This window comes from Triticum aestivum, chromosome 1B (assembly GCF_018294505.1).
Source record: "Triticum aestivum cultivar Chinese Spring chromosome 1B, IWGSC CS RefSeq v2.1, whole genome shotgun sequence".
Lineage (NCBI taxonomy): Eukaryota > Viridiplantae > Streptophyta > Magnoliopsida > Poales > Poaceae > Triticum > Triticum aestivum.
This window is the reverse complement of record NC_057795.1, coordinates 201,961,998-202,034,086: the sequence shown is the minus strand read 5'-3', so window position 1 is coordinate 202,034,086 and position 72,089 is coordinate 201,961,998. Positions and strand designations below refer to the sequence as shown.

The window sequence follows — 72,089 nt, the reverse complement described above, 5'->3', positions numbered from 1 at the left end:
ATTATTTTTATTATATAATGGAATTGTACAAGGGGAAAATTATTTTTGTTGAAAAGTTTCTGTAATCAAGATTCACAAAGTTTCCGTGAGCATGAACAAAGTTCAAGGCTAGCTCCCACTTTAACAATGCTCGTCTTTCTCACTTTTGCTTTCCTTTTTGAAAAAGTTTTGCGTTCCCCGCTTTATTTTTTGTTTTTAAACTTTACGAAAGCACACAGCAAAAATAAATGACTCTCTAAAACTTCGGGTTGTCTCCCTGGCACCTCTTTCTTTAAATCCATTAAGCATATAGTGCTCAAGTAATGGATCCACCCGGATCCCAAGGTATATAAAAGCCAATTTTAATTAACAATGATTTGTGATTTAGTAGTGAGCACAAAGTAACATATATCATGAAACAATGAAGTCTAACTCTCTTCCTATGCATCGGCATGTCATAAAAGAACAATTCATGCACACCAAGTAAAGGCCAATGCATAGTATAAGCAGTTTCTTGCAATTCTATCATGTTGGAAACATAAAGAGGCGGAGATGTAGTTCCTCTCTCATAATAATTTCAAGTTGGAGCAGCAAGCACATGCATAATATATCTATCAAAATCATCTTGTGCAACGGTAAAATGCAACCCTTCAATATAATCCTTAATAAGAGCAAACTTCTCCGATATAGTGTAGTTTGGAGAATTCAAAAGGATAATAGGACTATTATGTGTGGGTGCAATAGCAACAATTTCATGTTAAACATAAGGAACTATAGCAAGTTCATCTCCATAAGCATCATTCATATTGGCATCATGGCCACAAGCATAGCAAGCATCATTAAAAAGGGGTGTTTCAAGAGAATCAACGGGATCATAACAATCATCATAGCAAGCATCATTCGGTAAGCACGAAGTGAAATTAAACAATGTATGAGTTGAAGAGTTACTCTCATTAGAAGGTGGGCACGGGTGATCAATCCGCTCTTCCTTGATACGTCCATTTTGCATCATGCTTTTATATCGATATTTATTGCATCATGGACTGTTATTTCACGTTATGTCAAAATACTTATGCCTATTCTCTCTTATTTTACAAGGTTTACATGAAGAGGGAGAATGCCGGCAGATGGAATTCTGGGCTAGAAAAGGAGAAAATATTAGAGACCTATTCTGCACAACTCCAAAAGTCCTGAAACTCCACGGAAGTTACTTTTGGAATTAATAAAAATACTGGGCGAAGAAAGTACCAGAGGGGGCCCACAACCTAGCCACGAGGGTGGGGGCGCGCCCTACCCCCCTAGGTGCACCCCCCTGCCTCGTGGTCCCCCTGGCAGGCCTTCGGTGACCATCTTCTGCTATATGAAGTCTTTTACCCTGAAAAAAATCATATGAAACGCCGCCGCCACGAGGCAGAACCAATCTAGGGCTCCGGCGGAGCTGTTCTACCTGGGAAACTTCCCTCCAGGAGGGGGAAATCATCACCATCGATCCTCTCATCAGGAGGGGGCAATCTCCATCAACATCCTCACCAGCACCATCTCCTCTCAAACCCTAGTTCATCTCTTGTATCCAATCTTTGTCTCAAAACCTCGGATTGGTACATGTGGGTCACTAGTAGTGTTGATTACTCCTTGTAGTTGATGCTAGTTGGTTTATTCGGTGGAAGATCATATGTTCAGATCCTTTATGCACATTAATACCCCTCTGATTATGAAGATGAATATGATTTATGAGTAGTTAGGTTTTTTCCTGAGGACATGGGAGAAGTCTTGCTATAAGTAGTCATGTGAATTTGGTATTCGTTCGATATTTTGATTAGATGTATGTTGTCTCAACTCTAGTGGTGTTATGTGAACGTCGACTACATGAAACTTCACCATTGTTTGGGCCTAGAGGAAGGCATTGGGAAGTAATAAGTAGATGATGGGTTGGTAGAGTGACAGAAGCTTAAACCCTAGTTTATGAGTTGCTTCGTAAGGGGCTGATTTGGATCCATATGTTTCATGCTATGGTTAGGTTTACCTTAATACTTCTTTTGTAGTTGCGGATGCTTGCAATAGGGGTTAATCATAAGTGGGATGCTTGTCCAAGAAAGGACAGTACCCAAGCACCGGTCCACCCGCATATCAAATTATCAAAGTAACGAATGCAAATCATATGAGCGTGATGAAAACTAGCTTGACGATAATTCCCATGTGTCCTCGGAGCGTTTTCCTTCATATAAGACTTTGTCCAGGCTTGTCCTTTGCTACAAAAAGGATTGGTCCATCTTGCTGCACCTTATTTACTTTCATTACTTGTTACCTATTACAAATTACCTTATCACAAAACTATCTGTTACCGATAATTTCAGTGCTTGCAGAGAATACCTTACTGAAAACTGCTTGTCATTTCCTTCTGCTCCTCGTTGTGTTCCACACTCTTACTTATCGAAGGGACTACGATAGATACCCTATACTTGTGGGTCATCAAGACTCTTTTCTGGCGCCGTTGCCGGGGAGTGAAGCACCTTTGGTAAGTGGAACTTGGTAAGGAAAATTTTATATAGTGTGCTGAAATTTATTGTCACTTGTTACTATGGAACATAATCCTTTGAGGGGCTTGTTCGGGGTATCTTCACCCCGACTAGTAGAGCAAAGAGTTGATCCACAACCTACTGAACCTACTAAAAATGTTTACTTTGAAATTCCTTCGGGTATGATAGAGAAACTGCTAGCTAATCCCTTTACAGGACATGGAACATTGCATCCCGATTTACACCTAATCTATGTGGATGAAGTTTGTGTATTATTTAAGCTTGCAGGTATGCCCGACGATGTTATCAAGAAGAAGGTATTCCCTTTATCTTTGAAGGGAGAGGCATTGACATGGTATAGGCCATGTGATGATATGGGATCACGGAACTACAACCGATTGAAATTGGAATTTCACCAGAAGTTTTATCTTATGCATCTTGTTCATCATGATCGTAATTATATATATAATTTTTGGCCTCGCGAAGGAGAAAGCATCGCTCAAGCTTGGGGGAGGCTTAAGTCAATGTTATATTCATGCCCCAATAATGAGCTCTCAAGAGAAATTATTATTCAAAAAAATTATTCTCGGCTTTCTCTCAACAATCGCTCCATGCTCGATACTTCTTGTACTGGTTCTTTTATGATGAAGACTATTGAATTCAGATGGAATTTATTGGAATGAATTAAATGCAACTCTAAAGATTGGGATCTCGACGAAGGTAAGGAGTCAGGTATGGCACCTAAGTTTGATTGTGTTAAATCTTTTATGGATACTGATGCTTTTCGTGAATTTAGCACTAAATATGGACTTGATTCCGAGATAGTAGCTTCTTTGTGTGAATCATTTGCAACTCATGTTGACCTCCCTAAAGAGAAGTGGTTTAAATGTAATCCTCCCGTTGAGTGAAAGTAGTTGCACCTGTTAAAGTTGAAGAAAAGACTATCACTTACAATGATCCTATTGTTCCTACTACCTATATTGAGAAACCACCTTTCCCTTTTAGGATAAAAGATCATGCTAAAGCTTCAACTGTGGTTTATAAGAGTAATACTAGAACACCTACACCACCTGAGCAAATTAAAGTTGAACCTAGTATTGCTATGATTAAAGATCTCTTGGCTGATAATATTGATGGGCATGTTATTTACTTCTGTGATGAAGCTGCTAGAATTGCTAGACCAGATACTAAGAATAAGCATAGACCTGTTGTAGGCATGCCTGTTATTTCTGTTAAAATAGGAGATCATTGTTATAATGGCTCATGTGATATGGGTGCTAGTGCTAGTGCAATACCTCATTCCTTGTACAAAGAAATTATGCATGATATTGCACCTGCTGAGATAGAAGAAATTGATGTTACAATTAAGCTTGCCAATAGAGATACTATTTCACCAGTTGGGATTGTTAGAGATGTTGAAGTCTTATGTGGGAAAGTTAAATATCCGGCTGATTTTATTGTTCTTGGTTCCCCACAAGATAGCTTTTTCCCCATCATATTTGGTAGACCCTTCTTGAATACTGTTAATGCTAAGATAGACTACGAAAAAGATATTGTTACTATTGGTTTGGGGGATATGTCTCATGAGTTTAATTTTGCTAAGTTTCGTAGACAAACCCATGATAAAGAATTGCCTAGTAAGGATGAAATTATTTGTCTTGCTTCTATTGTCGTGCCTCCTAATGATCGTTTAGAACAATATTTCCTAGACCATAAAAATGATATGTTTATGAATGAAAGAAGGGAGATAGATGAGGTATTATTTAAACAGGGAACTATTTTGAAACACAACTTTCATGTTGAAATTCTAGGGGATCCCCCTCCACCCAAGGGTGATTCCGTGTTTGAGCTTAAACCACTACCTGATACTCTGAAATATGCTTATCTTGATGAACAGAAGAATATCCTGTTATTATGAGTGCTAACCTTTCAGAGCAAGAAGAGGAGAAATTATTGAAAACTCTAAAGAAGCACCGTGCTGCTATTGCATATACTCTTGATGATCTTAAGGGCATTAGTCCCACTTTATGTCAACACAAAATAAAATTGGAGAAAGACGACAAACCAGTCATTGATCACCAACGATGGTTAAATCCTAAGATGAAATAAGTGGTAAGAAAGGAAATACTAAAGCTCCTGGAGGCAGGTATAATTTATCACGTTGCTAATAGTCAGTGGGTAAGTCATGTCCATTGTGTCCCTAAGAAGGGAGGTATTACTGTCGTTCCTAATGATAAAGATGAATTGATCCCGCAAAGAATTGTTACAGGTTATAGGATGGTAATTGATTTCCGAAAATTAAATAAAGCTACTAAAAAGGATCATTACCCTCTGCCTTTTCTTGATCAAATGCTAAACGACTATCCAAACACACACATTTTTGCTTTCTAGATGGTTACTCTGGTTTCTCTCAAATACTTGTGTTAGCAGAGGATCAAGAAAAGACCACTTTTACTTGCCCTTTCGGTACTTTGCTTAGAGATGTATGCCTTTTGGTTTATGTAATGCACCTGATACCTTTCAAATATGCATGATGGCTATATTCTTTGACTTTTGTGAAAAGATTGTTGAGGTTTTCATGGATGATTTCTCTGTTTATGGATCTTCTTTTGAGATTGCTTGAGCAACCTTGATCGAGTTTTGTAGAGATGCGAAGATACTAGTCTCGTCTTGAATTGGGAGAAGTGCCACTTTATGGTTAATGAAGGCATTGTCTTTGGGCATAAAATTTCTGAAAGAGGTATTGAAGTTGATAAAGCTAAAGTTGATGCTATTCGAAAGATGTCGTGTCCTAAGGACATCAGAGGTATAAGAAGTTTCCTTGGTCATGACAGTTTTTATAGGAGATTCATTAAGGACTTCTCTAAAATTTCTAGGCCTCTGACTAATCTCTTACAAAAAGTTATTCCATTTGTCTTCGATGATGATTGTGTAGAAGAATTTGAAATACTTAAGAAACCTTCGATCTCTGCACCTATTGTTCAGCCACCTCATTGGAATTTACCCTTTGAAATTATGTGTGATGCTAGTGATTATACCGTAGGTGCTGTTCTAGGACAAAGAGTTGATAAGAAACTAAATGTTATTCAATATGCTAGTAAAACTCTAGACATTGCCCAGAGAAATTATGCTACTACTGAAAAAGAATTTTTAGCAGTTGTATTTGGTTGTGATAAGTTTAGACCTTATATTGTTGATTCTAAAGTAATTGTTCACACTGATCATGCTGCTATTAAATATCTTATGGAAAATAAAGATGCTAAACCTAGACTTATTAGATGGGTTCTCCTACTATAAGAATTTGATTTGCATATTATTGATAGAAAGGGAGCTAAGAACCCCGTTGCAGACAACTTGTCTAGGTTAGAGAATGTTCTTGATGACCCACTACCTATTGATGATAGGTTTCCTGATGAACAATTAGCTGCCATAAATGCTTCTCGTATTGCTCCATGGTATGCTGATTGTGCTAATTGCATTGTTGCTAAATTTATACCACCTAGTTTCACATACCAGCAAAAGAAAAAGTGTTTCTATGATTTAAGACATTACTTCTGGGATGACCCACACCTTTATAAAGAAGGAGTAGATGGTGTTATTAGACGTTGTGTACCTGAGCATGAACAGGAACAGATCCTACACAAGTGTCACTTTGAGGCATATGGAGGACACCACGCTGGAGATAGAACTGCACATAAGGTATTGCAATCTGATTTTTATTGGCCTACTCTCTTCAAAGATGCCCGTAAGTTTGTCTTGTCTTGTGACGAATGTCAAAGAATAGATATTAGTAGACGTCAAGAAATGCCTATGAATTATTCTCTTGTTATTGAACCATTTGATGTTTGGGGCTTTGATTATATGGGACCGTTTCCTTCCTCTAATGGGTATACACATATTTTAGTTGTTGTTGATTACGTTACTAAGTGGGTAGAAGCTATTCCAACTAGTAGTGCTGATCATAACACTTTTATTAAGATGCTTAAAGAGGTTATTTTTCTGAGGTTTGGAATCCCTAGATACCTAATGACCGATGGTGGTTCACATTTTATTCAAGGTGCTTTTCGTAAAATGCTTGCCAAGTATGATGTTAATCATAGAATTGCATCTCCATATCACCCACAGTCTAGTGGTCAAGTAGAACTGAGTAATAGAGAGCTCAAGTTAATTTTGCAGAAGACTGTTAATAGATCTAGAAAGAATTGGTCCAAGAAACTTGATGATGCATTATGGGCTTATAGAACTGCATATAAGAATCCTATGGGTATGTCTCCATATAAAATGGTTTATGGAAAAGCATGTCACTTACCTCTCGAACTAGAACATAAGGCATATTGGGCCATTAAAGAGCTCAATTATGATTTCAAACTTGCCGGTGAGAAGAGGTTATTTGACATTAGCTCACTTGATGAATGGAGAACCCAAGCCTATGAAAATGCCAAATTGTTTAAATAAAAAGTTAAAAGATGGCATGACAAAAGGATACAAAAGTGTGAGTTTAATGTGGGTGATTATGTTTTGCTATACAACTCTCTTACGATTTTTTGCAGGAAAACTTCTCTCTAAGTGGGAAGGCCCTTACGTTATCGACAAGGTCTATCGTTCTGGTGCCATAAAAATCAACAACTTTGAAGGCACAAGACCAAAGGTGGTGAACGGCCGAAGGATTAAACATTATATCTCAGTTAATCCTATAAATGTTGAAACTAATGTTATTGAAACCGTATCCCTAGAGGAATACATAAGGGACACTTTCCAGAACATTTTAGACTCCAAAAAGGAATAGGTATGTGGTACGGTTAGTGAACCGACTCCAAAACAATTCTAATAGCTATTTTTCTCCGTTTTGGAATATTTAAGAAAATAGGAAAATAAGAAGTAGTCCGAAAGGACACGAGGCATCCACGAGGGTGGAGGGCGCGCCCTACCCCCTGGGCACGCCCCCTGCCTCGTGGGCACCTTGTGTGTTCTCCGGACTCCGTTTTCTTGCACGATACTTCTTTTGGTCGGTAAAAAATCATTTATAATCTCCCAAAGGTTTTGACCACCATATCACGCCAATATCCTCTGTTTTTGTTTCGAGTTGTTTCTGCAATAGGTTTAGAGCAAGATGTCATCTCAAGAGTCAGTCGGGGAGAGTCGGGTGTCTCATCCGACACCGGGTCCAGGATCAAACAGCGACGCCTATCACTTTGGGCCATCAACGGAGGAGGAGATGGAGGCCGACTTGAAAAGGATAGATGCCATGGAGGAAGATCAAGAAGTTACCTCTCGTTTCCGAGCCGGATTCATGATGGGGGAACTACAGAGCTCAGCTATTCAAACTCGGTCATCCCTTCCAATGTTAGATTTCTTTCTTATGAAAATATGAAAAAGAGTGTCACTTGTTCTCCAGCAGCTATGCAACATCCATGGGCGAAAGGAGCTTTAGACATCATGGGTAAGCTCCGCAAGGAAATAATAGACCTCAAGCAGCAAGTCAATAAGCTCGAGGAGGAGAATCGTATCCTGAGGGGCATCATCGCCAAGAATATTACACCACCACCCCCGAAGAAGGAGACATAAACACATGGGTATGGGCACTCCCCTTGGCAACTGCCAAGCTTGGGGGTGGTGCCCCGGTATCACCATCACACTCCTATCTTTACCGTTTTACTTAGTTTGATCCTTTTAGTAATATCTTGATCTAGTAGAATTAAGTTTTAGTATGATCTAGTTTTGAGTTTTGCCTTATGATCCTTCTATGTAATCGAGTCCGTGAGCTATATATAATAAAGATTAGTGTTGAGTCAAGGGCTTGATTGTCTTACTTTGATCTTAAGGGAATAAAAAAAGGATAAAAAGGAAATAAAAGAGATCATATTGATCTTATGGAGAGTAATGACTTCACATAAAGAGTATGATGATTAAAAGTTGTTGAGAGTTGGCAAACATAGTTTTGGTCACCGTTGCAATTAATAGGAAGTAATAAAGAACGAGAGTTTCTCACATATAAATATACTATCTTGGACATCGTTTATGATTGTGAGCACTCATTAAAATATGACATGCTAAGGAGTTGACGTTGGACAAGGAAGACAACGTAATGGGTTATGTTTTCTTATATCCAAAATAAAGTAAATTGTCATGGATCATCCAACATGTTGAGATTGCCTTTCCCCCTCATGCTAGCCAAATTCTTTGCACCAAGTAAAGATACTACTTGTGCTTCCAAATATCCTTAAACCCAGTTTTGCCATGAGAGTCCACCATATCTACCTATGGATTGAGTAAGATCCTTCAAGTAAGTTGTCATGTTGCATGCAATAAAAATTGCTCTCTAAATATGTATGACTTATTAGTGTGGAGAAAATAAGCTTTTTACGATCTTGTGATATGGAAGCAATAAAAGCAACAGACTGCATAATAAAGGTCCGTATCATAAGTGGCAATATAAAGTGATGTTCTTTTGCATTAAGATTTCGTGCATCCAACCCTAAAAGCACATGACAACCTCTGCTTCCCTCTGTGAAGGGCCTATCTTTTACTTTTGTCTAATAAATTATGCAAGAGTCATGGTAATCTTCACCTTTCCTTTTTATATTTTATCCTTTGGCAAGCACCGTGTGTTGGAAAGATCCTGATATATATATCAAATTGGATGTAAGTTAGCATGAACTATTATTGTTGACATTACCCTTGAGGTAGAAGGTTGGGAGGTAACACTATAAGCCCCTATCTTTCTCTGTGCCCAATTAAAACTCCATACTCATAAGTATTGTGTGAGTGTTAGCAATTGTGAAATACTAAATGATAGTTGAGTATGTGGACTTGCTGAAAATCTCTTATATCTCCTATGTTATGATAATTTGCAATTGCTTCAATGACCGAGATCATAGTTTGTTGGTTCTCAATGAAGTTTCTGATTCATACTTGACGTTGTGAATAGATTATTACTTTAGCATAAGAAATCATATGACAATATATATATATATATATATGTTGCTGTTATAGGAATGATCATGATGCCCTCATGTCCGTATTTTATTTAATAGACACCTCTGTCTCTAAACATGTGGACATATATTTCGATTTCGGCTTCCGCTTGAGGACAAGCGAGGTCTAAGCTTGGGGGAGTTGATATGTCTATTTTGCATCATGCTTTTATATCAATAGTTATTGCATTATGGACTGTTATTTCACGTTATGTCACAATACTTATGCCTATTCTCTCTTATTTTACAAGGTTTACATGAAGAGGGAGAATGCCGGCAACTGGAATTCTGGGCTCGAAAAGGAGCAAATATTAGAAACCTATTCTGCACAACTCCAAAAGTCCTGAAACTCCACGGAAGTTATTTTTGGAATTAATAAAAAAATACTTGTCAAAGAAAGTACCAGAGGGGGCCCACACCCTGGCCACGAGGGTGGGGGCATGCCCTACCCCCTAGGCATGCCCCCTGCCTCGTGGGCCCCCTGACAGGCCTCCGGTGACCATCTTCTGCTATATGAAGTCTTTTACCCAGGAAAAAATCATAAGCAAGCTTTCGGGACGAAACGCTGCTGCCACGAGGCGGAACGAATCTAGGGCTCCGGCGGAGCTGTTCTGCCGGGGAAACTTCCCTCCGTGAGGGGGAAATCATCACCATCGATCCTCTCATCGGGAGGGGGGCAATCTCCATCAACATCTTCACCAGCACCATCTCCTCTCAAACCCTAGTTCATCTCTTGTATCCAATCTTTGTCTCAAAACCTCATATTGGTACATGTGGGTCACTAGTAGTGTTGATTACTCCTTGTAGTTGATGCTAGTTGGTTTATTCGGTGGAAGATCATATGTTTAGATCCTTTATGCACATTAATACCCCTCTGATTATGAACATGAATATGAGTTGTGAGTAGTTACGTTTGTTCCTGAGGACATGGGAGAAGTCTTGCTATAAGTAGTCACGTGAATTTGGTATTCGTTCGATATTTTGATGAGATGTATGCTGTCTCTCCTCTAGTGGTGTTATCTGAACGTCGACTACATGACACTTCACCATTGTTTGGGACTAGAAGAAGGCATTGGGAAGTAATAAGTAGATGATGGGTTGCTAGAGTGACAGAAGCTTAAATCCTATTTTATGAGTTGCTTCATAAGGGGCTGATTTGGATCCATATGTTTCATGCTATGGTTAGGTTTACCTTAATACTTATTTTGTAGTTGCGGATGCTTGCAATAGGGGTTAATCATACGTGGGATGCTTGTCCAGGAAATGATAGTACCCAAGCACCGGTCCACCCACATATCAAGTTATCAAAGTAACGAACGTGAATCATATGAGCTTGATGAAAACTAGCTTGACGATAATTGCCATGTGTCCTCGGAGCGTTTTCCTTCATATAAGACTTTGTCCAGGCTTGTCCTTTGCTAAAAAACAGATTAGGCCATCTTGCTGCACCTTATTTACTTTCATTACTTGTTACCCGTTACAAATGACCTTATCACAAAACTATCTGTTACCGATAATTTCAGTGATTGCAGAAATGCCTTACTGAAAACCGCTTGTCATTTCCTTCTGCTCCTCGTTGGGTTCGACACTCTTACTTATCGAAAGGACTACGATAGATCCCCTACACTTGTGGGTCATCAAGACTCTTTTCTGGCGCCGTTGCCGGGGAGTGAAGCGCCTTTGGTAAGTGGAACTTGGTAAGGAAACATTTATATAGTGTGCTGAAATTTATTGTCACTTGTTACTATGGAACATAATCCTTTGACGGGCTTGTTTGGGGTATCTTCACCCCGACCAGTAGAGCAAAGAGTTGCTCCACAACCTACTGAGCCTACTGAAAATGTTTACTTTGAAATTCCTTCGGGTATGATAGAGAAACTGCTAGCTAATCCCTTTACAGGAGATGGAACATTGCATCCTGATTTACACCTAATTTATGTGGATGAAGTTTGTGTATTATTTAAGCTTGCAGGTATGCCCGACGATGTTATCAAGAAGAAGGTCTTCCCTTTATCTTTGTAGGGAGAGGCATTGAAATGGTATAGGCTATGTGATGATATGGGATCATGGAACTACAACCGATTGAAATTGGAATTTCACCAGAAGTTTTATCCTATGCATCTTGTTCATCGTGATCGTAATTATATATATAATTTTTGGCCTCATGAAGGAGAAAGCATCGCTCAAGCTTGGGGGAGGCTTAAGTCAATGTTATATTCATGCCCAGATCATGAGCTCTCAAGAGAAATGATTATTCAAAAAATTTATACTCGGCTTTCTCTCAACAATCGCTCCATGCTCGATACTTCTTGTACTAGTTCTTTTATGATGAAGACTATTGAATTCAGATGGAATTTATTGGAATGAACTAAATGCAACTCTGAAGATTGGGATCTCGACGAAGGTAAAGAGTCGGGTATGACACCTAAGTTTGATTGTGTAAAATCTTTTATGGATACCGATGCTTTTCGTGAATTTAGCACTAAATATGACTTGATTCTGAGATAGTAGCTTCTTTGTGTGAATCATTTGCTACTCATGTTGACCTCCCTAAAGAGAAGTGGTTTAAATATAATCCTCCCATTGAAGTAAAAGTAGTTGCACCTGTTAAAGTTGAAGAAAACACTATCACTTATAATGATCCTATTGTTCCTACTACCTATATTGAGAAACCACCGTTCCTTGTTAGGATAAAAGATCATGCTAAAGCTTCAACTATGGTTCATAAGAGTAATACTAGAACACCTACACCACCTGAGCAAATTAAATTTGAACCTAGTATTGCTATGATTAAAGATCTCTTGGCTGATAATATTGATGGGCATGTTATTTACTTCTGTACCCAATCTTGTATCCAATCTTTGTCTCAAAACCTCAGATTGGTACATGTGGGTCACTAGTAGTGTTGATTACTCCTTGTAGTTGATGCTAGTTGGTTTATTCGGTGGAAGATCATATGTTCAGATCCTTTATGCACAATAATACCCCTCTGATTATGAACATGAATATGATTTGTGAGTAGTTACGTTTGTTTCTGAGGACATGGGAGAAGTCTTGCTATAAGTAGTCATGTGAATTTGGTATTCGTTCGATATTTTGATGAGATGTATGTTGTCTCTCCTCTAGTGGTGTTATGTGAACGTCGACTACATGACACTTCACCATTGTTTGGGCCTAGAGGAAGGCATTGGGAAGTAATAAGTAGATGATGGGTTGGTAGAGTGACAGAAGCTTAAACCCTAGTTTATGAGTTGCTTCGTAAGGGGCTGATTTGGATCCATATGTTTCATGCTATGGTTAGGTTTACCTTAATACTTCTTTTGTAGTTGCGGATGCTTGCAATAGGGGTTAATCATAAGTGGGATGCTTGTCCAAGAAAGAACAGTACCCAAGCACCAGTCCACCCACATATCAAATTATCAAAGTAACGAACGTGAATCATATGAGCGTGCTGAAAACTAGCTTGACGATAATTCCCATGTGTCCTCGGGAGCGTTTTCCTTCATATAAGACTTTGTCCAGGCTTGTCCTTTGCTACAAAAAGGATTGGGCCATTTTGCTACACCTTATTTACTTTCATTACTTGTTACCCGTTACAAATTACCTTATCACAAAACTACCTGTTGCCGATAATTTCAGTGCTTGCAGAGAATACCTTATTGAAAACCGCTTGTCATTTCCTTCTGCTCCTTGTTGGGTTCGACGCTCTTACTTATCGAAAGGACTACAATAGATCCCCTACAATTGTGGGTCATCATTTCTCCTTTTGTTCTTCGCTCTCCTCCTCATCTTTTTCATCCAATGAGCTCACAGTTTCATCAATTCCTTCTTCCATAGACTCCTGCAAAATATTAATCTCTTCTTGGACAGCGGAGGAGTCCTCAATATATGGTTTAACATAGGCATTAGAAGCATAATTATCATAACAATATTTAAGTATGGCAAAAAATTTAGATTTGTAAAGAGTAGCATCATACTTTCCAATCAAAGAAACAATTTCATAAGCACCCTTAAAAGCAACAAAGTAATTGTAAACACCCTTAGCATACGAAGATACGATTCCATTATCACTAAACTCACATTGGTAGGGAAGGTGTTTCTTAGGGTCTTCAGAACAACAAGTAAAATCATACATTTCACATAAATTCCAGGCATAGCATTGCAAACGATGAATTTGATCCAGTAAAAGTTTCCCTTTTTGAGATAAGCGGTGTCGCACATAACAAGCATGCTCATCTAAAGATTTGCCCTCAACTAAGCTAGTTGGGGTTTCAGCATGAGCACATAGGGATCGAAGATGATCCAAGTAAAAAGCTTCAGGAGCGTGATAGATTTTTAGTGGTTCTTCAACCATTGGTGTAGTAGGTACAACTATTTTTTTGGTATTTTGCGTTTCCTACCCGTAACTAAAGATAGAAAACAAGAGCACAAAATAAAAACTACTTAGTGATAAAGCAAACAAGCACACACGAGAATATTCACCCCATGCTATAACTCCCCGGCAACGGCGCCAGAAAAAGGTCTTGATAACCTGTAAGTATAGGGGATCAATTTTAGCCTCTTTCGATAAGTAAGAGTGTCGAACCCAACGAGGAGCTAAAGGTAGAACAAATATTCCCTCAAGTTCTATCGACCACCGATACAACTCTACGCACGCTTAACGTTCGCTTTACCTAAAACAAGTGTGAAACTAGAAGTACTTTGTAGGTGTTGTTGGATAGATTTGCAAGAATATAAAGAGCATGTAAATATAAACTAGGGGCTGTTTAGATAAAGAAGCAATAAAGTTAGTATAGCGAGTGTGGAAAAGTGGTGGTAGGATTTGCGGAATTGTCCCTAAGAAATTGACTACTTTACTAGACCGATAGCAAGTTTTATGTGGGAGAGGCCACTGCTAGCATGTCATCCCTGACTTGGCATTCTATGCACTTATGATTGGAACTATTAGCAAGCATCCGCAACTACTAACGTTCATTAAGGTAAAACCCAACCATAGCATTAAGATATATTGGCCCCCCTTCAATCCCGTATGCATCAATTTCTATGCTAGGTTGAAGCTTCTATCACTGTTGCCCTCCAATACATAGTCCTATCAACATACAACTAACCCTATGGTGTGATCCACGCGCGCGCTCATATGATGGGCACCAAAGGACAGCAACATAACCACAAGCAAATTCAACCAATCATAGCAATTCACCAATTACTAAAAGGACAACGAAAATCTACTCAGACATCATAAGATGGCAACACATCATTGGATAATAATATGAAGCATAAAGAACCATGTTCAAGTAGAGGGTACAGAGGGTTGCGGGAGAGTGGACCGCTGTAGATAGATGGGGGAAGGTGATGGAGATGTTGGTGAAGATGACAGAGGTGTTGGTGTAGATCATGGTGATGATGATGGCCCTGGCGGCATTCCGGCGCCACTGGGAGAGAGGGGGAGAGAGCCCCCCTTCTTCTTCTTCTTCTTCCTTGACCTTCTCCCTAGATGGGAGAAGGGTTTCCCCTCTGGTCCATGGTCTCCATGGCATGGGAGGGGCGAGAGCCCCTCCAAGATTGGATATGTCTCTCTGTCTCTCTCTCTTTCTGCGTTCCAAATTCTGTCGTTTCACCGTTTCTTATATTCCCGGAGATCCGTAACTCCGATTGGATTGAAACTTTGAACATGATTTTTTCCCAGATATTAGCTTTCTTGCGGCGAAAGAAGGGCAACAACCGCCTTACGAGGTGTCCACGAGGGCCAGGGGCATGCCCACCCCCCTGGGGCGCCCCCCTTGCCTCGTGGGCCCCTCGAGCATCGTCTCGCGTTGATTCCACTTCTCAAAATTCATAAATATTCCAAAAAAACTCTATCCGTTTTTATCCCATTTGGACTCTGTTTGATATGGATTTTCTGCAAAACAAAAAACATGCAACAAACAGGAACTGGCACTGGGCACTGGATCAATATGTTAGTCCCAAAATAGTATAAAAAGTTGCCAAAAGTATATGGAAGTTGTATAATATTGGCATGGAACAATCAAAAATTATAGATACGACGGATACGTATCACTGGACTATGTGACTAAGGTCATCGGCGTCTGAAGGCCGAACATAGGTACCTTGGAAGTTGTCTCTAAAGGCATCCTCCAAGTCTTCCCAGCTACCAATAGAGTTTTCTGGGAGGCTGTTTAACCAGTGTTGTGCTGGTCCCTTTAATTTTAGCGGGAGGTATTTGATGGCATGGAGATCATCACCGCGGGCCATGTGAATATGGAGAAGAAAATCTTCAATCCATACTACAGGATCTGTAGTACTATCGTATGATTCAATGTTCACGGGTTTAAACCCTTCAGGGAACTGGTGCTCCATCACCTCATCGGTGAAGCATAAGGGGTGTGTGGCGCCTCTGTATCGAGCGATGTCACAGTGCAGTTTGGATGAAGTCCGAATGCGGTTTTCGGCCCGGGTGAGGTTGTGCCTGTCGCGCCAGGCCTGGTGGTCATCCTCTCGCATTGGAGCACGCCCCCTTGACCCATAGATTTATCTTTTCTGGCCGGCTCTATTGTCTAGGTCCTTGCATAGGTCACAGGTATAGCCCGGGGCCGCTGCCTCCCTGCCTTGACGGCAGGGTGGCGCGGGCTTGTGTTCGGCGTAAGTGGACGATCTGTGTCGTCCATATGGTGGTCGGTCAGGTTCATCAGCGGTTTTATAATTTGGCGGTATTGGCTGAAGGGCCTCGTCGTCAAATTGTGGTATTTGCTTGCGCTTCGGGTAGCTCTTAGTTGGGCGTTCGAGGCCATATTCCTCGACTGCTAGGACATTAGTCCATCTGTCATTGAGCGTATCCTGTTCGGCTTGGAGTTGTTGCTGCTTCTTTTTAGGCTTCTCGTAGTGGCGATTAGCCGGCGCTTAAACCGCTCTTGCTTGAGGGGTTCCTCCGGCATGATGAAGTCTTCGTCACCAAGGCTCACATCCTCTTCGGAGATCGGTAGGTAGTTACTATCCTCCGAGTCCTCGTTCCCGACTGGATCGTCGAGGTTAACTTGCCCATTCTCCCAATCATCATGTTCAGATATTGGCTCGATGGGGGCTTTGGGGTCTTCAGCATTCTCCGGAGTGTTATTGTCTCCGGTGCCGGTATTGCTTGTCCTTTTCACGACGCGATTTTGAGCGGCGCTGCTGATGTCGACGCTTTGGAGGTGCTTCAGCAGGCTTGTCCTCAATCGTATCCCTCTTGTTGTCGTTGTCATCCTCTTTGGGTGTGTCTACCATGTACAACTCATATGTGGAGGTGGTCGTCCAACGTCCGGTAAACGGAGGGTCTTGGCCTTGTTTGTCTTCGGCATCGTCGTCCATGCCGTCGATGTCTTCGGAGGCATAGTCCAGCATGTCGGTTAAGTCTTCGACAGTGGCTATTAAGTGGGTGGTGGGTGGGACGTAAAATTCCCCGCTCTCAGCCCCTAGTCCGGGTTGGGCGTAATTCGGAAGTGATTCCTCTATAATGGCGAGGGATCGCATTAAGTCCAGAGCCTCGTTTAGGAGCGAGGTTTGTACAGGGAAGCGAGAGTCCGCGAGGCTGGCCGGGGTGAGAGCCTCCTGTCCACGCCCGCTTGACACGGACCTCGAGAATTCAGATCTGAAGTCCGAGGGAGAGTCCGGCACTTTAGCGACAAGGGGAGCCCAGTTCGTCTTCGGGTTTGCCGATGACGCAGTCCCCTCCAGATCTCTGGTAGCAAGTTCCATGATTGCAGGGAGTCCAGCGGGATCTAAACTCCTGTGTTTAGACCTAGTAGTCTGTTCTAGATGTAAGGCCAGAGCAGCGGTCGGGGCCACGAACCTTTCGAAGATCAAGTCTCCTCGAATATCAGCGACATAGTTCATATTTCCAAAACTGATCTTATAACCAAGGGCGTAGTTGTCTTTCTGCTCAAGGTGGTCGGTCGAGTTGGCATGCAGTGCAAAGCCACCGAATACGATAATTTGGCCGGGGAGGAAAGTCTCCCCCGAGACTGCATCGTTGTGGATGATCGAATGAGCCATCGAACCTTCTCGACAGCACAGAGGAACTCTCAATGAAAGCACCAATGTTGGTGTCAAAACCGGCCGATCTCTGGTAGGGGGTCCCGAACTGTGCATCTGAGGATCGAAGGTAACAGGAGGCACGGGACATGATGTTTACCCAGGTTTGGGCCCTCTTAATGGAGTTAATATCCTACTTCCTGCTTGATTGACTTTGATGAGTATATGGGTTACAAGAGTTGATGTACCTCGAGATCGTAATGGCTAAACCCTAGATGTCTAGCATGTATGATTATGATCGCCTCTACGGACTAAACCCTCCAGTTTATATAGACACCGGAGCGGCCTAGGGTTGTACAGAGTCGGTTTACAGAGAAAGGAATCTTCACATCCGAACGCCAAGCTTGCCATCCACACAAAGGAGAGTCCCATCCGGACACGAGGGAAGGCCTTCTATCTTGTATCTTCTCAGCCCATTAGTCCGGCCCATATCACATAGCTCGGACGCCCGGGGACCCCCTAATCCAGGACTACCTCAATGGCCCAACGGATTAACGGGCCGCAAATGGGCCGATTGTAACCACGGGCTGAATTTGGCCCACAAGCAGAAAAGGGCAGTAATGTGCCGTAAGTACCGAATGCTGGAAATGAGCCCAAGAATAAATGGGCCCTGAGAAGGCCAAAAGATAACACAGGTTGGAAATGGCCCAATGGAATAATGGGTCGTTAATGGGTATAAAGTCGTACACTGTTCATTGCGGGCCAGATTCACCACGGGCCGTTAATGGGCCAAGAGTTACAAAGGGCCTCATATGGGTCGAAAGACATCATGGGCCATACATGGGCTGGAAGTTACAACGGGCTAGAATCATATTGGACAACCCAGATGAAGCTATTGGGCTTAATTCCGATAGGTCGTAACGGGCCGTGAGTTAGCGGGTCGTAAATGGGCTATATACGAACAGGCCATTAACAGGCTTTCCATGGGCCGGCCCATTACCTTTTGACCAAGTCAAACGTGTCGGCCTTTTCACTGGAATGGGCCTCTGTTGGACCGTGCCACGTATCGATGTATCATAGGCGCCTCATGTCCAATGAATGGATGACATATGTCCCAACAGTGAGCCAGCACGTGTTTTCTCCGGCCAATGGAATTTTACATGTGGAAAATCCTCATTGGTCCGGGCTGTTAACGGGTTATCGGATCCAAAACCGGACCCGATAGCTTAACGACGACCCATTACGGTAGATGCCATGTGTCGGTTACCCTTGACGAAGACAGTTCCATGACGCACCATTTATTGTCATGGAAGTGGACACTTTCGTGATGATAATTTTGGTAATGTCATGGAACACTTCTATGACATCACAGGTATGACTGTCTTGATTCTGCCATAAAATTGTCATGGATGTACATGCATGACAGAAAACGTGACCTACTGTGACAAACACATATCATCACGGAAGTGTATTTTTTTGTAGTGTTTTGCACCGATCGATTATCTTTTCTTGGCTATGTTGTTACTCCACAGGGAATTGAAGTTGATAAAGCCAAGATTGAAGCTGTTTAGAGTTGGCCGCAGCCCAAAACGGTCACACAAGTGAGGAGTTTTCTTGGACTCGCTGGTTTTCTATAGGAGTTTTGTGAGAGATTTTAGCACCATTGCTGCACCTCTCAATGAGCTTACAAAGAAGGATGTGCCTTTTGTTTGGGGTACTGCACAGGAAGAAGCCTTTGCGGTATTGAAAGATAAGTTGACACATGCTCCTTTACTCCAACTTCTTGATTTTAATAAGACTTTTGAGCTTGAATGTGATGCTAGTGGAATTGGATTAGGAGGTGTGTCACTACAAGATGGTAAACCGGTTGCATAATTTTTTGAAAAACTGAGTGGGGCTAGTCTGAACTATTCTACTTATGAAAAAGAATTATATGCTCTTGTTCAGACCTTAGAAACATGGCAACACTATTTCTGGCCCAAAGAATTTGTTATACATTCTGATCATGAATCTTTGAAATACATTAAAAGTCAAGCAAAACTGAACCGTAGACATGCTAAATGGGTTGAATTCATTGAGACTTTCCCTTATGTCATTAAACACAAGAAGGGTAAACAAAATGTTATTGCTGATGCATTGTCTCGTCGTTATACTATGCTTTCACAACTTGATTTTAAAAGGTTTGGTTTGGAGACCATCAAAGAACAATATGTGCATGATGCTGACTTTAAAGATGTATTGCAAAATTATAAATAAGGGAGAACATGCAACAAGTTCGTCGTTAATGATAGATTTGTGTTTCGTGCTAACAAGCTATGCATTCCAGCTAGCTCTGCTCATCTTTTGTTATTGCAGGAGATGCATGGAGGAGGATTATGTTGGGAATCGTTGCATGGAAAACAAAAAAGTTTCTACGCACACGCAATGATCTAACCATGGAGATGCATAGCAACGAAGGGGAGAGTGTGTCTACGTGCCCTCATAGACCATAAGCGGAAGCGTTTCACAACATGATTGATGTAGTCGAACTTTCTTCGCGCTCCACCGACCGAGTACCGAACGTATGGCACCTCTGAGTTCTGCACACGTTCAGCTCGGTGATGTCCCTCGTCTTTTTGATCCAGCAAGGTGTCGAGGTAGTAGATGAGTTCTGTCAGCACGATGGTGTGGTGACGGTGATGGTATAGTGATTCTCGCAGGGCTTCGCCTAAGCACTGCAAAAATATGACCGGGGTGTAAACTGTGGAGGGGGGCGCCGCACACAGCTAACAATTGATGTTGTGTGTTCTAGGCGCCCCCCTCCCCACATATATATAGGTGGGAGGGGAGGAGAGTCTGCCAGGGGGCACCCCAAGTAGGAAGCGAATCCTACTTGGGGTTTCCCCAAGTGGCGCCTCCCCCCCCCCTTTCCTATTTCCACCGGAGAAGAAAGGAATGGGGAAAAAGAGAAGAAAGGGGGGCGAACCCCCTCTTCTCCTCCTATTCGGCTATATCCCATAGGGGGGGTGCGCCACCCATTGTGGGTTGCTGTGCTCCCCTCTCATGGCCCATATATTCTGTCGGGGGGTTCTGGTAACCCCCCCCCCCCCGGTACTCCGATAAATACCCGATACATTCCGGAACACTTCCGGTGTCCGAAACTATCGTCCTATATATTAATATTTACTTCTCAACCATTTCGAGACTCCTAGTCATGTCCATGATCTCATCCGGGACTATGAACAACATTCAGTCACCAAATCACATAACTCATATAATACAATATCATCATCGAACGTTAAGCGTGCGGACCCTACGTGTTCGAGAACTATGTAGACATGACCAAGACACCTCTCTGGCCAATAACCAATAGTGGAACATGGATGCTCATATTGGCTCCTACATATTCTACAAAGATCTTTATCGATCGAACCGTTATGACAACATACATTATTTCCTTTGTCCATCTGTATGTTACTTGCCCGAGATTCGATCGTCGGTATCTTCATACCTAGTTCAATCTCGTTACTGGCAAGTCTCTTTACTCGATCTATAATACATCACCTCATGACCAACTCAGTCATTTGCTTGCAAGCTTTATGATGTGTATTACCGAGAGGGCCCAGACATACCTCTCCGATACTCGGAGTGGCAAATCCTCATCTCGATCTATGCTAACCCAACAAACACCTTCGGAGATACCTGTAGAGCATCTTTATGATCACCCAGTTACGTTCTGACATTTGATAGCACACAAGGCATTCCTCCAGCATCCGGGAGTTGCATAATCGCGTAGTTGAAGGAATATGTATTTGACATGAAGAAAGCAATATCAATAAAACTGAATGATCAATATGCTAAGCTAAAGGATGGGTCTTGTCCATAACATCATTCTCCTAATGATGTGATCCCGTTATCAAATGACAACTCATGTCCATGGTTAGGAAACATTAACCATCTTTGATCAACAAGCTAGTCAAGTAGAGGCTCACTAGGGACACAATGTTTGTCTATGTATTCACACATGTATTTGGGTTTCCGATCAATACAATTCTAGCATGAATAATAAACATATATCATGAATAATGAAATATAAAATAGCAACTTTATTATTGCCTCTAGGGCACATTTCCTTCAGTCACCCACTTGCACTAGAGTCAATAATCTAGATTACATTGCAATGATTCTAACACCCATGGAGTCTTGGTGTTGATCATGTTTTGCTCATGGAAGAGGCTTAGTCAACGGGTCTTCTACATTCAGATCCGTATGTATTTTGCAAATCTCTATGTCTCCCTCCTTGAATTGATCATGGATGGAGTGAAGTGTCTCTTGGTGTGTTTGGTTCTTTTGTGAGATCTGGATTCCTTCGCTAAGGCAATTGCTCCAGTATTGTCACAAAAGATTTTCATTGGACCCGGTGCACTAGGTATTACACCTAGATCGGATATGAACTCCTTCATCCAAACTCCTTCATTTGTTGCTTCCGAAGCAGCTATGTAATCCGCTTCACACGTAGATCCTGCCACGACGCTCTGCTTAGAACTACACCAACTGACAGCTCCACCATTCAAAATAAAAATGTATCCGGTTTGTGACATAGAGTCATCTGGATCAGTGTCAAAACTAGCATCAACGTAACCTTACGATGAGCTCTTTGTCACCTCCATAAACGAGAAACATATCATTTGTCCTTTTCAGGTACTTTAGGATGTTCTTGACCGCTGTCCAGTGATCCACTCCTGGATTACTTTGGTACCTCCCTGCTAGACTTATGGCAAGGCAAACATCAGGTCTGGTACACAGCATAGCATGCATGATAGATTCTATGGCTAAGGCATATGGAATGACTTTCGTTTTCCCTCTATCTTTTGCAGTGGTTGGGCATCGAGTCTAACTCAATTTCCCACCTTGTAACACAGGAAAGAACCCTTTCTTTGACTGATCCATTTTGAACCTTTTCAAAACTTTGTCAAGGTATGTGCTTTGTGAAAGTCCTATTAAGCGTCTTGATCTATCTCTATAGATCTTGATGCCCAATATATAAGCAGCTTCACCGAGGTCTTTCATTGAAAAACTCTTATTCAAGTATCCTTTTATGCTATCCAGAAATTCTACATCATTTCCAATCAACAATATGTCATCCACATATAATATTAGAAATGTTATAGAGCTCCCACTCACTTTCTTGTAAATACAGGCTTCTCCGAAAGTCTGTATAAAACCATATTCTTTGATCACCTCATCAAAGCATATATTCCAACTCCGAGATGCTTGCACCAGTCCATAGATGGATCGCTGGAGCTTGCACACTTTATTATCACCTTTAGGATCAACAAAACCTTCTCGTTGCATCATATACAACTCTTCTTTAAGAAATGCATTAAGGAATGCAGTTTTGACGTCCATTTTCCAGATTTCATAATCATAAAATGCGGCAATTGCTAACATGATTCGGAGAGACTTAAGCATCGGTGCGGGTGAGAAAGTCTCATCATAGTCAACACCTTGAACTTGTCGAAAACCTTTTGCGATAAGTCGAGCTTTGCAGACGGTAACATTACCATCAGCGTCAGTCTTCTTCTTGAAGATACATCTATTTTCTATGGCTCGCCGATCATCGAGCAAGTCCACCAAAGTCCACACTTTGTTCTCATACATGGATCCTATCTCAGATTTCATGGCTTCAAGCCATTTATCAGAATCTGAGCTCATCATAGCTTCTTCATAGTTCATAGGTTCGTCACGGTCTAGTAACATGACTTCTAGAACATTATTACCGTACCACTCTGGTGCTGAACGCGCTCTATTCGACCTATGAGGTCCAACGGTAACTTGATCTGAAGTTTCATGATCATCATCATTAGCTTCTAGTTGGTGTAGGCATCATGGGAATGGATTTCTCTGATGAGCTACTTTCCAATTTGAGAGAACGTACAGTTACCTCATCAAGTCATACTTTCCTCCCACTCACTTCTTTCGAGAGAATCTCCTTCTCTAGAAAGGATCCATTCTTAGCAACAAAGATCTTGCCTTCGGATCTGTAATAGAAGGTGTACCCAACAGTTTCTTTAGGTTATCCTATGAAGATGCACTTCTCCGATTTGGGTTCGAGCTTATCAGGCTGAAGCTTTTTTCACATAAGCATCGCAACCCCAAACTTTAAGAAATGACAGCTTGGGTGTCTTGCCAAACCACAATTCATACGGTGTCGTCTCAAAGGATTTAGACGGTGCCCTATTTAATGTGAATGCAGCCGTCTCTAATGCATAACCCCAAAACGATAGTGGTAAATCGGTAAGAGACATCATAGATCGCACCATATCTAATAAAGTATGGTTACGATGTTCGGACACACCATTACACTGTGGTGTTCCAGGTGGCGTGAGTTGTGAAACTATTCCACATTGTTTTAAATGAAGGCCAAACTCGTAACTCAAATATTCGCCTCCGCGATCAGATCATAGAAACTTTATTTTCTTGTTATGGAGATTCTCCACTTCACTCTGAAATTCTTTGAACTTTTCAAATGTTTTAGACTTGTGTTTCATTAAGTAGATATACCCATATCTGCTTAAATCATCTGTGAAGGTTAGAAAATAACGATACCCGCCGCGTGCCTCAACACTCATCAGACCGCATACATCGGTATGTATTATTTCAAATAAGTCATTGGCTCGCTCCATTGTTCTGGAAAATGGAGTTTTAGTCATCTTGCCCATGAGGCATGGTTCGCAAGTATTAAATGATTCATAATCAAGTGATTCCAAAAGCCCATCTGCATGGAGTTTCTTCATGTGCTTTACACCAATATGAGCTAAACGGTAGTGCCACAAATATGTTGCACTATCATTATCAACTTTGCATCTTTTGGCATCAATATCATGAATATGTGTATCACCACAATCGATATTCAACAAAAATAGACCACTCTTTCAAGGGTGCATGACCATAAAAGATATTACTCATATAAATAGAACAACCATTATTCTCTAATTTAAATGAATAACCGTCTCACACTAAACAAGATCCAGATATAATGTTCATGCTCAACGCTGGCACCAAATAACAATTATTCAGGTCTAAAACTAATCCAGGAGGTAGATGTAGAGGTAGCGTGCCGACGGCGATCACATCGACCTTGGAACCATTCCCGACGCGCATCGTCACCTCATCCTTAGGCAATCTTCATTTAATCTGTAACCCCAGTTTAGAGATACAAATATGAGCAACCGAACCAGTATCAAATACCCAGGTGCTACTACGAGCATTAGTAAGGTACACATCAATAACATGTATATCAAATATACCTTTGTTCACTTTTCCATCCATCATATCCGCCAAATACTTGGGGCGGTTTCACTTCTAGTGACCAGTCCCTTTGCAGTAGAAGCACTCAGTTTCAGGCTTAGGTCCAAATTTAGGCTTCTTCTCGGGAGTGGCAACTTGCTTGCCATTCTTCTTGAAGTTCCCCTTCTTTCCTTTGCCCTTTTTCTTGAAACTAGTGGTCTTGTTAACCATCAACACTTGATGCTCCTTCTTGATTTCTACCTCCGCAGCTTTGAGAGTTGCGAAGAGCTCGGGAATTGTCTTATCCATCCCTTGCATATTACAGTTCATCATGAAGCCTTTGTAGCTTGGTGGAAGTGATTGAAGAACTCTGTCAACAACACTATCATCTGGAAGATTAACTCCCAGCTGAGTCAAGTGATTATGATACCCACACATTTTGAGTATGTGTTCACTAACAGAACTGTTCTCCTCCATCTTGCAGCTATAGAACTTGTTGGAGACTTCACATCTCTCAACTCGGGCATTTGCTTGAAATATTAACTTCAACTCCTAGAACATCTCATATGGTCCATGATGTTCAAAACGTCTTTGAAGTCCTGATTCTAAGCCGTAAAGCATGGCACACTGAACTATCGAGTAGCCATCAGATCGAGCTTGCCAGACGTTCATAACATCGGCATCTGCTCTTGCAGCAGGCCTTTCACCTAGCGGTGCATCAAGGGCATAATTCTTCTATGCAACAGTGAGGATAATCCTCAAGTTACGGACCTAGTCCATGTAGTTGCTACCATCATCTTTCAACTTAGCTTTCTCTAGGAACGAATTAAAATTCAAGGGAATGGTAGCAGGGGCCATTGATCTACAACATAGATATGCAAAAACTATCAGGACTAAGTTCATGATAAATTAAGTTCAATTAATCAAATTACTTAAGAACTCCCACTTAGATAGACATCCCTCAAGTCATCTAAATGATATGTGATCCAGATCAACTAAACCATGTCCGACCATCACGTGAGATGGAGTAGTCATCAATGGTGAACATCTCTGTGTTGATCATATCTACTATTGTCACGCCCAATATGCGATACTATCCTAAAGAGACTCGAAGGTCCCACCAAGGATAGAACCGCATATTGAAACGCTTTTGCAAGGTGGATATCATTACATCAACATTACATAATAGATAAGGATACATACAAAAGGCATACCATGCCACATGAATACAACATCATGATACACAAGATCAACATCCAGCTACGGATGAAACACAAACAGGAACTCAAACGACATCCACCCTGCTAGCCCAGGCTGCCGACCTGGAACCTATCCCCTGATCAAAGAAGAAGCAGAAGAAGAACTCCAAAACAAGCAAACATCGCTCTCACGTCATGATCATCGCATAACCTGTACCTGCAACTATTGTTGTAGTAATCTGTGAGCCACGAGGACTCAGCAATCCCATTACCATGGGTATCAAGACTAGCAAAGCTTAAAGGGAAAGGAAGGGGTAAGGTGGTGAGGTTGCAGCAGCGACTAAGCATATATGGTGGCTAACATACGCAAATAAGAGCGAGAAAAGAGCAAGCGGAACGGTCGTGAAGCTAGCAATGATCAAGAAGTGATCCTGAACTCCTACTTACGTCAAACATAACCCAAAACCGTGTTCACTTCCCGGACTACGCCGAAAAGAGACCATCACGGCTACACACGCGGTTGATGCGTTTTAATTCGGATCTTGTGTCAAGTTATCTACAACCGAACATTAACAAATTCCCATCTGCACATAACCGCGGGCACGGCTTTCGAAAGTTTATACCCTGCAGGGGTGTCCCAACTTAGCCCATGATAAGCTCTCGCTATCAACGAAGGATATACCTTCTCCCAGGAAGACCCGATCAGACTCGGAATCCCGGTTTACAAGACATTTCGACAATGGTAAAACAAGACCAGCAAAGCCGCCCGATGCGCCGACAATCCCGATAGGAGCTGCACATATCTCGTCCTTAGGGCAACACCAGATAGGTCAGCCTACGAGTAAAACCAGCCCTCGAGTTGCCCCAAGGTGGCCCCGCAGCCTGCCCGGTTCGGACCAACACTTAGACAAGTACTGGCCCGGGGGGGCTAAAATAAAGATGACCCTCGAGAGAGCGACTCCCAAGGGAAAAGTAGGTGGTGGTGAGGCAAATGGTAAAACCAAGGTTGGGCCTTGCTGGAGGAGTTTTATTCAAAGCGAACTGTCAAGGGGGTCCCATAAATCACCCAACTGCGTAAGGAACGCAAAATCCGGGAACATAACACCGTTATGACGGAAACTAGGGCGACAAGAGTGGAACAAAGCACCAGGCATAAGGCCGAGTCTTCCACCCTTTACCAAGTATATAGATGCATTAATTAAATAAGAGATATTGTGATATCCCAACATAACCCTGTCCACCATGGAGCAATCTTCAACTTCACCTGCAACTAACAACGCTATAAGAGGGCTAAGCAAAGCGGTAACATAGCCAAGCAATGGTTTGCTAGGAAGGGTGCAAAAGGTTAGAGGCTGACATGGCAAATTGGGAGGCTTGATAAATAGGTGATAGGTAGCGCAGCAAAGCGATAGAACGAAGCAACTAGCATAGCAATGATAGTAGTCAGATCCAGGGTAGCGGTCATCTTGCCTGAAATCCCGCAAGTAAGAAGAATGAGTCCATGAAGAAGATGAAGCCACGAAGACGAACCAAGCATAGATGAACGAGTCCTCACGATCGCAACGAAACGGGAACTATCGAGAGAAGCACACAACATAGTAAACACACCACACATAAACATGACATGATGCACAACCAAGTATGATGCAAGACAAGACTACATGAAGCTACTCATGGCAAGAGATGATGCAAACAAGAGCAACACATCAAAGCAAGTTTAAATGAGGTCGGGAACAACATATAACAATTCTGGTAAGTCCTCATATGCAAGTTTCGAAATTGGTCCAGATCTGAATAAACCTTATGTTCAAGTTGTTAAACAGCAAGTTAAGATGCACCAAGATGATCTACACAAGATTCTAGTCAAGTTACATATAACGCTCATTTAATTCGGAGCTACGGCCTAGAAGATATGAGCAAAACAAGTTAAACATGTCATTGATGCAAAATGCATACAAACATCAAGAAAACACCTCAAAACATGAATGCAACATGATAATATGAAACTTCATGCAGAAACAAGCAAGTTTCATATAGAGCACACTCAAAACGGAGCAACAGTTCCACACATACACTATACAAGTTATAGCAACAATCTGTCCAAAACAGCAACTAGGCATCTTGCAAGTATCGAAACAACATGCTACAGGACCTCAACAAGAAAACAAAAGGCATGGGCATGATGTACAGGTAAAGCATAACAAAACATGAACACTGAGCTATCTCCAGAAATCACTAGAACGTGCTCAAACACACGTGGCAAGATTGCAAATAATAACAGTTTCAGGCTTAGCAGAAAATAACATCAGGTTGCAATGTTTAGAGCTATCAAACAACATGTTACAGGAACTTATCATGGCAAACAAAGGCATGGCATGAATCTACTAATTGCATAGAACAAAAGTCATTTACTGACCATGAGCCAAAAAGGATCAGAGGATATGATGGCACCCATGTAAACATGGCAAATTATATGACAGATTCATACATGGCAGGAACAGCGGTAAGTAGGCATGTTGGTGAGCTTGTACCACTCACCACAGAGCAATACATGGCATGACAAGGCAACCAACAGTAAGAAGACATGTTTGTGAAGCTAAGCATGGCAAAAGCAAGTTCATAGGGTGCATGGACCACTAGCAACAATCATGGCAACATTGAACTTAATGTTAACAGGCTGACAGCAATATTATTTAGCAACTTTGGAGCAAGATAGCAACAAGCTACAGCAGGATATAAATGCAACCAGGGGCATGGATGGATAGAGCATGACTTTTAGAACAAAACATCCTTAGTGAACATCTCCAGATTATGCAAGGAATGACTTGTAGCAGCAGGTTTACATAGCATCACAAAATAATAGATTCAGTCTAGCAAAACAGCAACAACAAGTACACTACTTCACGAGCTCGATACACTCACCACAAGTCATTGCATGACAAGATAAGCATAGCATAAGCAAGAATACATGTTTATGAAACTAGCCAGGGCAAGAACAAGTTCATATCATGCAAGGATCAACTACAACAACCTTGGCAAAATTGAATAACATGCAAACAAACTGCCAGGAAACATTTTATAGCAAAAGTAGAGCAAGAAAATGACATACTAGACCAATCCATAATTGCAAACAGGGGCATGAATGGATATAGAATAACCAAATGTACAAAACATCCTTACTGAAGTATCTCAAAATATACTTGGATCTCTCTGTAGCATCAAGTTTACATGGCATACAAAATAACAGCAGAACAGGGACTGAAATCAGCAACATCATGAAGCCTAGTTTGCATGCTTGTTCTAGTCACCACATTGATCACAAAAATACATGGCATACACCACTGTAAAGATGGCATGATGTAGCACAAAACACATGTAGAGCTAATGCTCATAGGATGCACACATCAAATGCAACAAAAATAACAAATCATCAAGTTCTGTTAACAGACAGCAGATTCACATCATATAGCACTCTTGCAACGATGATTCAGGCATCAAGATGAACTCAAATGAACATGATGCAATGGAATGAAATGAATAACATCTCTCAGCGAACATTTTGATATATTACATGCACGAAACGGAGCTACGTATGCAGAGTTATGATGCGATGAACATGGCATGATAATGTCAAAAATCTCAGGGACTTAGGCAAAAACGGGGTCAACCTTAGGGTTCGTCCGGATCTGGATCTGGAGCGTTTCACGAGGTTCGCCGGAAGCTTCGCCGGAGTTCGGGGAGGAGGTGGCTAGAGGCTCTCGGGGAGGCCGGGATCCGACCGGATCCGGTCGGGGCGAGGACGGGGAGGCGCGGTGGCGCAGCTCAGCCGGGGCGGCGCCGGCGAAGGAGGCCGCGGGGCCGGGCGGCGCGTCCAGGACAGGCGGCAGCCGGCGGACGGAGGTGAAGGAGAGAGGTGGCGCGGCGGAGGCCCGCGCGGGGCGCGGTCGGGCCGGCGCGGGGCACAGTCGGGGGCGACCGGAGGCGGGGCAGATCCAGCGAGCTCCGGCGGCTCGCCGGCCGGAGGCGGGGCCGGACGGGCGCGGAGGAGCGGGCGGCGCTCGGGCGTGGGAGGCGCCGGGCGGCGGAGTGGGCCGGGGGGGCCCGCACGGGCCTGGCGGGCCGGGGGGGCCCCGTGCGGGCCTGGCGGGCCGGCGGCGGCGCGCGGTGGCCGGGGCCACGTGGCGCGCGATGGTTGTCTGCGGGCGCGGCGGCGGATGTGTCCGGCCGTCGCGGACGTGTCCGGCGCGGAGAGGGGAGGTGGATCTAGGGTTTAGACTGCGATTTTGAAGGGGGGTGTTTATATAGGTAGAGGGAGCTAGGGGAGTCCAAATGAGGCACGGTTTTCACCCACACGATCGTGATCGAACGACCGAGAGCATGGAGGGGAGTTTGATGGGTTTTGGGCCACTTTGGAGGGGTGTTGGGCTGCAACACAAAAGAGGCCTTTGCGGCTACCCGGTTAACCGTTGGAGTATCAAACGACCTCCAAATGGCACGAAACTTGATAGGCGGTCTACCGGTGCTATACCAAGGCCGCTTGGCAAATCACGGTCCATTCCGAGAATGTTTAACACCCGCTCACAACGAGAGACAAAAAGGGGACGCCGGAGGGCATAGGAGTGCCGGATTGCAAAACGGACAACGGGGAAAAAGCTCGGATGCATGAACCAACACGTATGCAAAATGAATTGCACATGATGACATGATAAAATGCAACACGCAAGCAAATGACATGGCAACAACGGCGAATAACTGGCAGACACCTGGCGCATCGAATCTGGGGCGTTACAACTATATGATTCACGTTCGACCTCTCGGTCTCCAGTGTTTCAAGGCCATGTCTGTATATGCCAGGCTCGTCAAGTTTAACCCGAGTATTCCGCATGTGCAAAACTGTCTTACACCCGTTGTATGTGAACGTAGAGTCTATCACACCCGATCATCACATGGTGTCTCAACACAATGAACTGTAGCAACAGTGCATATTCAGGAAGAACACTTTTACCTTGAAATTTAGTTAAGGGGTCGTCTTATAATGCTACTGCCGTACTAAGCAAAATAAGATGCATAAAAGATAAACATCACATGCAATCAAAATATGTGACATGATAGGGCCATCATCGTCTACTGCTTTTGATCTCCATCTCCAAAGCATTGTCATGATCTCCATCGTCACATGATCGACACCTTAATCTCCATCATTGCGTCCTGGTCGTCTCGCCAACTATTGCTTCTACAACTATCGCTAACGCATACTGATAACGTAAAGCAATTACATGGCGTTTGCATTTCATATAATAAAAAGACAACCATAAGGCTCCTGACAGTTGCCAATAACTTTTACAAAACATGATCATCTGATGTCTACTATACAACCTTCTTCTTGTAGACGTTGTTGGGCCTCCAAGTGCAGAGGTTTGTAGGACAGTAGCAAATTTCCCTCAAGTGGATGACCTAAGGTTTATCAATCTGTAGGAGGCGTAGGATGAAGATGGTCTCTCTCAAACAACCCTGCAACCAAATAACAAAGAGTCTCTTGTGTCCCCAACACACCCAATACAATGGCAAATTGTATAGGTGCACTAGTTCAGCGAAGAGATAGTGATACAAGTGCAATATGGATGGTAGATATAGGTTTTTGTAATCTGAAAATATAAAAACAGCAAGGTAACTAATGATAAAAGTGAGCACAAACGGTATTGCAATGGTAGGAAACAAGGCCTAAGGTTCATACTTTCACTAGTGCAAGTTCTCTCAACAATAATAACATTATTGGATCATATAACTACCCCTCAACATGCAACAAAGAGTCACTCCAAAGCCACTAATAGCGGAGAACAAACAAAGAGATTATGGTAGGGTATGAAACCACCTCAAAGTTATTCTTTTGGATCGATCTATTCAAGAGTTCATACTAGAATAACACCTTAAGACACAAATCAACCAAAACCCTAATGTCACCTAGAGACTCCATTGTCACCTCAAGTATCCGTGGGCATGATTATACGATATGCATCACACAATCTCATATTCATCTATTCAACCAACACAAAGTACTTCAAAGAGTGCCCCAAGTTTCTACCAGAGAGTCAGGACAAAAACAAGTGCCAACCCCTATGCATAGGTTCATGGGCGGAACCCGCAAGTTGATCACCAAAACATACATCAAGTGGATCACGTGATATCCCATTGTCACCACAGATAAGCACGGCAAGACATACATCTAGTGTTCTCAAATCCTTAAAGATTCAATCCGATAAGATAACTTCAAGAGGGAAACTCAATTCATCACAAGAGAGTAGAGGGGGAGAAACATCATAAGATCCAACTATAATAGCAAAGCTCGCGATACATCAAGATCGTGTCATAAAGAGAACACGAGAGAGAGAGATCAAACACATAGCTACTGGTACATACCCTCAGCCCCGAGGGTGAACTACTCCCTCCTCATCATGGAGAGCGCCGGGATGATGAAGATGGCCACCGGTGAGGGATCCCCCCTCCGGCAGGGTGCCGGAACAGGCTCCCGAGAGGTTTTTGGTGGCTACAGAGGCTTGCGGCGGCGGAACTCCCGATCTATCTTCGTATTCGATGGTTTTAGGGTATATGGGAATATATAGGCGAAAGAAGTCGGTTGGGGGAGCCACGAGGGGCCCACGAGACAGGGGGCGTGCCCAGGGGGTGGGCGCGCCCTCCTATCTCCTGGCCTCCTTGAAGCTTCCCTGGCTTGTACTCCAAGTCTCCCGGATCATGTTCGTTCCAAAAATCACGCTCCCGAAGGTTTCATTCCGTTTGGACTCCGTTTGATATTCCTTTTCTTCGAAATACTAAAGCAGGCAATAAAACAGCAATATGGGTTGGGCCTCCGGTTAATAGGTTAGTCCCAAAAGTAATATAGAAGGGTATAATAAAGCCCGTAATCATTCAAAACAGATAATAAAATAGCATGAATGCTTCATAAATTATAGATACATTGGGGACGTATCATCATATCATACAATAACGTATATCACATCATGTCTTGACCATATCACATCACAACATGCCCTGCAAAAACAAGTTAGACGTCCTCTACTTTGTTGTTGCAAGTTTTACGTGGCTGCTACGGGCTTCTAGCAAGAATCGTTCTTACCTACGCATCAAACCACAATGGTGTTTCGTCAAGTTTTCTATTTTAACCTTCTTCAAGGACCGGCTATAGTCAAATTTGATTCAACTAAAGTAGGAGAAATAGACACCCGCCAGCCACCTTTATGCAAAACTAGTTGGATGTCTATCAGTGGAACCGGTCTCATGTGCGTGGACATGTAAGGTAGGTCCGTGCCGCTTCATCCCACAATACCACCGAATCAAAATAAGATGTTGGTGGTAAGCAGTATGACTATCACCGCCCACAACTCTTTGTGTTCTACTCATCCATATCATCTACGCATAGACCTGGCTCATGATGCCACTGTTGGGAATCATTGCATGGAAAACGAAAACTTTTCTACGCACACGCAATGATCTATCCATGGAGATGCATAGCAACGAAGGGGAGAGTGTGTTTACGTACCCTCGTAGACCGTAAGCGGAAGCGTATCACAACGCGGTTGATGTAGTTGAACTTTCTTCGCGCTCCACCGATCGAGTACCGAACGTAAGACACCTTCGAGTTCTGCACACGTTCAGCTCGGTGACGTCCCTCGTCTTCTTGATCCAGTAGGGTGTCAAGGTAGTACATGAGTTCCGTCAGCATGACGGCGTGGTGACGGTGATGGTGTAGTGATTCTCGCAGGGCTTCGCCTAAGCACCGCGAAAATATTACTGGGGGTGTAAACTGTGGAGGGGGCGCCGCACACGGCTAACAATTGATGTTATGTGTTCTAGGCGCCCCCTCCCCACATATATATATATAGGTGGAAGGGGAGGAGAGGCTGCCAGGGGCGCCCCAAGTAGGATCCGAATCCTACTTGGGGTTTCCCCAAATGGCACCCCCCTTTCCTATTTCCACCGGAGAAGAAAGGAAGGGGGAAGAAGAGAAGGAAGGGGGCCGAACCACCTCTTCTCCTTCTCCTATTCGGCCACCTGCCATAGGGGGGGGGCGCCAACCCATGTGGGCTGGTGTGCTCCCCTCTCATGGCCCATATGGCCCATATATTCCCCCTGAGGGTTCCGGTAACCCCTCGGTACTCTGATAAATACCCGATACATTCTGGAACACTTTCGGTGTCCAAATACTATCATCCTATATATCAATCTTTACTTGTCGACCATTTCGAGACTCCTCATCATGTCCATGATCTCATCCGGGACCCCGAACAACATTCGGTCACCAAATCACATAACTCATATAATACAATGTTATCACTGAACGTTAAGCGTGCGGACCCTACAGGTTCGAGAACTATGTAGACACATGACCGAGACACCTCTCCGATCAATAACCAATAGCGGAAACTGGATGCTCATATTGGCTCCTACATACTCTACGAAGATCTTTATCGGTCGAACCGTTATGACAACATACGTTATTCCCTTTGTCCATCGGTATGTTACTTGCCCGAGATTCGATCGTCGGTATCTTCATACCTAGTTCAATCTCGTTACCGGCAAGTCTCTTTACTCGTTCTGTAATACATCACCTCGTGACCAACTCCTTAGTCGTTTTCTTGCAAGCTTTATGATGTGTATTACCGAGAGGGCCTAGACATACCTCTCTGATACTCAGAGTGACAAATCCTAATCTCGATCTATGCCAACCCAACAAAAACCTTCAGAGATACCTGTAGAGCATCTTTATGATCACCCAGTTACGTTTTGATGTTTGATAGCACACAAGGCATTCCTCCAGTATCCGGGAGTTGCATAATCGCGTAGTCGAAGGAATATGTATTTGACATGAAGAAAGCAATAGCAATAAAACTGAACGATCAATATGCTAAGCTAATGGAAGTGTCTTGTCCATCACATCATTCTCCTAATGATGTGATCCCATTATCGAATGACAACTCATGTCCATGGTTAGGAAACCTTAACCATCTTTGATCAACGAGCTAGTCAAGTAGAGGCTCACTAGGGACACGGTGTTTGTCTATGTATTCACACATGCATTTCGGTTTCCGATCAATACAACCCTAGCATGAATAATAAACATTTATCATGAATAAGGAAATACAGTATAAAATAACAACTTTATTATTTCCTCTAGGGCATATTTTCTTCAGATTAATGGGACACTTTGGCGTGAAGAAGACGGAGGACGTACTTGCTACACATTTCTTTTGGCCAAATATGAGACGGGATGTTGAGCGCTGTGTTGCTTGTTGCAATACATGTCAAAAAGCTAAGTCACGACTCAATCCTCATGGTTTATATATGCCTTTGCCTGTACCTAGTGTTCCATGGGAGGATATATCTATGAATTTTTTTAGGATTACCTCGAACAAAGAAGGGGAGGGATAGCATATTTGTTATCGTCGATAGATTTTCGAAAATGGCACACTTTATACCATGTCATAAAAGCGATGATGCTGTTAATGTTGCTGGTTTGTTCTTTCGTGAAATTATTCGCTTGCATGGTGTGCCAAATACTATTGTTTGAGATCATGATACTAAATTTCTCAGCCACTTTTGGAGATGTTTATGGGCTAAGTTGGGGACTAAGCTGATTTTTAGTACTACTTGCCATCCCTAAACTGATGGACAAACTGAAGTAGTCAATAGAACATTGTCTACTATGCTTAGGGCTGTTTTGCAGAATAACAAGGAAATGTGGGAAGAATGCTTGCCTCATATTGAATTTTCTTATAATCGTTCGCTGCATTCTACTACTAAGATGTGCCCTTTTGAAATTGTATATGGTTTCCTACCTCATGCCCCTATTGATTTGTTGCCTCTTCCATCTTCGGAGAAGGTTAATTTGATGTTAAACAACATGCTGAATTGATCTTAAAAATGCATGAGTTAACTAAGGAAAACATTGAGCGTATGAATGCTAAATATAAACTTGCTGGAGATAAAGGTAGAAAACATGTTGTCTTTGCACCTGGAGATCTCGTTTGGTTACATTTGTGTAAGGATATGTTTCCTCATTTGTGTAAATCAAAGCTAATGTTGCATGCTGATGGTCCTGTTAAGGTGTTAGAGAAAATAAATGATAATGCATATAAACTTGAGCTGCCTGTAGATTTTGGGGTTAGTTCCACTTTTAATATTGCAGATTTGAAACCTTATTTGGTTGAGGAAGATGATCTTCCGTCGAGGATGACTTCAATTCAAGAACGGGAGGATGATGAGGACATCAATACCATTGTTACATCCACAGCCCCTATTGCTAGACATACTGGACTAATTACTAGAGCTCGCGCACACCAATTAAATTACCAGGTACTTTTGTTACTTGGTAATGATTCTAATGTTCATGAGAATATGATGCTGCCTAAATTGGATACATTTATCTTGCTTACAAATGAAGGGCCTAGCTTGGACAAGAAGGATGAACATTGGAGCAAGATCAAGCATGGAGATGATGGCATGCGTAAGGGGAACAAGAACGGAGTTACAAGTGATGATTTCAGGACTTTGAAGCCACCCTAATGAGTGCATGAAGCCTTGGACGAAATATACAAGATGCCACTTCATAAATTTTGTCCAGAGGCTATTATAGGTGCTGCGTCACCTTATTATTGGCCCAGGCCCATGTAATTTCAAAATACAAAAGTATAGACTGTTTTTAGAGTCCTTTATGTGGGGGAAAAGAGAGTTAGGGTTGGTTTCGGACCCCTCCTAAAAGGGGCCACAAAATCCCCCCTATTCCTCCATATATATAGCCCTTAGGGCGTCGTTTGGACTTTGAGTTTTGTTTAGATTAAAAGTTCGTCATAGCTGCAACTTCGCGTACTTCGTTTGTGTTCAACGACCAGACCAAGACGTCATAGAACCCCACTTGACCAATAAAGATTTCCTCTTTATTCGCAATATCTAGATTGCAATTTCAGTTTCTTGCTTGTTCTTCGTTTGCTTGCAGGAAGTGGTCAGGTTGATCATGCCAAGGCACGACGTCCTCACACGCTTGTAGTCGGATCGTCAAAGTCTAATCCACCAAAAACGATAGCCACCATCTCATCGAAAGACGGGACACCGTTGCATCTATCAGGGAGGAAGAGTACTAGGTGCCCCCGCACGAGTGACATTAAAAAGGACCAGCGGGGAGGTGGTTGGGTGGCTGCCGTGTGCCCCCCCAACACACACATATGCATGGCATTAAAGAGGACCAGTGGGGTCGGTTGGGGGCGGACACGCAGGCTTGAGCCAACAAGCGGATGCGCAGCGCGTCGTTTCGACTGTTTTGAGAACCGGGTCGCCGTGTTAGGCCGTCGTTTGTGCCCTCGCGGACCCAAACACACACAACCGAACGAAATGGGTCGGCCGGTTGGACTCCAACATGTCGACCCACTTTGTCCGGTTGTGTCCATTTCCATCCGCGAGGGCAAAAACCATGGACCAACGCACGGACACAAACCCATTTTCTGTCCGCTTCATGCCCATGAGGATGCAAATCTGACCCAAATTTGCACTGGATTTACGTCCACACGGATATGAGATAGACGAGTCGCATGTCCGCTTGGTGTCCATCCTAGGACCACGCATCGGCACCCAACCAGAGCTTGTCGGTCCTATGGAAATTGACTCATGTGGGGGGCCCACACACCAGCCACCGGCCCGAGCCCGAGCTGGACCCGTTGCCGCTACTAGGGCAATGGTGTCATGGACGGCTATGGTGCCCTACTCGTTGATGCAGGTGTCGTGTGAGGGAGTCCTGGATTAAGGGGTCCTCGAGTGTACGGGCTATGTAACATGGGCCATACTGGTGGGCCGTGAAGATACAAGGCAGGAGACCTTCCCCCGTGTCAAGATGGGACTCTCATTTGCGTGGATGGCAAGTTTGACGTCTGGATGTGTAGTTTCCTTCCTTTGTAAACCGACTCTGTACAACCCTAGGCTCCTCCGTGTCTATATAAACCGGAGGGTTTGGTCAGTAGAGGCTATCAGAATTTACATAGGCTAGACAGCTAGGGTTTAGCCATTATGATCTCGAGGTAGATTGACTCTTGTAACCCCTATACTCATCAAAGTCAATCAAGCAGGAAGTAGGGTATTACCTCCATTAAGAGGGCCCGAACCTGGGTAAACATCATGTCCCGCTTGTCTCCTGTTACCTTCGATCCTCAGACACACAGTTCGAGACCCCCTACCCGAGATCGACCAATTTTCACACCAACATTGGTGCTTTCACTGAGAATTCCACTATTCCGTCAATGGAAGGCTCGATGGCTTGTTCGATACCAACAATGATGTTGTTTCCGAGGAAACTTTTCTCCCCAGTCAAATTTTTGTGTTCAGCGGCTTCGCTCTGCATGCCAATTCAACTGGCCACCTTGAACAGATCGACAGCTATGCCCCTGGTCAGCAGATCGGTTTTGGGAACCTGAATTGTGTCGCCGATATCCAAGGAGACTTGATCTTCGAAGGGTTCGCAGCCTCGACCACCGCTCTGGCCTTAGATCCGGAGCAAACTGCCGGGTCCGAAGAGGGGAGTTTGGAGCCCACCGGACTCTCTGCTATTATGAAGCTCACTACCGAAGATCCGGAGGCGATTGTGTCATCGGCAAGCCCGGAGTCAGACTGGGTTCCCCCTATCATTGGAAGGCCGGACTCGCCCAGGACTCTAGCTCCGAACTCTCGAAGTCCACGTCAAGTGAGCATGGCCAGGAGGCTTTTACCCTGCCTAGCTCTGTGGACTCTCGTTTCCCTGTCCAAACCTTGCTCTTAAAAGAGGCTCTGGACTTAATGTGATCCCTAGCCATTATAGAGGAATCACCTCTGAACTATGCCCAGCCCGGATTAGGGGCTGAGAGCGGGGAATTTTTCGCCCCACCCACCGCCCACTTCATAACCACTGTCGAAGACCTAACGGACGTGCTGGATTATGCCTCCGAAGACATCGATTGCATGGACGACGATGTCAGAGACAAACAAAGCCAAGACCCGCCATTTGCTGGACGTTGGACGGCCACATCCACATATGACGTGTACATGGTGGATACACCCAAAGAGAATGACGACGAAGGTAGGAAGGATCCGGTTGAGTACAAGCATGCTGAGGCACCACCGAAACGTTGACGCCAGTGACACCGCTCAAAATCACGTCACGAAAAGGACAGCAATACTGGCACCGGAGACAATAATACTCCGGAGAACACCGAAGACCCCGAAGCCCCCGTCAAGCCCACACCCGAACAGGATGATTGGGAGGAGGGGCAAGTTAACCCCGATGATCCAGTCGAGAATGGGGACTCGAAGGATAGTAACTATCTACCGATATCCGAGGATGATGTGAGCCTCGGCGATGAAGACTTCATCATGCCAGAGGAACCCCTTGAGCAGGAGCGCTTTAAGAGCCAGCTAATCGCCACTGCGAGAAGCCTAGAAAAGAAGTAGCAACAACTCCAAGCCGAACAGGATACACTCAATGACAGATGGACCCATGTCCTAGCTGCCGAAGAATATGGCCTCCAATGCCCAACAAAGAGTTATCCGAAGCATCGGCTACTACCACAATTTGACGACGAGGCCCTCGAGCCAATACCGTTAAGACATGACCGCATTGATGAACCAGACCGGCCACCACATGGGCGAGATAAAGTGGCCACCTACGCCTAACACCAACCCGCACCACCTCGCTGTAGAGGCAGAGAGACAGCGGCTCCAGGATACACCTACGACCTACGACATGACCTGGACAATAGAGCAGGTCAAGCCAGATCAATTTATGGATCAAGGGGGCATGCCCCAACATGATAAGACGACCATTAGGCCTGGCGTGATAGGCACAACCTCACCCGGGCCAAAAACCGCATACGGACACCATCTGAACTCCGTCGTGACGTTGCCCGATACAGAGGCGCCACACACCCCTTATGCTTCACCGATGAGGTAATACAGTACCAGTTCCCAGAGGGGTTTAAACCAGTAAATATCGAATCATACGATGGCACGACGGATCCCGCGGTATGGATTGAAGATTTCCTTCTCCATATCCACATGGCTCGCAGTGACGATCTCCATGCCATCAAATATCTCCCCTTAAAACTGAAAGGACCAGCGCGACACTAGTTAAACAGCCTCCCAGAGAACTCCATTGGTAGCTGGGAAGATTTGGAAGATGCCTTTAGAGACAACTTCCAAGGTACCTATGTTCGGCCTCCGGACGCCGATGACCTTAGTCATATAGTCTAGCAACCCGGAGAGTCGGCCAGAAAACTCTGGACTAGGTTCTTAATTAAAAAGAACCAAATTGTCGATTGTCCGGACACCGAAGCCCTCGTGGCCTTTAAACACAGCGTCCGTGACGAATGGCTCGCCCGACACCTCGGCCAAGAAAAATCAAAGTCGATGGGAGCTCTCACCACACTCATGACCCGCTTTTGCGCGGGAGAAGACAGCTGGTTAGCTCATAGAAGCAACAGTACCAGCGACCCTAGCACCTCCGAAGGCAAAGATGGTAACGGTAGGCCACGACACAACAAACACAAGCGTCGAAGCAACAATGAGGATACCAAAGACACGATGGTCAATGCCGGATTCAACGGCTCTAAACCCGGTTAGCGCAAGAATCCATTCAAAGGAAACAAAGATGGCCCATCCAATTTGGACAAAATACTCGATCGGCCATGCCAGATTCATGGCACCCCTGACAAGCTTGCCAATCATTCCAACAGAAATTGCTGGGGTCTTTAAACATGCCGATAAGTTAAATACCGAACATAAGGGGAAGGAGCCGCCTAGCGAGGATGATGATGAGTCTTGCCCACCAAACACAGGGGAGCAAAAGAAATTTCCCCCCGAGGTAAAAACAGTGAATATGATCTACGACACTCATATCCCTAAGCGGGAGCGCAAGGGTGCACTAAGGGACGTCTACGCCATAGAGCCAGTCGCCCCAAAATTCAACCCATGGTCAGCTTGTCCGATCACTTTTGATCGCAGGGACCATCTGACCAGTATCCGTCATGGAGGTTCGGCAGCATTGGCCCTCGGTCCAATCATCGACGGATTCCATCTCACGTGAGTCCTCATGGACGGCGGCAGCAGTCTTAACCTGCTTTATCAGGACACTGTCCATAAAATGGGTATCGATCCATCAAGGATCAAGCCTACTAAAACCACCTTTAAAGGAGTAATACCGGGCGTGGAGGCCTGATGCACAGGGTCATTAACACTGGAAGTAGTCTTCGGCTCACCGGATAATTTTGGAAGTGAAGATTGATCTTCAACATCGTCCCCTTCCGTAGTGGTTATCACGCACTGCTCGGACGAACCTCTTTTACCCGTTTCACTACAGTCCTGCACTATGCTTATCTAAAGCTCAAGATACCCGGACCACGTGGTGTTATAACAGTCAATGGAAATATGGAGCACTCCCTCTGTACGGAGGAGCATACCGCGGCCCTCTCAGCCGAGGTACAGGGTGGCCTTATCAAGCCGAATACTTCATCGTCTATCAAGCCCCCGGACACTGTCAAACGAGTTCGGTCTACCCTGCAGAACGAAAGTTTGGTTCGTCCAGAGCTGGACTAGCAATTCTGCCTCCGTCAAAATCCCCACCTAATTGTGGCACACGTACCGTGCGTGCATAACTAGGCACTAAAAATACCGTGGCCAAGGACAGAGGCACACTAAGGATAAGGTCCACAATACGGCTCGACCCTATTTAGACCTTAATCTTCTTCTTTTTCTTCTTCCTTTTTCTCCTTTCTCTCTTATTTCAGGTTCTTTAAAACCTAAATCACTTTTTGGTGGTACAAGGGCCCTTTCCCAAGCCCCTTCTATATACACGATCGTTGATCCTCTCAAAGGATCCTTCACCAAGGTGAAAAGCGGCACAGACGTGCGGCAGGGTGTCCAAAGGATCTTCAAGACCACCTTTTCTAGGACATGTATACAACTTTCCCTTGCTCACAAATTATTGGCATGTAAAATAGCCTTGATTCTTATGGCATTCTGTGTAAGAGCACGTTTTGACGTATCAATCAGACTATAGTGGAAACAGTTTTGTCCAACCCTATTCGGTATTGGCTTATTTCATAATCTGTATTCCCTCTTCACGTCAGATTGACATATACACCTCGGCATAAATTGCCAGGGGCTCTATTCGGCCACATATATTTTTCAGAAACAAAAAGTCCGAACACTTTTATAGTATACTTCGGCGTCCCGAATACTGCATTATATGCATTGGCTCTGAAACATGTCTTTGGTCAATAGTTGGGTTGCCCGGCTCTTGTGGTTACCACCTTATGTTCCGCTTGTTCGGCTAAGGTAGTAAAGGAAGAACTATTGCGATTGTGTCTCTGGTTCGTCCGGTCAAACACTCAGTAGAGAAAGCCGAAAACTGACTGTCATGATATAGCGAGAGCTGGTCAGCGTTTTGGCGACTTACTAAATCTTTTGCGATTTTTTTTCCATATTATACGAAGGACTGGCCTCCACCCAGTAACGCACCTAAGGCATCCAAGCTCGGATAGCCGCACACGCACCAGGGGCTAGCTTATAGTCCCAATGTTAAACTCCTATGGCTAAGTGAGAGTGATAAAGCCGCATAGTCTGATTGGCTGGTTCGCTGCACAGACACTTCCTTTACGGACCAAGACGTTGGGTCAAGTGTGGTCATGTGCTATTCCGAAGACCCCCGTAGTATCTACGTGGGGGCTGAAGCCGACGACTAGTAAACTTTCAGAAATAAAAACGGCCGCACAGGAGGAAAATAATTTCAGATAACAGGCATAAATACATCACAAAGCCTTGGTTCATAAAACAAAGTCTGGGCAGCCCGGATACATTCATTCAAACATAACATCTTTCGAGCATTGACCCTCTATTAAACGGGCACCCTCTAGGGCGTCTTCGAAATATCGCTCCGGCTTGCGGTGCTCCTTGCCTTCGGGAGCTCCTTGATGTCCTTCTCCATCACGGAGGAGACCACCCACTTGCCCTGAAAGCCAAATCCGGACATGGCTGGAAAGGTTGGTGGAGGTGGGGAAGATCGAAGCTTGGATGCTGGAGCTTGAGGATGGGAAGGCTGAGGAAGGAAGAAGGCGTGGGGTAAAAAAGATGGATCTTTATCCGCTTATATAGGCCGTGAATACCAAGCGCCCGCCCCACTAGCCTTAAAACTCGCCTATTCCCAAGGGGTCATGCGGACGACACGGTTGGATTACCCAAAATTGTATTGATGAGAATCATGTGATAAGGGGACACGATCTCTGCTTTGACAAGACGTGTCAATAGAGGCTGCGCCTCGAAGCGCGAAAGCGGGAGGTCAAAAAACGGTTCGAAAAAATAAAAAGGCCAGACATAACGTTTCACTGAAAAAGCTGTCAGTGGACATGCCTTATTTTGATTAAGTATTGTGCCCTTGCGGTCGAGGGTTGTAACGGTTATACAGAGCCAGATACAGATCTCTTACTCAGAAGACTGATTTAAACTATTCGAAGGAGGAACCTGCCTTGCAATGCCGAAGACAAATATGTGTGCCGAATACATCGCCATTGAAGACTGGTTCATGGGCTACTGAGGGAGTCCTGGATTAAGGGGTCCTCGAGTGTCTGGGCTATGTAACATGGGCCGGACTGGTGGGCCGTGAAGATACAAGGCAGGAGGTCTTCCCCCGTGTCCGAATGGGACTCTCCTTTGCGTGGATGGCAAGTTTGACGTCCGGATGTGTAGTTTCCTTCCTCTATAAACCGACTCTATACAACCCTAGGCTCCTCCGGTGTCTATATAAACCAAAGGGTTTGGTCCGTAGAGGCTATCAGAATTTACATAGGCTAGACAGCTAGGGTTTAGCCATTACGATCTCGAGGTAGATCGACTCTTGTAACCCCTATACTCATAAAAGTCAATCAAGCAGGAAGTAGTGTATTACCTCCATTAAGAGGGGCCGAACCTAGGTAAACATCGTGTCCCCCTTGTCTCCTGTTACCTTCGATCCTCAGACGCACAGTTCGGGACCCCCTACCCGAGATCGGCCGGTTTTGACACCGACAGCCACCGGCCCGAGCCCGAGCTGGACCTGTTGCCGCTGCTAGGGCAATGGTGTCGTGGACAGCTATGGTGCCCAACTCGTTGATGCAGGTGTCGTGCACGCTCGTGTGACTGGGTGTGTCTGAGGAGGAGGCCGAACGGCATGTGTTGGAGGCGGCGGCGCGGTAGGATGCAGCACAACAGGTAGCGATGCAGCAACACGTGCTGGCAGCCTAACAGTAGGCATCCCGTAGATGCCGGTGCTGGTCTTTGTTGACCTAACCAAAGAAGAGGAGTAGGATGCCAAAATCTATCAAAAAGGAGGATGGCGACGCTCTCCAGCATTGGTTGTTATATTTTTATGTAATGGTTTAGTATTTAAATTTTAAAATTCGTTCTAAATGTCGAATGCATTTATCCTTGTTGGGCGCATCTACGGGTCGGTGGTTAAAATCGAACTTTGATGTCCGTGATCGATCCAAATGAACAAAAGTCGGACACGTTGCGTGTCTGGAGTTGCGCTACACCTGTGTTGTATGTGCCCTCATAGCAATTCCAACTGGCCGACGCAAACAGATGCGCCTTTTGTTCGTTTGGATCAGCCCCGCTCGTCCGTGTCTACTTTTTCATTTGGGTCCGCTAGTGCGCCGAACAGGGGCAGACGCATTTGGTGATATGTCTGCCCGACATTCCGTCCAACACCTGGTGAGTGAACTGTCCATAGCTCCTGCGCCGCCTCCCGAGCTCCTGTGGCGCACTCCTGCCCGTGACCAGGTCAACGTCAGGCAACTCCGAGGCCGAACTTCTCGCGGACGAGGCCGTGCCGGTGACGAAGCCATGGGGTCGCACGCCCGCGCCCGCCCGTGCTCCGCGTCGCGCGCTCGCGCTCGTCCGTGGCCGTGCTCCCCACATCGCGCGCTCGCGCCCGCCCGCGCTCGTGCTCCCTGTGCCCCGCCCGCACTAGCACGCACGCTCGGCCAGACAACGGCGGCTCGCTAGCTCAACAGCACCAGCACACACGCCGGCCAGCGGCGGCTAGCTAGCACGTGCGCACGACGGGCAGCAGTACCACATGAATGCCCAGGCAGCAGCCGTTAGCTAGCTAGCTAGCACGCGCGCTCGGCCATCGGCGGCTCGCCAGCTAGCTAGCACGCTCGCGCGGTCGGGCAGCAGTACCAGCACGCACACGCGGCGGGCAGCTCGGTCGCAGGTGAAGCGGTGGCGACGGTGGAAGCCGGCGAGAGACGCTCGCAGCGGAGGGGAAGTTGCTGCATCGGCGGTATGCCAAGATGCGTCGGCATCGCGGTGTGCTCTGCGCCGGTTTGGGTGGGCGAGAAAGAGAGGAAAGGGGTGGGATGGGTGGGTGGGCCCATTTGTTTGGATGAGAGACGGGCCAACTTCGACGTGCAGCGGACGCAGCCGGACGAAGAGGACATAGAAAACGTCCGTTTTGTGTACGTTTCGGAATTGAATCAATTCTAAATTTGAGACTGAAATGGTTTCGAGTGGACACAAAACAAACGAAAAATAGAAATGGGTCCCGGCGTTGGGTCTTGATTTTTGTCCGCATACGGAGAGCGGACGTGGGTGGACGATTTGGTTGGGTGCAGTTGGATTCGCTCTCAATGGACCGAAATCCTTTCCCGCCGCACATGGCCGCTCGGACTCCAAACAACAGACACATTCCCTGAAAAAAAATACTGCTACGTTCCCTGAAAAGAAAAAACCCAACAGACACGTGGGTCCCACGCCAGCCTCCTCCCGATCCGAGGTGTGATACTGATCGACGGAAAGCCGGCCTTGCTGTACGTCACCACCGGGGAAGGCCTTCTCTCGTCTCGACGTCTCCTCTCCTCCTCCAAATCGAGAGGCCATAGAGAGAGAGGGTCAGAGAGAGAAACCTAGCCCCTTGAATGGAGGACTCGAACGGCGCCGAGATCAAGGCCCCGCCGCCAGTCCACCGGCGCCCGCCGCGCCCGCGTGGAGGCGGCTTCACCCCCGAGGGCTTCGTGGCCGCGCTTCGCCGCCGGCTGAGCTCCGGTGCCGCGGTGGCCGCGCGTGCCAGCTTCGCGGCGGACTCTGGGGACGAGTCCGGCCCCCCCGAGCCCTCCTCGTCGCACCGCCGCCGCGACTCAAGCGGGGACACCTCGTCCGCCGGCGGCCCCGGGGACTTCACCGCGTTCAGCTTCCGCGCGGCTGCCCCAGTCCACTGGAAGGCGAAGGAGAGTCCCCTGAGCTCCGACGCCATCTTCAAGCAGGTGGGCTCCTCCCGCTCTGGCCCCCATTTCGTTAACAGACCTAATGAAACTTCGTTTAAATGCTTAGCTCTGTCGGTTGCTCAATTGTTTATTTGTGTCTGAATTTCATTATGGCTGTTATGTAACGATAATTCAGGTGTTTCCTTGTCATGAAAAGTTGTTGCTCTTTTGGGTCGAAATCTGAAAGAAGATATGTTTTTGATGCGTGCGAGAAGCACAAATCTAGTACAGTGCACTATGATTGGAAGGTTGGTCGCGGAATCACGTGATTTATGTGGTCAGATAGATGGTCACTGGTAGTTGTGGGTTTAACTCACGTGCTTTCTTTTTCAGTGTGATATGTGGCCATAGTTGATAAGCACGATACGTTGGTGCTTTATTAGGTAACTCAGGTCGCACGCTGAAATGCAACGGACATAGCTATCCTTTTTGCTAATGATTTGTCCTTGGCCTTTTTTTTCTATTGCTCGTGCTTTTCCGTCAGAGCTGTTTTATGGATGGCATATCTTCCAGCTGCCAGAGTCATTGTTCTCTGATACTTTTTCTTGTCAATTATAACAGAGTCATGCAGGCCTTTTCAATCTGTGCATTGTTGTTCTCGTTGCAGTGAACGGCCGGCTGATTATTGAGAACTTAATGAAGGTTTTTATCTGCCTTTTCTCATCTAGTAAATATAAACCATCCCCTCACTTGGTCATAGACTTACCATATTTGTTTATCAGTCTTTTACTCCTGATGCTGTTTGCAGTATGGCTTATTAATACGAGCTGGCTTTTGGTTCAACTCTACATCATTGCGGGACTGGCCACTTCTAATGTGCTGGTAATATTCAGTTTTGCTATGGTGTATGCCATTGTGTTTGCTTAATGCCTTCAATGAACTGATCGTGTTTACGATTTTCCTGCTCCAGCCTTAGTCTACCAGCCTTCCCTCTTGGTGCATTTTCAGTTGAGCAGTTGGCGTCCCGTAATGTTATTACTGATGCTGTAAGCCGGGACTCTCTTAACTATATATCGTGTATCTTACTTTACTGATATACTGTATTCTAATGAACAGCTTGAGTTGCCCATGTTATGTGTAGATCTTGGGTTCTCTTGTTCTATCTATCATTTCTTCATATTTTTGTACTCTTGCACCAACTAACACCGATGTTTTACTCATTCTTTGCAGGTTGCTACCTGTCTTCATATCATTCTTACAACAGCTGAAATTGTATATCCAGTGCTTGTCATTCTTATGTAAGAACATTCATCTTTTCGAATTTATGTGAAATAAGAGAGCTTCAGTTGCATGCCAGAATGTCACATAGAGGCATAACAAAGTGCATGCACACATATACCATATATCAGATCTGAATGCTGTTTCTAGCTTCATCATATAATTGCATTTCATTCTTAAATCCCAATGTTAAAGCTTTTGCAATAATAGGATATCATTGCTCTGCATTTCCCTGATACCACATGCTGCCACTTGGTTCAGGTGTGATTCTGCGGTTGTGTCTGGTTTTTTGTTGATGTTTATTGCCTGCATTGTTTGGCTGAAGCTCGTATCTTTTGCCCATACAAACCATGACATAAGGCAATTAACCATTAGTGGTAAGAAGGTATGTTTCCATCATTTTCATTCCTTTTATTTGTGGGCTTTCATACTCAGTTTAATTGGGGTGGATTGGGCCACAGCCAACAAATAGCAGGTCCTGACACTTCCCCTTGTTTCACTTATGAATATATCTGAAATGTTTTCCAGCACGATCATAAACATATACCTTATGGTACTTACTCCCTTGGGATTCTTGTATTTGCACTTCAACAGAGATGCATGTCGAAAGTATTGGATTACCAAGGTTAATTTTTTTTATTGGATTACCCCTCTTTACTAGCCCACTTATTACTCTTGGATGATTTGTTATTTTAGTAGTACTTATAAATGCCCAAATCGAGGGCAGAGTCTGGAGTTGGATGGTGGTGGTGTGTGTTGGGGATATAGAGAGGAAAAAGTTAGCTGTCTCAAAACAAATCACATGGCCCACTTCTCTAATGCTGGTACTACAGCTTGAAAATTCTTAGGTGATACGTTCTACCCAAGTTCTTAAATAAATTGCTATTTTAATGGACGAACTGTTCAGTTCCTAAAATTTCCATGAAACACTGCTTCTGTTCCTCGGTCTTTTTCTTTGCTCTTCTGTGCAGCTTTTTGTTTTGATACTATTGCTATCTTATTAAGCTTTGTCTTGCTCCACAATAACATTCCATCTATTAGGTTGATAATGCACCCAGCACAGCTGACATGGATAATTTACAAGCTCCAACTTTAGGGAGCCTAATATACTTCATGATGGCTCCAACACTGTGCTATCAGGTATGTTTCTAATCATCCTGCATAGAGAGGTAGTTGTAAAAGAATCGTGCTAACCCTGACTTCTAGAAGGTAGTTATTCTGATTGGATGATTTAATGATTCCACAGCCACATTTCCATCATATTTGGCAGAGGAACCACCGCACATGTATCTTATACTTTTACGGCCTAATATATCATTTTTTTCTTTGATTTTAACAAAATTATGTCATTTCTCCGACTTATTTCAACAAGGTAGAAAATGTTTCCCTACAAAGATTATGATGCAAATCTGAAGTTTACGTGCTTGTTAGCAAGGCACTTAGAAGATAGAATTGCAGTCCTCTGAGCCTCTTTTTGGCTAGCTTTGATTCCATTTCGTGTATTTACATATTTATATAATACTCACCAACAACTCAATGTCTTGGAGGAACTGTCATATACTTCCTCCGGTCCAAAATAAGTGTTGCAGTTTTGAACCGGGGTTAGTTCAAAACTGCGACCTTTATTATGGATTGGTGGTAGCACAACGCTGACCTAGAGGTCTCGAGTTAATTGTACTTGAGTCCGTATGCAGTTTCGTTGGTCAGTAGTGACTGCCAGTTGACAATGCCGCATGCTCTTGTTTTTGGAGCATTTAGTGACATTTATTATTTAAATTACAATTTTCATTTCCATCTAGCTGCGAAAGGGATTGTAGGAGGTTATTTGCTGTTCAAATGAACTAATTATTGGTATTAATCATGCAGCCAAGTTATCCTCGAACTGAAAATGTTAGAAAAGGGTGGCTGATTCGTCAAATTATTCTGTACTTGATATTTACAGGTATTCAAGGTTTCATTATTGAGCAGGTAAGCCATTTTATCTTTCTATGTCTTACAAAATACTCAACGTGGTTCTTAATCATCTGTTTACTTTTTTGAAATTGCAGTACATAAATCCAATCGTCGTGAACTCTCAACATCCATTGAAAGGCGGACTTCTGAATGCTGTAGAGACTGTTCTGAGGCTCTCATTACCAAATGTTTACTTATGGCTTTGCATGTTCTATTGCTTTTTCCATCTCTGGTAAATGCCTATTCATCAATCAAGAGAATAGTTAACTTCAGTACATCACGGGATGAAAGTCTATTTGTTTTTGAATTTGTTCTCTGGATTATCCGTCATATAAAAATTCTCTTAAACACTCTCGGAATATTGCAGATTTACAGTTTGAACTCATATTGTTACACAGGTTAAATATACTTGCTGAGATTCTTCGTTTCGGTGACCGTGAATTCTACAAAGACTGGTGGAATGCAAAAACAATTGATGAGGTGAAATACAAAAGTTCTTGAAGTTAGTACTGATTTTCTTCTCATTTAAACATACCTAATTTTGTGTATGATATTTGCTTCTGCTGCATGTGCTTCTGTACCCGGATGGTATTAGTATTGGCGAAAATGGAACATGGTATGTTAGTCTTTTCTCAACCATGCTATTTTTTGCAAGCTGCTTGTAATAAAAAACAATATCTGTACATAAGCTTGCACCTTTCCGATGGAGTTATAATATTTATCCTATTCAAAGGTCAAAGAAATGTCAAGCTCAAAATGGAGGTTCTTTTAAAAAGAATGAATTTGATATTTTTTTCTGTTATATTGCTTGCTGTTGGTCTTTTAATTTCTTTGTTTATTTTCCACTTTCATGGTTTTAATATGGATGATGTCTATGTTCGCAGCCCGTGCATAAATGGATTGTTCGTCATATATATTTTCCTTGCATGCGAAGTGGTATATCGAAGGTAAATTGCAAGATGTTAAACTGCTATGCTGGGCATGCGTTGTACATAGTTTGTGTTTGGTCATTTGTGCTGTTTTTCTTGCAGGAAGTTGCTGTTTTTGTATCATTTTTTGTATCTGCTGTGCTCCATGAGGTAAACCTGCTCCCTTTGCCTCCCTTCACATAACCACACTAATTATCCAGCGCTCTTTAACCACTTTTGGCACTTGTTGGGTGGCTTACTTTGTTCTCTGTTTGATGTTCAATAAAAGTAGCATCTCGGCTTGTCGTGAGTAAATCATGATACCTTTTGATTATTGTATACCAGCTTGTTGTTGCTGTCCCCTGCCGAATTCTGAAGTTCTGGGCATTCCTAGGGATCATGCTGCAGGTATGCCAAAATTTATTGCTGCATCATAGAATATTGTGCAAGATATGTTGTGAATTTCTAACTTAAATTGTGGTCACTTTTGAGGATCATCCTATATGTTGTCTCTTGTATTCTACTCCCTCCGTCCTATAATATAAGACATTTTTTGACACTAGTGTAGTGTCAAAAAATATAAGATACTACCTCTGTTTATAAATATAAGATGTTTTGGCAGTTCAATTTAAACTACCAAAACGTCTTATATTTAGGAACAGAGGCTGTACTTGATAGTAAGTAGGTCCGTCCTGCTGTATCATCTAAGACAGCGAACTTTGCTTACATCATCTCCTTTTCTCCCTTGTTGCCAGATCCCCCTTATCACATTGACATCATGCCTCAAAAGCAAATTCAGGGATACAATGGTTAGCCATCCTTTTCTTGTTTCCTACCAAAGGATTCTACTTTCATGTAAACCAGTTCTAATTTATAGTCACCTTCAACAGGCCGGCAACATGATATTTTGGTTCTTTTTCTGCATCTACGGGCAGCCTATGTGCGTTCTCCTGTACTATCATGATGTGATGAACAGGATTGGGAAGACAGAATAGAGCCCCATCTTCTTTCTTATTCCACTGGACGAACGGATTCAAAGAAGCAATAATATGTACAACATGAAACCGCATAATTTCTTACACTGCAACAATCTTTCTTGGAAAATCTAGCAGCTAACTAGTCGTGGGCATTATTGTACATGTACATAAGCTTACGTTTTTCACTAAAAAATCCTGCCCAGCCCCCCCCCCCCCCCCCCCCCCCCCAAACTGTTATATTAACTGTTGTATTTGCTCCTAGATTGCATACTTTTTGCTATCGAATCATGTTAGAGCAAGCACGGACATCTCAATGCCGGAGAAGATCAGACTTGGCCAACAAAAAATGACAATTTCGTTACTACAAAAAGCATCAACAGTACACCATTTTTTCTTGAAAAGTCTCAAGGGCTCATAGAGCTCTCCATTAATTCATAGCGGTGAAGATACAAAGCTCACTACGGGACTCGAGAAAATAGAAATTTATAGATTGGTTCTTGAAACTTGCAAGGAGGACCCTAACTCTAGATATAAGATTGCAATCAGGTCCAAAAAGCAACTCCTGCTCGGATTCACGCCGGTTACGCCATCTCACCGTCTCCCATCGGAGAAAGGATGGATGGACTCCAAGCCGATCTTGCGCTGCCTCCCTATAGGAACTGTTGGGAGGAAAGGAAGGAGCATCGGCCATAGAATACGTTGGTGAATCCTGTAAGTGTCAGGATCCAGACTATTGAAGACTGAATTAAGCACTTCTATTCAGACTTCCAGAGATAATTTGACGATCGAGTTCTAGGGTTTATAACTTCTGAGGGGGGGGGGGGGGACAACCCGGTAACAAACAACGACGCGGGAGCCGCGGACAACCGTTCGATGAAGAATCCAGACTATTGAAGACTGAATTAAGCACTTCTATTCAGACTTCCAGAGATAATTTGACGATCGAGTTCTAGGGTTTATAACTTGTGAAGGGGGGGGGGGGGAGGGGACAACCCGGTAACAAACAACGACGCGGGAACCGCGGACAACCGTCCGATGAAGAATCGATGGGTAATAGCAGCTCACAAAGGCGAACCGGTATCTTCATGGGTGAGCCGTTGGATAGGAGTCAACGGCTGGAGAGTCATCCGACATGCAGAAACAGGTGAGCAGCGTGTAGTTCTTGAGTTAACATTATGGAGCCTGGCAATACCCCCCGAATGAAATAGATTTTGTCCTCAGGCGTGAAACAGAAAACCTTCCGAGTGAAGGCCGAATCTTCCCAAGTAGCTGCTTCGACAGGCATGTTCATTGAATAACCAGTGCACAACTGGAATGCTGGTGTTGCCCCAACGGCCAAGGTATTAATTTTCTCTCTAAAATGGCTCCAGGCTCCATTTTGATGAGTCCAGTTGCATCCAGCAAAGGAAGGTATTTTGTAGGAATGACATGAGAGCTAATGTGTTTCTTCAGTTGACTAACATGGAGGGTATGATGCAACTGACACCCCTCTGGAAGTAAAAGCTTATATGTTGTGTTGCCAACCTTTTCTAGAACTCTAAAAGGGCCATAGAACTTAGAATGCAGTTTCAGAAACATGTGTAAGCTCAAGAATGTATGTATGTATGGTTGTAACTTTAAGTAAACCATGTCTCCCACCAAGAACTCTATATCTTTCCTTTTCTTATCAGCGTAATGTTTCATTCTCTCTTGTGCCTTCAACAAATTCTCTTTGGTTACTTCCCGAGCTAGCTCCCTAGCTCTCTCCTATGGAGTAAAGTGTCACTGTCGGGCAAATAGTGTTGGGGAACGTAGTATTTCAAAAAAAAATTCTACGATCACGCAAGATCTATCTAGGAGAAGCATAGCAACGAGCGGGGAGAGTGTGTCCACATACCCTCGTAGATCGAAAGTGAAAGCTTTTAGTAACGTGGTTGATGTAGTCGAACGTCTTCGCGATCCAACCGATCAAGTACCGAACGCACGGCACCTCCGCGATCTGCACATGTTTAGCTTGGTGATGTCCCTCGAACTCTAGATCCAGCTGAGGCCGAAGGAGAGTTTCGTCAGCATGATGGCGTGGTGACGGTGATGATGAAGTTACCGACGCAGGGCTTCGCCTAAGCACTACGACAATATGACCGAGGTGGAAAACTGTGGAGATCATTGTGTGTCTATGGGGTGCCCCCTCCCTCGTATATAAAGGATGGGAGGAGGAGGCCGGCCGGCCACAAGGGGTGCGCCAAGGGGGAGGAATCCTACTCCTAGGTAGGTTTCCCCCCTTTCCTAGTCCAACTAGGAGAAGAGGGAAGGAGGAAGGGGAGAGAAGGAAGGAGGGGGGGGCGCCGCCCCCACCCCTTGTCCAATTCGGACTGGGGGGGGGGGGCGGGCGCCACCTCCTGGCCGGCCCTCTCTCCTCTAAGGCCCATGGTGGCCCATTAACCTCGGGGGGGGGGGGGTTCTGGTAACCCTCCGACACTCTGGTTTTATCCGAAACTCTCCGGAACACTTCTGGTGTCCGAACAACATGGTCCAATATATCAATCTTTATGTCTCGACCATTTCGAGACTCCTCGTCATGTCCGTGATCTCATCCGGTACACCGAACAACCTTCGGTACATCAAATCACATAAACTCATAATACCAATCGCCATCGAACATTAAGAGTGCGGACCCTACGGGTTCGAGAACTATGTAGACATGACCGAGACACTTCTCCGGTTAATAACCAACAACGGAACCTAGATGCTCATATTGGTTCCTACATATTCTACAAAGATCTTCATCAGTCAAACCGCACAACAACATACGTTGTTCCTTTTGTCATCGGTATGTTACTTGCCCGAGATTCGATCGTCGGTATCATCATACCTAGTTCAATCTCGTTACCGGCAAGTCTCTTTACTCGTTCTGTAACACATCATCCTGCAACTAAGTCATTAGTAACATTGCTTGCAAGGCTTATAGTGATGATCATTACCGAGAGAGCCCATAGATACCTCTTCGACAATCGGAGTGACAAATCCTAATCTCGATCTATGCCAACTCAACAAACACCATCGGAGACACCTATAGAGCATCTTTATAATCACCCAGTTACGTTGTGACGTTTGATAACACACAAAGTGATCCCACGGTATTCGGGAGTTGCATAATCTCATAGTCATAGGAACAATGTATAAGTCATGAAGAAAGCAATAACAATAAACTAAACGATCATAGTGCTAAGCTAACGGATGGGTCTTGTCCATCACATCATTCTCTAATGATGTGATCTCGTTCATCAAATGACAACTCATGTCTATGGCTAGGAAACGTAACCATCTTTGATTAACGAGCTAGTCTAGTAGAGGCATACTAGGGACACTTTGTTTGTCTATGTATTCACACATGTACTAAGTTTCCGGTTAATACAATTCTAGCATGAATAATAAACTTTTATCATGATATAAGGAAATATAAATAACAACTTTATTATTGTCTCTAGGGCATATTTCCTTGAGTCTCCCACTTGCACTAGAGTCAATAATCTAGATTACATAGTAATGATTCTAACACCCATGGAGTTTTGGTGATGATCATGTTTTGCTCGTGAGAGAGGCTTAGTCAACGGGTCTGCAACATTCAGATCCTTATGTATCTTGCAAATCTCTATGTCTCCCTCCTTAACTTGATCGCGGATGGAATTGAAGTGTCTCTTGATGTGCTTGGTTCTCTTGTGAAATCTGGATTCCTTTGCCAAGGCAATCGCACCAGTATTGTCACAAAAGATTTTCATTGGACCCGATGCACTAGGTATGACACCTAGATCGAATATGAACTCCTTCATCCAGACTCCTTCATTTGCTGCTTCCGAAGCAGCTATGTATTCCGCTTCACACATAGATCCCGCCACGACACTCTGCTTAGAACTGCTCCAACTGACAGCTCCACCATTGAATATAAATACGTATCCGTTTTGCGACTTAGAGTCATCCGGATCAGTGTCAAAGCTTGCATCGACGTAACCGTTTACGACGAGCTCTTTGTCACCTCCAGGTATTTCAGGATGTTCTTGACCGTTGTCCAGTGAACCACTCCTGGATTACTTTGGTACCTCCCTGCTAAACTAATAGCAAGGCACACAACAGGTCTGGTACACAACATTGCATACATGATAGAACCTATGGCTGAAGCATAGGGAATGACTTTCATTTTCTCTCTATCTTCTGCAGTGGTCAGGCATTGAGTCTTACTCAATTTCACACCTTGTAACACATGCAAGAACCCTTTCTTTGCTTGATCCATTTTGAACTTCTTCAAAACTTTATCAAGGTATGTGCTTTGTGAAAGTCCAATTAAGCGTCTTGATGTATCTCTATAGATCTTGATGCCCAATATATAAGCAGCTTTACCGAGGTATTTCATTGAAAAATTCTTATTCAAGTATCCTTTTATGCCATTCAGAAATTCAGTATCATTTCCAATCAACAATATGTCATCCACATATAATATCAGAAATGCTACAGAGCTCCCACTCACTTTCTTGTAAATACAGCCTTCTCTCCAAAAGTCTGTATAAAACCATATGCTTTGATCACACTATCAAAGCGTATATTCCAACTCCGAGATGCTTGTACTAGTCCATAAATGGATCGCTGGAGCTTACACACTTTGTTAGCACCTTTTAGATCGACAAAACCTTCTGGTTGCATCATATACAACTCTTCTTTAATATATCCATTAAGGAATGCAGTTTTGACATCCATTTGCCAAATTTCATAATCATAAAATGCGGTAATTGCTAACATGATTCGGACAGACTTAAGCATCGCTACGGGTGAGAAAGTCTCATCGTAGTCAACTCCTTGAACTTGTCGAAAACCTTTTGCAACAAGTTGAGCTTTATAGACAATAACATTACCGTCAACGTCAGTCTTCTTCTTGAAGATCCATTTATTCTCTTTGGCTTGCCGATCATCAGGCAAGTCAACCAAAGTCCACACTTTGTTCTCATACATGGATCCCATCTCAGATTTCATGGCCTCAAGCCATTTTGCGGAATCTGGGCTCATCATCGCTTCCTCATAGATTGTAGGTTAGTCATGGTCAAGTAACATGACTTCCAGAACAGGATTACCGTACCACTCTGGTGCGAATCTTACTCTGTTTGACCTATGAGGTTTAGTAGTAACTTTATTTGAAGTTTCATGATCATCATCATTAGATTCCTCACTAACTGGTGTAGGAATCACTGGAACTAAATTTTGTGATGTACTAATTTCCAATTCGGGAGCAGGTACAATTACCTCATCAAGTTCTACTTTCCTCCCACTCACTTCTTTCGAGAGAAACTCCTCTAGAAAGGATCCATTCTTATTAACAAATATCTTGCCTTTGGATCCGTGATAGAAGGTGTGATACGTCTCCATCGTATCTATTTTTTCAAACACTTTTGCCCTTGTTTTGGACTCTAACTTGTATGATTTGAATGGAACTAACCCGGACTGACGCTGTTTTCAGCAGAACTGCCATGGTGTTGTTTTTTGTGCAGAAAATAAAAATTCTCGGAATGTCCTGAAACTCCACGAAACACCTTAGAAAAAATAAAGAAAAATCCTCGCAACAGATGAAGACCAGGGGGCCCACACCCTGCTCACGAGGGTAGGGGGCGCGCCCCCCTACCTCGTGGCCCCCCTGGTGGCCCTCCGATGCCAACTCCAACTCCATATATTGGCTTTCAGGGAGAAAAAAAATCAGAGAGAAGAAATCATCACGTTTTACGATACGGAGCCGCCGCCAAGCCCTAATCTCTCTCGGGAGGGCTGATCTGGAGTCCGTTCGGGGCTCCGGAGAGGGGGATTCGTCGCTGTCGTCATCATCAACCATCCTCCATCACCAATTTCATGATGCTCACCGCCGTGCGTGAGTAATTGCATCGTAGGCTTGCTGGACGGTGATGGGTTGGATGAGATTTATCATGTAATCGAGTTAGTTTTGTTAGGGTTTGATCCCTAGTATCCATTATGTTCTAAGATTGATGTTGCTATGACTTTGCTATGCTTAATGCTTGTCACTAGGGCCCGAGTGCCATGATTTCAGATCTGAACCTATTATGTTTTCATGAAAATATGTGTGTTCTAGATCCTATCTTGCAAGTCTATAGTCACCTACTATGTGTTATGATCCGGCAACCCCGAAGTGACAATAATCGGGACTACTCCCGGTGATGACCATAGTTTGAGGAGTTCATGTATTCACTATGTGCTAATGCTTTGTTCCGGTTCTCTTTAAAAGGAGGCCTTAATATCCCTTAGTTTCCAATAGGACCCCGCTGCCACGGGAGGGTAGGACAAAAGATGCCATGCAAGTTCTTTTCCATAAGCACGTATGACTATATACGGAATACATGCCTACATTACATTGATGAACTAGAGCTAGTTCTGTGTCACCCTATGTTATGACTGCTACATGATGAACCACATCCGGCATAATTATCCATCACTAATCCGGTGCCTACGAGTTTTCCATATACTGGTTCTCGCTTATTTACTATTTTGTTGCTACTGTTACAATCACTACAAAATACCAAAAACATTACTTTTGTTGTCTTTACTTTTGTTACCGTTACCACCACTATCATATTACTTTGCTACTAAACACTTTGCTGCAGATACTAAGTTTCCAGGTGTGGTTGAATTGACAACTCAACTGCTAATACTTGAGAATATTCTTTGGCTCCCCTTGTGTCGAATCAATAAATTTGGGTTGAATACTCTACCCTCGAAAACTGTTGCGATCCCCTATACTTGTGGGTTATCAAGGTGTACCCAACATTCTCCTTTGGGTATCCTATGAAGACACGTTTCTCCGACTTGGGTTCGAGCTTATCAGGTTGAAGCTTTTTCACATAAGCATCGCAGCCCCAAACTTTAAGAAACGACAACTTGGGTTTCTTGACAAACCACAGTTCATATGGTGTCGTTTCATCGGATTTAGATGATGCCCTATTTAACGTGAATGCAGCCGTCTCTAAAGCATAACCCCAAAACGATAGCGGTAAATCAGTAAGAGACATCATAGATCACACCATATCTAATAAAGTGTGGTTACGATGTTTGGACACACCATTACGCTATGGTGTTCTAGGTGGCATGAGTTGCGAAACTATTCCGCATTGTTTCAAATGAAGACCAAACTCGTAACTCAAATATTCGCCTCCACGATCAGATTGCATAAACTTTATTTTCTTGTTACGATGATTTTCCACTTCACTCTGAAATTCTTTGAACTTTTCAAATGTTTCAGACTTATGTTTCATCAAGTAGATATACCCATATCTGCTCAAATCATCTGTGGAAGTCAGAAAATAATGATACCCGCCGCGAGCATCAACACTCATCGGACCGCATACATCAGTATGTATTATTTCCAACAAATATGTTGCCCGCTCCATTGTTTCGAAGAATGGAGTCTTAGTCATCTTGCCCATGAGGCATGGTTCACAAGCATCAAGTGATTCATAATCAAGTGATTCCAAAAGCTCATCAGCATGGAGTTTCTTCATGCGCTTTACACCAATATGACCTAAACGGCAGTGCCACAAATAAGTTGCACTATCATTATTAAACTTATATCTTTTTGCTTCAATACTATGAATATGTGTATCACTACTATCGAGGTTCAATAAAAATAGACCAATCATCAAGGGTGCATGACCATAAAAGATATTACTCATATAAATAGAACAACCATTATTCTCTGATTTAAATGAATAATCGTCTCGCATGAAACAAGATCTAGATATAATGTTCATGCTTAACACTGGCACGAAATAACAATTATTCAGGTCTAAAACTAATCCCGAAGGTAGATGTAGAGGTAGCATGCTGACGGCGATCACATCGACTTTGGAACCATTTCCCATGCGCATCGTCACCTCGTCCTTAGCCAATCTTTGCTTAACCCGTAGCCCCTGTTTCGAGTTGCAAATATGAGCAACAAAACCAGTATCAAATACCCAGGCGCTACTACGAACATTAGTAAGGTACACATCAATAACATGTATATCAAATATACCATTCACTTTGCCATCCTTCTTATCCACCAAATACTTAGGGCAGTTTCGCTTCCAGTGACTAGTCCCTTTGCAGTAGAAGCACTCAGTCTCAGGCTTAGGTCCAGACTTGGGCTTCTTCACTTGAGTAGCAACTTGCTTGCCGTTCTTCTTGAAGTTCCCCTTCTTCCCTTTGCCCTTATTCTTGAAACTAGTGGTCTTGTTGACCATCAACACTTGATGCTCCTTCTTGATTTCTACCTCCGCAGCCTTTAGCATCGCGAAGAGCTCGGGAATTGTCTTATCCATCCCTTGCATATTATAGTTCATCACGAAGCTTTGGTAGCTTGGTGGCAGTGATTGAAGAACTCTGTCAATGACACTATTATCAGGAAGATTAACTCCTAGCTGAGTCAAGTGGTTATGGTACCCAGACATTCTGAGTATATGTTCACTGAGAAAAACTATTCTCCTCCATTTTGCAGCTGTAGAACTTATTGGAGACTTCATATCTCTCAATCCGGGCATTTGCTTGAAATATTAACTTCAACTCCTGGAACATCTCATATACTCCATGACGTTCAAAATGTCACTGAAGTCCCGGTTCTAAGCCTTAAAGCATGGCACACTGAACTATCGAGTAGTCATCAGCTTTGCTCTGGCAGACGTTCACAACGTCCAGCGTTGCTCCTGCAGCGGGTCTTGCACCTAGCGGTGCTTCCAGGACGTAATTCTTCTGTGCAGCAATGAGGACAACCCTCAAGTTACGGACCCAGTCCTTGTAGTTGCTACCATCATCTTTCAACTTAGCTTTCTCTAGGAACGCATTAGAATTCAACGGAACAGTAGCACGGGCCATTTATCTAGAACAACATAGACATGCAAAATACGATCAGGTACTAAGTTCATGATAAATTAAAGTTTAATTAATCATATTACTCAAGAACTCCCACTTAGTTAGACATCCCTCTAATCATCTAAGTGATCACGTGACCCATATCAACTAAACCATGTCTGATCATCATGTGAGATGGAGTAGTTTTCAATGGTGAACATCACTATGTTTATCATATCTACTATATGATTCATGCTCGACCTTTCGGCCTTAGTGTTTCGAGGCCATATCTGCATATGCTAGGCTCGTCAAGTTTAACCCAAGTATTCTGCATGTGCAAAACTGGCTTGCACCCATTGTATGTGAACGTAGAGCTTATCACACCCGATCATCACGTGGTGTCTCGGCACGATGAACTATAGGAACGGTGCATAAAGGATAAACATCACATGCAATCAATATAAGTGATATGATATGACCATCATCATCTTGTGCCTTTGATCTCCATCTCCAAAGCACCGTCATGATCACCATTGTCACCGGCTTGACACCTTGATCTCCATCGAAGCATCGTTGTCGTCTCGCCAACTATTGCTTCTACGACTATCGCTACCGCTCAGTGATAAAGTAAAGCAATTACATGGCGATTGCATTTCATACAATAAAGCGACAACCATATGGCCCCTGCCAGTTGCCGATAACTGTTACAAAACATGATCATCTCATACAACAATTTATATATCATCACGTCTTGACCATATCACATCACAGCAAGCCCTGAAAAAACAAGTTAGACACCCTCTACTTTGTTGTTGCAAATTTTACGTGGCTGCTATAGGCTTAGCAAGAATTGTCTTACCTACGCATCAAAACCACAACGATTTTTCGTCAAGTGTGCTATTTTAACCTTCAACAAGGACCGGGCGTAGTCACACTCGATTCAACTAAAGTTGGAGAAACAGACACCCACTAGCCACCTGTGTGCAAAGCACATCGGTAGAACCAGTCTCATGAACGCGGTCATGTAATGTCGGTCTGGGCCGCTTCATCCAACAATACCGCCGAATCAAAGTATGACATGCTGATAAGCAGTATGACTATTATCGCCCACAACTCTTCGTGTTCTACTCGTGCATATAACATCTACGCGTAGACTTGGCTCGGATGCCACTGTTGGGGAACGCGGTATTTCAAACTTTTCCTACGATCACGCAAGATCTATCTAGGAGAAGCATAGCAACGAGCGGGGAGAGTGTGTCCACGTACCCTCGTAGACTGAAAGCGGAAGCGTTTAGTAACGCAGTTGATGTATTCGAACGTCTTCGCGATCCAACTGATCAAGTACCGAACGCATGACACCTCCGCGATCTGCACATGTTCAGCTCTGTGACATCCCTCGAACTCTAGATCCAGCTAAGGCCGAGGGAGAGTTTCGTCAGCACGACGGCGTGGTGACGGTGATGATGAAGTTACCGACGCAGGGCTTCGCCTAAGCACTATGATAGTATGACCGAGGTGGAAAACTGTGGAGGGGGCACCGCACACGGCTAAGAGGTCAACTTGTGTGTCTATGCGGTGCCCCTCCCCCGTATATAAAGGAGGGGAGGAGGAGGCCGGCCGACCACAAGGGGCGCACCAAGGGGGAGGAATCCTACTCCCAGTAGGAGTAGGTTTCCCCCCTTTCCTAGTCCAACTAGGAGAAGAAGGAAGGAGGAAGGGGGGAGAAGGAAGGAGGGGGGCGCCGCCCCCACCCCTTGTCCAATTCAGACCCAGGGGGCGCGCGCCACCTCCTAGCCGACCCTCTCTCCTCTAAGGCCCATGGTGGCCCATTAACCTCCCGGGGGGGTGTTCCTGTAACCCTCCGACACTCTGGTTTTATCCAAAACTCTCCGGAACACTTCTGGTGTCCGAACAACATGGTCCAATATATCAATCTTTATGTATTGACCATTTCGAGACTCCTCGTCATGTGTGTGATCTCATCCGGGACTCCGAACAACCTTCGGTACATAAAATCACATAAACTCATAATACCAATCGTCATCGAACATTAAGCGTGCGGACCCTACGGGTTTGAGAACTATGTAGACATGACCGAGACACTTCTCCGATCAATAACCAACATCGGAACCTGGATGCTCATATTGGTTCCTACATATTCTACGAAGATCTTTATCAGTCAAACCGCACAACAACATACGTTGTTCCTTTTGTCATCGGTATGTTACTTGCCCGATATTTGATCGTCGGTATCATCATACCTAGTTCAATCTCATTACCGGCAAGTCTCTTTACTCGTTCTGTAATGCATGATCCGCAACTAACTCATTAGTCACATTGCTTGCAAGGCTTATAGTGATGATCATTACCGAGAGGGCCCAGAGATACCTCTCTGACAATCGGAGTGAAAAATCCTAATCTTGATCTATGCCAACTCAACAAACACCATCAGAGACACCTGTAGAGCATATTTGTAATCACCCACTTACATTGTGATGTTTGATAGCACACGAAGTGATCCTCCGGTATTCGGGAGTTACATAATCTCATAGTCATAGGAACATGTATAAGTCATGAAGAAAGCAATAGCAATAAACTAAACGATCATAGTGCTAAGCTAACGGATGGGTCTTGTCCATCACATCATTCTCTAATGATGTGATCCCGTTAACCAAATGACAACTCATGTCTATGGCTAGGAAACTTAACCATCTTTGATTAACAAGCTAGTCTAGTAGAGGCATACTAGGGACACTCTGTTTGTCTATGTATTCACACATGTACTAAGTTTCCGGTTAATACAATTCTAGCATGAATAATAAACATTTATCATGATATAAGGAAATATAAATAACAAATTTATTATTGCCTCTAGGGCATATTTCCTTCAAATAGAGTCTGGTAGAGCTAATTCCACAACTGTCGGGGTCTAAGAAACGGACTTTGGGTTGTTAGCTGCGCCGTTTGTGAGTTCGACCAGGGACTGAACGCGTCTAGCTTCCTAGGTCATAGTTGATCGAAGGTGGAAGAACAGAGAGAAGAACACACAGGGAATACCCAGGTTCAAGCCACCATGTTGGTGTAATACCCTACTCCTTCACTGCTCTTTATTTCATATGATAGTTGGGTACAATGTGTGACTTGTGTTGCGAATGAGTTCGACCTACCTTTGAGGCCACAACCTTTTCCTACTTATACTGCCTCACGGGGTCCCTCGCGAAGGCCCTCATTGGCTGAATATTGCATTGAATGGGCTGGCTCTAGCCTGTACTGATGAAGTATGGCCGTCTATGCCACACACATACGAGCTTGTGATGACAGCTCCCGAGGCAGCGTATTGCACCATAGATATTCTCCTGCTTCTTCCCTCGTACAGGGCAGTCAGTGCCAAGGTACCGGCCCTGTAGCAACGTCTACAAGGGAGGGGACCGCTTGTGGCTACTGTAGATGACCACGGGCGGGGGAAGGCTCTGCTCGCACCCATCCCATGAACGATTCCCATTGTACTGCCCTACGACCGTTGATGCGTGTAGCAGAAAGGAGAGGAGGGATCACGAGCGATGTCCCCGAGATTCATGATTCCTGAGAGGATCTGTACGATATAGCAGAGAGGCTTCTCGAGACCCTGGGGGCGAGTGTTTTTGAGCTCTCCCGGGACCATCCTTCCAGGAGTGTTAACCTCGGCAGCCGCTGCACCACAAGGGCCACAGTCAAGCCCAAGGCCGCCGGCCCGTGGTACCCTAATTCCCATGGGGCCGACAGTTGCCCCCATGCCCATTTTTCTGTGTCAGGTGACGATTGCAGAGAGAGAGATGGGCCCCATAGCGCCGAGGGTGCGACATGTGGCATCTCATGCCGCCTTATGGGGACTAACGACCACCGTCCTGCCCCATCGTGTTAACTATGGGTAATCGAGTACTTGGCGGAAAGTGGACTGCCTTCTTGGTTCGCACACCACACCCGCTGTATGTCCTTGGGGAGCAGAGATCATGTGTCGTCACATCAACTGGTTATAAAGAGGGCGAGCTAGACGGTGCCGCGTCAGTTACCACATCACCTTCTTCCTCCTGCTCTCACTTCGCCTCCTGCGTGTTTCTCAACTTCTCTCCACACCGTCCCCTTCCCCGTGGCGTCCCATGAGTCTTCGCCAGATGCGGGAAAGGAGAGGAAGAGCGAGATGATGGTCCTAGCAGAGCCCTTGGCATCCCTGTACGAACCTGAGCTTTCTAACACTCGAAGTCTGAAGAAGTTTCGGTTCTTGGTGGAAGGCGCAATCCATTCATGGGGGTCAATGGAGCTTCCCCTGGCTGGTAGCGCAATCGCAGAAGGTACCGTGGTCCCTATTTTCATCAACTTCCTTGTCGCCGGCCTGGTTCCCCTTTCTCGAACTTCTTCATGGAAGTCCTAGAATACTACCGACTTCATATGTTGCATCTTCACCCAAATTCCGTGTTGGTTTTGGCGATCTTCTCTTTCTTGTGCGAGGGGTTCATCGGGTGAGGCCGTCTTTGGAACTCTTCTGGCACTTCTTTGCGATGTGTCAGGATTCTGGGAACCAGACCTCCAGAAGCGTGACTTTCCGCCTCGCCGGAGAGGAAGCCAAGGCCGACTTCATTCCTCTGAAGCTTTACTCGCACGTGAAGGAGTGGCGTGAGAGTTGGATGCTTATCGATGCTATGCCTGGCTCACACAGGCTTTGAGAGCCCGTTGTTCCGACAGGGAAGCACGGCGGGTAGGCGTGTTATCCCACTCGAGGTGCCCTTGAGCCCGTGCTCGGGTGTATCAAGTATTTCACAGGGAGACACCTTGATGGACGCACGGTGGTTCCCTGTTGTTCCTGGCTACGTGTAGCCCCCTTACAGTTTCAACAGTTGTCGTTGTGGTCGTTCCAGGATCTCCAAGACCCAAGGCGCCTTCACTGGCCCGCCATTGGGGACGAGAAGCTTAAATGGACTATAAGGACCTTTCTACGTCTCCAACGTATCTATAATTTTTGATTGTTCCATGGTATTATATTACCTGTTTTGGATGTTTATGGGCTTTACTTTACACTTTTATATCATTTTTGGGACTAACCTATTAACCGGAGGCCCAACCCGTATTGTTGTTTTCTTGCCTATTTCAGTGTTTCGAAGAAAAAAGGAATATCAAACGAAGTCCAAACGAAAGGAAACCTTCGGGAGAGTTATTTTTGGAACGGAAGCAATCCAGGAGACTTGGAGTGCACGCAAGGGAAGCAACGAGAAAGCCCCTACCCTCGTGGCTCCCCTGACCAACTTCTTTCACCTATATATGTCCATATACCCTAAAAACATTGGGGAGCACAATAGATCGGGAGTTCCGCCACCGCAAGCCTCTGTAGCCACCAAAACCCAATCAGGACCATGTTCGGGCACCCTGCCGGAGGGGGTGTGACGCACTCGATTCAATCGTACACTAATCATACACGCAAATGTGTACAATCAAGATCAAGGACTCATGGGAAGATATCACAACACAACTCTAGACAGAAATTAAAAAAATACAAGCTTTATATTACAAGCCAGGGACCTCGAGGGCTCGAATACATAAGCTCGAATATACAAGAGTCAGCAGAAGCAACAATATCTGAGTACAGACATAGGTTAGACAAGTTTGCCTTAAGAAGGCTAGGACAAAAGCAACATGATCGAAAAGGCAAGGCCTCCTGCCTGGGAGCCTCCTAACTACTCCTGGTCGTCGGTGTCCGTCACGTGGTAGTAGGCACTGGCGGTGGTGTCTATCTCCTGGACACCGACATCTGGTTGCATCAACCGGAAAGAAAAAGAAAGGGGGAAAAGAGGGAGCAAAGCAACCGTTAGTACTCATCCAAAGTACTCGCAAGCAAGGATCTACACTACATATGCAACATTATCAAATGAAGGTTGTATATGTGGACTGGGCTGCAGAAATGCCAGAATAGAGAGAAGTCCTAGTCCTATCAAAAACTAGCATCTTCTGGAAACCACCATCTTGCAGCAAACAGGAGGGAGTAGAGTAGCATAAAGTAAAGTAGTAGTAGTGTTATCAACCTCGGCCAGAGATCCTTTCTCGACTCCCTGCGAGAAAGAAATCCCACATCCATACTATCCATTTATCATCACAATCCAATTCTCATCACAAGTATCCAGTTCTAGTTGTATCGGTCGGGATACAACTCCAAGTGTTCGTTACCGTAGGACAGGCTATCGATACATGTTTTCTTCCCTGCAGGGGTGCACCAACTTACCCACCACGCTCGATTAACTCCAGCCGGACACACTTTCCTGGGTCATGCCCGGCCTCGGCCAAACAATACACTGCAACCCGACCTAGGCTTAATAGAGAGGCTAGCACGCCGGACTAAACCTATGCCCCCAAGGGTCATGGGCCATCGCCCCGGGAACTCCTGCACGTTGCGTACGCGGCCGGTGAGCAGACCTAGCTACCTCCTTAAAAAGGCAGGTGCTTACCAGTCCAACCCGGCACGCGCCGCTCAGTCGCTGACGTCCATTAAGCTTCGGCTGACGTATACGACGCAGAACGCCCATACTATGCCCACGTGATGGTTAGTGCTATCAGGCCAGAGGCCCCTCGGATCAAATATCCAAATCATAGTGGATTAGGAGCACGCGGTAACAAGCAGAGACTCACGAAAGATGTGGCCCCGTTGCCCCGTCTCGAGGACTTGCGGCAAGGGCTAGGAATGCCCGGCCACGCCTCGTAATTATCTCGCGGGCACCCTCCAGGTCAACCCGTCTCCACATCACTCGCGGGTACCCCTCAGGGCCGACCCACCTTTCCAAGTAACAGTTGTAAAGTCCAAGTATCCGTGTGTCCAAACATCAAGGGGAAAACCCGAGGAAACACCCCCGGTGAATTCGACTCGATGTAATCATCAAGATGAACGTAAGAGGGATCACCCCCGAGGTTCACACTTGAGGGGTTGCAAGACAGAGTCGTATCAGAAGTGGTTAAGGCGGAATCACCCTCGATGACCATGACCGAATAGCTACACTACAGGGTTAATGTCAGAAGTGCTGTAGAGGTCTCACCCTTGGCACTCGATAGTAACCCGGTAGTGTCGAGCAACTAAGGGGAAAGTGATGTGCAGTGCTGGGGCCTGGTCTTCGATCCCGTTGGTCGGGTCTTCAATGATGAAGCAGGAGCAACAAGGACAAGGTGGGGGGCACTGATGGATCATTAACCAACCTATACTAAGCAGTTTAGGATAAGCAGGTAAGTAACAATAAGCAGGTTACAAAAGCAGGCTATGCATCAGAATAGGAGCAATCAATAACAGTATCAAAATCTAATGCAAGCATGAGAGAATGGAATGGGCGATACCGGGATGATCAAAGGGGGGGCTTGCCTGGTTGCTCTGGCAAGGAAGGGTCGTCAGTGACGTAGTCGATCACAGGGGCATCAGCATCGTCACGAGGTCTACCGAAAAGAAGAGGGGGGGAGAAATAGTAAATACATAGCAAGCAAGTGCATAACAGGACAACAGGCAGAGCTAGACGTGTTCTAACGCGGTGCTACACGATACCGGTGAAGGGGGAAGTCAACCGGGAATGTTTTCCCGGTTTCGGACCTGTGTCAGACAGATGATCGAAGGAGGAAAGTTTCATGTTCAGATAGTTAGAGACATCTGACAGATAAACGGACCGCGTGTTCGGAGTCGTTGGATTTTTCTGAGTAACTTTCATGTAGAAAACATTTTCATCGGAGTTACGGTTTATTTTCTATTAATTTTCTAAGTTTAAAACATTTTCTGGAATTTCTTGGCTTATTTATTATTTCGAAAAATAACAGTAAATTACATTTTAAACCCACGGTGAGCTACCCAAAGTGGCTTATAGGTGGGACCAAAGGGCTGGGTTGACCAAGTCAACATGTGACTAGTCAGCACTGGGTACTGTTCAGCGGGCCCCAGATGTTATTGACTGTAGTTGAATTGATTTTGACAATTTTAGTTTAATCATCGGGGGACCCACATGTCATAGGGTAGCCACTGATTAACCTAACTACTAATTAGCTCCTAAAGTTGGCACAGGGCCGGCCACACACATAGAGAACACACACGTACACACACGCAGGCACACCCGGCCATGGCCTTGGCCATAGCCATCCGCAAGCAACAGCAGCTGTGGCCAAGCAGCGGCAACAACAAGCAAAAGCAGCAGCGCATCGGCCTGAGCGGCATCAGCTAGCAGCAATATGCAACGGCATCAGCAGAACGGAGCGCACCATCGAGCGGGGGCAGCAGAAGGAGCAGCAGCGGCAGCACAACAGCAGTACGGCGGCGATAGAGCAAAGTAGCAGCGGGAGCAGAACAACAGAAGCAGCGGCAGTGAGCGGAGCAGGGGGGCGCGGCGCCGGCAAGGGCGGGGGTCGGGGCGCACGCCCACGGGCGCAGTGGGGACCGGGGTTCGGCGGACGCGGGGCTGGGCTCGGTCAGGGGGTCGCGAGCGCAAAGCGCCGGACGTTGCGACGGCGAGCATGGGTTTGATCGGGCGCAACACTATAGCACAAGATCGAGTGAACCTAGAGGCTAGTCTGCATCTACATGGGCACGGGAGCACTCCCGTGTGCCTAGCTGGCCCCGGGACGGCCGGTAGCCACGGCGGGGAGCACCAGAGCGGCGGCACGTTTTGGCCGGAGCAAAACAAAGACGACGACGGGACTATGGCTATGGATCGAGAGCGTTTAGGAAGGGGAAACGTAGCGCAGCTCACAGCGAGTCGGGAGAGGAGCTCGAGGAAGTCGGGGATGCAGTGAAGGTGAAGAATTCGTCGATGGAGCCACGGTGGCCGGAGGTAGAAGACGACGTCGATCCTTGTGCTGTGGCGATCTCCTGCTCGAGATGCTCCTCGGAGTCGATGTAGAGAAGCACACACAGCTCCTACAGAGGCCTCAACCGATGAGGTGGACGATGGACACAAGGACGACGATGGACATGGCGGGTGGAGCTCAGACATGTGCGGGAGAGGAAGAAAACGACGCGGGGGAAAGGGGGGAGGACAACTAGGGTTCGTCCCGGGCGTTGGGGTTGTCTTATAGACAGCGGGGAGGTAGTGGATGCCCGGCGCGTGCACCATGCCGGCTATGGCGCCGGTGGATGGCCGCCACGCCTCTGCTCAATGAACAGAGGAAGGGGATAAGGAGGAGCTGGGCTGGGCATCAACTGTAGTTCAATTAGGCCTAGTAGCAAAGTAGGCTTTAGGTCTTTCCTCTTTCTTTCTGCTTTTCTTTTATTTAATAAACAGAGATGGGTAAGAAAAATATTAGGCATGATATTTACTTAGGAAAAATATGGGAAGTGCTTCTTTTATTCCCTGGTGATCTTTAGACAGTGCCATAAATATTTTGGAGACCAGAAGAATTCATTTGTATTTTTCATAAAAAGGATAGCATTTAAAATGCTGAATTGGTTCTGTTATAATCGCTAATGCTCATCTCTGCACAAAAGTGATGTTGTGTTCCTTCACAAATAATTGTTATGGAATTTTTGACAAATGATGAACATTTTGCCAGCAACTTTTGATCAACTACAAACTTCACTTGAATTCGAATTGACTGGAATTTCAAATGGGATATTGAACAAAGGTGATTAAGCACTGTTTGGAAAAATGTTAGCTTAATCACAAAGGGTTACTCTAGCATGACACTGGGGGTGTTACAAATCTCCTCCACTACAAGAAATCTCGTCCCGAGATTTAAGAGGTGGAGTAAGGGGAAAGAATTGGGAAGGACGGAGCTCAACACAAGATAGGTACGTGGGGACTATGTCAGTGAACGTGGCATAGAGGCATCTCCCGAGTTGAAATTCAAGAAAGTCATCGAGAGCAAGGTGAGGTGCAATAAGAAGCTTCAACCTGGTAGACAATCGTTTGTTGCCTGAAACAAGGGGGTGAAAGGGTTCGGAGCAATGGGAATAAGGATTGCGTCTGATACCAGAATAGATCGCCTCTCGGAAGGCGGCTCGGGATTTTCATATGAAGCCAAGCATGAGGAGTAACTTTAGAAACAAGGGTGTACAGGAGAGTCAGGTTTCGATCCTGTGGAACTGTGGGTTATGGTCCCACCACATGGGTTAAAAGTAGAAAGAGCGGTGACATGTTGCACGGTTATGATAGCAAGCTTTGTCGGAGGATAGTCTGTCAGTTATGTTGGCAACCACGTTGGTACCAAGGGCGAGGGACGAAGAGAACCATATTCCTGCTCGTTGAACGAGATGGACCAATCGGCAAGGTTCGCGTCCATCAGTGGTTACCGGAATGTCATCAACAATAGTAACACGGTCTTACTGACAGAGTTGTACACCGGGGCGCTTACTTAAGCAGGGATTTATCTCTACTCAGACAAGTTAGATTACAAGAAAGGTGAAACAAAACAATGGAAAGGAAAATGTCATTATTATGATAATCAGACCAAGGGAAAGGAAATGTGTTTATACCCAAGTATTAGAGTATAATTTTCCCAAGGAAAGGCAGAGCATGAAGTATTAAACCATTTAGACAAAGGGGCAAGGAATTTATGAGGTTTACTCATACAACGGTGTTTGGATAATTGATCAAGAACAGTTAGCACTGCGCTCCCAATGTTCTTGTTGATGATCGGAGTACAACACACATGCTTCGGGATAGTGTTAACATGGTCATCAGGGAAAGGTCAGACTTCGGATGCACAAAGGATCCATCGGAACAACTTATAAAATAAGGCATACAATTTTAGCAAGAAAAAAATGATTTTGTGGCCAGCGGGCTCAGGAACAATTCATCGAGGGGGCAAGGGTGGTATTTCTCATCATGAATTCGATTGATATCCTGGATCAACTCAGAATGTTGGTGATGATCACGACACATTTGTCGAGAGATTTCATGAAGATGTAATCGATCGGCGATGACATCAAGTCAAAGGAATGATGAAGCGAAAGGTTATTGGAACCATGTGTACAACACACACTCGAAATCAAGCTTGCTGTTCAAGGCGAAAAATGACAAGACAAGGAAGATCGATGTAAGCTTAGCTCATTGTCGGAAACTATGCTCCGGGAAGAAGGACCAGGTAGCACAGTTAAAATTTTTAGTACGATAATGATATAGCTGATCAGGCTAGGAATGACTTTTGTTAAACTCGTAAACAACAAAAATTACTTATAGTTATTGAATCGGAGTGCAGAATCTATTCACTTATTGTCGTTCTCGGTTGACAAACAACCCAGAACCCACGAAGTGACAAAGACAGGGTAAGGTAGTACTTCATCAAAAGTTCATTAGATGTAGTGCAATGCATTATATCCTCGAGATACCAGGGGTAATACTCCAAGGTAGAACACAATAGAGGTTGGGCAGGCGTATTGACCTGCAGAAGGCAAGTGCTTTAACTTGTTTGAGGAATGGAATAAAGGAGAAAAATATGGTCGGAACCACGATTGCAAAGGATCAATTCACAGATACCGGATGATATTATACCAAGGAAGTATTATTACCAGAAGCTTACATGATAGGATCTACATCGTGTCCATGGGCATGAACAAAAAGTTCAAGGTCGACTCCCACTTCTTTAATGCATAACCTCTCATTTACTTCTTGCTTTTGACGAAGTTGTAGTGTAGAAATTTTATCCGGCGTAACACCAGTAGAGTATGAACCATAGAAATTTCTGGGTTCACACAAATTAGGGAAAATATTAGTTCAACCCATCGGGGCATCTCAGGAACATTTGCAAAAAGTTCAGAGGTAATTAATTCAAGCTCGGAAGCAGAGCATGGTAGACAAAAGTAGGGGATACAATTTACCAAAGGCATTATGTATCAGGGAAGCACTCGCAAGGTTATTGAATATGAAAGAATCTGTCGGATAATAACCTAACAAAAATTAGTTGGTTGGCAAAGGATCTGATGTGAGTATCGG

General features: G+C 44.5%; 1 protein-coding gene across 1 annotated transcript; it reads left to right on the top strand.

The window, feature by feature from the left end:
• The first annotated feature begins 45,799 nt into the window (after positions 1-45,799).
• Positions 45,800-51,451, top strand: LOC123115703 (diacylglycerol O-acyltransferase 1-1). Its single transcript, XM_044536811.1, has 16 exons — positions 45,800-46,268; positions 46,830-46,910; positions 47,017-47,090; positions 47,179-47,254; positions 47,439-47,506; positions 47,748-47,871; positions 48,528-48,626; positions 49,353-49,454; positions 49,535-49,671; positions 49,838-49,919; positions 50,035-50,055; positions 50,324-50,386; positions 50,471-50,518; positions 50,693-50,755; positions 51,103-51,156; positions 51,238-51,451. Exons 1-16 carry the CDS (start codon positions 45,924-45,926, stop codon positions 51,340-51,342), a joined length of 1,542 nt encoding a protein of 513 aa, XP_044392746.1. The 5' UTR covers positions 45,800-45,923; the 3' UTR covers positions 51,343-51,451.
• The last annotated feature ends 20,638 nt before the right edge of the window (positions 51,452-72,089 follow it).

Excerpts from the sequence above, each read along its gene's own strand:
- LOC123115703 (XM_044536811.1), top strand. The coding sequence starts at position 45,924 with ATGGAGGACTCGAACGGCGCCGAGATCAAGGCCCCGCCGCCAGTCCAC. Across the intron at positions 46,269-46,829 it reads CCGACGCCATCTTCAAGCAG|AGTCATGCAGGCCTTTTCAA; the intron begins GTGGGCTCCTCC and ends CAATTATAACAG. Across the intron at positions 51,157-51,237 it reads GCAAATTCAGGGATACAATG|GCCGGCAACATGATATTTTG; the intron begins GTTAGCCATCCT and ends CACCTTCAACAG.